The sequence below is a fragment of the Apodemus sylvaticus genome, chromosome 3 (genome assembly GCF_947179515.1).
Source record: "Apodemus sylvaticus chromosome 3, mApoSyl1.1, whole genome shotgun sequence".
Taxonomy (NCBI): domain Eukaryota; kingdom Metazoa; phylum Chordata; class Mammalia; order Rodentia; family Muridae; genus Apodemus; species Apodemus sylvaticus.
This window is the reverse complement of record NC_067474.1, coordinates 140,165,830-140,237,918: the sequence shown is the minus strand read 5'-3', so window position 1 is coordinate 140,237,918 and position 72,089 is coordinate 140,165,830. Positions and strand designations below refer to the sequence as shown.

The window sequence follows — 72,089 nt, the reverse complement described above, 5'->3', positions numbered from 1 at the left end:
GCAAGATGGATCAGCAGGTGAAGGGGCTTGCTGCAGAGGTCTCGACTACCTCAGAGCCTACGTCAGTTCTCTCCCTAGATCCCACAGTGGAAGGAAAGAAGTGACTCTTCAGAGTTATCCTCTGACTTCCACACGTATATCATATTCAGCACTAGCATACATCAGACACACACACACAAATAAATAAATAAATATTCTACGATTACAAGTACATGAGAAAAATGGAACTTAACACGTTAATGCCATTCTCAAATGTTCTGTTATGATTTGTTCCATGGGAATAAACAAAAACAGATGCTAAAGATTAAGAAAAGCTTGAAGAGATGCCTAACTTCTATTTTTGACTCTTTTGTTTTTGTGGCTACCATGCTGAGAATCAAAGCCAGGCCTCATCTATGCTAAATAAATGCTCTCCCTCCATGATATGTCTCTAGATTTATTTTCTTCTTTTCACGAAAGAGAGCCTATCATGTTTCAGTGTTATTACAATTCTGCAGAATTTATGAACTGATTTAATCTAAAGGCCTAGGCCTGTGACACCTCATTTATGGAGAATCACTGCCACCCAGTGGTAGGTTTCAGTAATGTTATTCTACTTTTTTTTTTTTGAAGTAACCCCCCCAATCTCTCCAACCCTCGCGCGCGTGCGCGAACACACACACACACACACACACACACACACACAAACACACACACACACTTATTTTTTTACTGGTGGAGGGGAGGACATGCCCTGGCCCATGTGGGGGACTGATGACAACCTGTAGGGATCGGTACTCTCCTTCTAGCACGTGGAGTCTGGGACTCGAACCTTCTGAAGCAGGAGTTAAGAGTGACTGTAGACCCCCAGGCATATGTGAGAGCAGCAAGTGCTCTTCGCCTCTACGCCTCTTTTCAGCATCTTTCCAGTTTCCCAACTTATCTGAAGCCACGTGCTACTGCACTGGCTTGGGACGTGCTTGAGTAGGATAGTCGCTGTAAGATCGTTCAAAGAGTTATTCAAACTTGTCTTTGGTAGAGTGGAATATTTATATCACCAAGCATGGAACTTCAGATTTATTTTTCATAATTTAATTTCAAACAGCTTTAAAGCTTTTACGGAATATCCTTCTTTGAGGCCACATCTGGCTTTCTTGCTTAACACAATACCTCCTAATTCTTTAAAAAGAAAGGAAGGAAGGAAGGAAGGAAGGAAGGAAGGAAGGAAGGAAGGAAAGAAGGAAGGAAGGAAGGAAGAAGGAAAGAAAGAAAGAAAAGAAAAGAGAAAAGGTAAAAGAAAGAAAAAAAGAGAGATGGCTCAGTGGTTAAGAGCACTGGCTGTTCTTCCAGAGGTTCTGAGTTCAATTCCCAGCAATCACATGGTGGCTCACAACCATCTGTAATGGGATCCAATGCCCTCTTCTGGTGTGTCTGAAGACAGCAACCATGCACTCATATACCTAAAATAAATAAATCTTAAAAAAAAAAAAAGTCATGCAAGACCTGAAACACAGAGTAGGTGCTTAATTGTTGAATGAGTGAACAAAATATCATACAAAAAGCAAAGAATGACCAGGGCCCTTCTCCCAGGTAAGTCAGCATCCAAACCGGCTATTTTCTGTGCAGAGAGGCTCCTATGCCACAACTTTGTCCAACCTAAAGTACTTATAAAAGAGTCACCTGCTCATTCAATAGCACCTATTTTAAGCCTACGATAGACACGAAGCGTGCGAAGACACCTAAGAATCAGTTTGTTCTCAGAGAGCCTCCCACTGCCAGTTGGAGACAGGAGAGCAAGCGTGTGCAATATGTAAATGTGTGCAAGAAATTGTGGAGAGCTGGAGGGAGAAGCAAGGGTAGCTGGCGACAGACTGTGGCTGGGGCAAGTCAGGGAAATGACTCACTCGCTGAATTTCAAAGATGAATTAGCGCCTCTGGCTGGCACAGAAAATCTTCCATGTATGTGCAGGGGCTTGATAAAGCATGTTGTGTTTGGGGAACTAAAAGTAGGTCACTATGGCTCGAGCACAGGGTGTGGGTGTGGGGTTGGAGGAGGGGGCCAAAATGAAGGCTGCTAGTTATAGGAGGAACAAAATGTCTGGAATGTCCTACTCAGAATTTAAACAGAATAAATGGGGCAGTTGAGGAGTGGGGGTAGAAATGGCTAAGGAAAGTGATATAATCAGATGTATATGACTGAGAAAGATTACTCTAGCAGCATGTGGAAGGTGGATTGAAAGGGGATTAGACTGGAGGCAGAGAGACCAGTTGTCTCTGGGAGATTACGGGAACTTGAACTAGGTCAATGATAGCAACAATGGAGAAGAGATTGGCTGGAAAAAAAGAGGCAGAATTAGTGCTTGTTGGATGGTTAACGTTGAGGGGTGAGAGTCGAGGTAACTCCAGTAACGGACCATGATACTACCCTCAAAACTGAGGATGCATGTCACTAAGTAAAAATCTACTCATGGGGGCTAGAGAGATGTCTCAGCAGTTAATAGCACCGGCTGCTTGTCCAGAGGTCCAGAGTTCCATTCCCAGCAACGGCGTGGTAGCTTACAACCATCCCACCTGTGGTGGATCCAATGCCTTCTTCTGGTATGTCTGAAAACAGCTACAGTGTACTCATATACATAAAATAAATAAATCTTTTTTAAAAATTCGTTCCGGTACAGGCAATAGTGGCACATGCCTTTAATCCCAGCACTTGGAAGCCAGAGGTAGGTGGATCTCTGAGTTTGAGGCCAGCCTGGTCTACAGAGTGAGTTCCAGGACAGCCATGGCCATACAGAGACACCCTGTCTCAAAAAACCAATAAATAAATAAATAAATAAATAAATAAATAAACAAATAAATAAATAGCTCTGGCTGGTAAGATGGCTCAGCGGGTAAGAGCACTGACTGCTCTTTTGAAGGTCCTGAGTTCAAATCCCAGCAACCATATGGTGGCTCACAACCATCCATAATGAGATCTGACACCCTCTTCTGGTGTGTCTAAAGACAGTTACAGTATACTTACATATAATAATAAATAAATCTTTAAAAAAAATTCAACATCACTCAGGAAATCTATGGAAGGGAGGTTGTAGGTCTGAGGCCAGGGGGAGAGGGAGAACAGGGACAGAAGGATAGAGAAAGTAAAGGAGGACTTGAAATGCAGCTTGAGTGCTAGAATGCTTGCAGAGCACACCCAAGGCCACAGCATCGGGATGATGCGCACATCTGTTTTCCTAGCACCAAGGAGAGCCTTAACTCAGCAGCTTTTTGTGTCCTACTCACATTCTTCCATTCACTCAGTACTCCATTTCTTCCCTGGTTCCCTACCCACGAATACATATAACGGAAATTCCTCTGCCTGGATGGATTTAGTTTTCTCTGGTGTTTTTATATCAGTACAAAGATTTGCCGGGTAGTGGTGGCACACGCCTGTAATCCCAGCACTCTGGGAGGCAGAGGCAGGCAGATTTCTGAGTTCGAGGCCAGCCTGGTCACAGAGTGAGTTCTAGGACAGCCAGGGCTATACAGAGAAACCCTGTCCTGGGGCAGGGGGGGGGGGAGATTTATTGAGACATTAGTATCCCTAGCACTTGATCTACCAATAGACATCAGTCTAGGCTTGAGAGAGAGGGCTTAGCAGTCAAGAGCACTCGCTGCTCTTTTTTTTTTTGTTGTTGTTGTTGTTGTTTTTTTTTTTTCGAGACAGGGTTTCTCTGTGCAGCCCTGGCTGTCCTGGAACTCACTCTGTAGACCAGGCTGGCCTCGAACTCAGAAATCTGCCTGCCTCTGCCTCCCAAGTGCTGGGATTAAAGGTATGTGCCACCACTGCCCAGCCAAACTACAGATTTTAAATGTAAATATTTAATGTATGTAGGTCACATATTCTATACATATTCATATATATTATGTATATAATAGCTAATCATTATATGTATACCTTGATCATAAAAGCCTGTGCCAATGTAGGGAGACTTATCTAGGTATATAGGCTTGAGGAAAAGGTGTTTTTTTTTTTCTTTTTTTGGTTTTTCAAGACAGGGTTTCTCTGTGTAGCCCTGGCTGTCCTGGAACTCACTCTGACCAGGCTGGCCTTAAACTCAGAAATCTGTTTGCCTCTGCCTCCCAAGTGCTGGGATTAAAGGTGTGTGCCACTGCCCAGTGAGAAAAATGGTTTTACCACAGAAGGAAGAGGGGGTGCTGGTCCATTTCTACATCCTGTTCAATTTTAGCACCTACTTTATAGGTTGATGAATGCCTGAGCCCTTTCAGATATGTGAGACAGCTAAAGTCTATCTGGAAAGTTACAGCTAGCAAGGGATAGATAGATAGTACTGGACAGACTAAAGCTGTGCCCACCATCAGCCCAAAGGATGGTTTTACTAGAGTGTCAACTAGTAAATCCAGAGATTTTTTCATGGCTGTCATCATGATGCAGACATGGTTGGCATTTGGTGGGGGAGGCCAACTTTGTTAAATGTCAGGGAGAAACATTCAAATAGGCAAAGAGGAAGAGGAGAGGAATAATTTAGGCTGGGAAAGTAGAATGAACAAAGGTGTGGAGGTAGGAAGGACCCAGAGGCATAAGGAACTATTCAAGGAATGACTGTGGGAAGAGTGGGTGAGTATGATGGGGAAGAAGACAGTGAGTGAGACAGAAAGGTTAAATCCAACTCATTAGCACTCTACAGGGCTATTGGAGCCTGAGTGTCTGCTAGAACCAAGTCATCTTCCTTTGCAGATGAGATATGCACCTGAAGTTGTGGATTATGGAGCACTGGATGGCCAAGGCCAAGGTTGGTGCTTTCGGACCATCCAGACTCAGGGAGCCTCCAGATGAATGAACAAAACAAAACAAAACAACGACGACGAGAGAGAGAAAGGAAGAAAGGAAGGAAGAAGGAAAGAAAAAATCAGCTTGTCTGTCTCATCATCACATAACAGAACTCCAATGAAAGTGTTACCATTTCTTTTCTTTTTCTTTTTTTCCACCCTGTTTTCCGAGACAGGGTTTCTTTGTGTAGCCCTGGCTGTCCTGGAACTCACTCTGTAGACCAGGCTGGTCTGTGCACTGTGATCTGAGCACTCAGGAGATGGACACAGGAGAATCTGGAGTTTAAGGTCATGCTCAGCTTCCTATCCGCTTTGAAGCCATCCTAGGCTATGGGAAGCCATCCTAGGCTACGTGAAACGCTGTTCTAAGAAAACAAAAACCAGTGGGACTGACTGGGGATGTAGCTCAGTTGGTAGAGTGGCATACACAAAATACCACGTTCAAAACCTCAGTACAGCTTTAAAAAACAAAAATATGAAAAGGCCTGGTGGGGTGAGCCACTGAGCATGCGTATTAACCGAGGCTCGCCAGTTCCCAACACTGGTGCAATGGAAGAGGAGGGACAGAAGGAAAACCAGCTGGGAGATAGCTTAGGAAAGTGGGCCTGAGGCCAATCTTCAGAACCCATGTGGAAAAAAGGGAGGGGGCAACATGTGTGATTCCAGGACTGCAGGGCTGGGGAGTGGGAGACAGAGACAGGTAAGTCCAGACCAGCAAAAGACTCTTCAAAAGCAAGATGGACGTGTCCTGAGAAGCAACACCAGAGGTTGCTCTCTGGCCTCCATATGCACATGCATGTGCATGTGATTATACAAGGGGGAGCATGCACACACATACACACATACTGTTTTACAACGAAAGTGTTCTCAGTTATTCTTAGCACCAGCTCTGTAAGAAACACTAGGATTGGGTGGCACATTCTGGGGACCCTACTCTGCTCAGTAAAATCTTGCTTGCTTGTCCTTTAGAGAAGGAGGGAAGAAGGGACACACACACACACACACACATGAACATGCGCACACACACGCACACATACACAGAGAGAGAAAGAGACTAAAAGAGAAACTCATATAAATTTGTGACCAAAATCACCCTTACCCAAGCCACAAGCATGCACTCAGTCCAAAGTGCATCCTGATTTGTGAGGAGTTAATATAGTTGTGCATATTGTTCCACATTAAGTCCTATGTGACACACATAGGCGTGTCAGCATGGAGTTGGCTTGAATTGTCTCCTTGGAAAGAAGATGCCTGTATAGTCAGATAGCTGGGAAAGAGCATATGTCCTATGCAAAAATTCTTCTGCTCACTTCCGGCATTTGGGTGGGGGAGAGGAACTCCAGGCATACCAGGATCTCCAAGGGGTTTACAGAGAAGACTATTTCCCCTGAAATTCTGTTCCCAGAGCTGATATATTTGCTAAGTGGCAACCATATGCTGAATAAGGAGGGAAGTGGTGGCTTTGATCATAGGCGCTTATCTCCTTTTCTTCCTAGAGCTTCAAAAAAGCGAGAGCAGGCAAATAACACCGGAATAAATCCATGAGGATGGCGAGTGGGAGAGGAGCATCAGAGGGGCGGTGAGAAGCCGGGCTCAGAAAGCTGTAAGGCAAGCGAGCAGAGATGATGCTGGCGGCAGGCAAGCCTCCCCCTGTCCCAGAACTACAGCTCAGGTCAAATACCAAAACTGAACATTCTTAGCGCAATAAAGCTCTTCTTATGAAAGACCATCAACTGGCAATATATAAAAACGGATAGAAGATTCCCATCAACTCCCCACCCCACCCCACCCCGACCCCCCCACACCCACACGCCTGGCTCCCATTTTGAGATAGTATCTTACCATGAATTACAAGCTGGCCTTGAATTTGCCATCTTCTCTCTCAGCCTTGAAAATGCTGAAAGATCAGGCCTGTGTCTCCAGGCTAGTTTCCAGTCAACTTTTATTTTTTATTTTTAATTATGGATATGCATGTGTCTAGGTGTGTTTGCGCACATGTCTGCAATACCCAAAGAGGCCAGAAGATGGCATCAGATTTCCCCTGGAGTTGAAGTTTCAGGCTTGGCTATGCACAACTGTAATTGCAGCCCTGGGGAGGGAGAGCCGCTTTTGAGGCAGTCCCGGACTCTATTGCACATCGCTGTCTGACATGAAGGAAGAAGGAGGTGGGCTATTTATACACAGACTCCAGAGAGTTTTTTTTTTCTATACACTTTAATCTATCACTTTAATCTATGGTCCTTCAGCTCTAAGGTTGGAACTGTTGGAATGGCTTCTCTTTATCCTTCTGGGAAAGTCCTCAGGCACAGAGAGGCTGATCCCTGGAGCACTGACAGCTCAGAAAAATTGAAATCATTCTTAATACCTCTCCTCTTTTCATATGCCAAATTCAGCTCATCAGCAAATCCCTTCAGCTCTGTTTGCAAAACACAGCCGGGATCATAGCTATTGCCCTTGCTGGGATCATTCTCCCGGGTCATCGTGTGACCCGCTTCTTCAGCTTCCTGGTTTTGCTCCTGCTCACCATATTGGTTTACTAGAGCCGAAACAAGATGGTGCAAGCAGCAGAAGTGTACTACCTCACAGTGCTGGAAGCTAGAGGTCTGAGATCAAGCCAGGCCACGCTCCCTTAGAGAACTGGGGAACCAGCCTCTTGTACGTCTACATAGTTAGTGGGCTCACCTGTGTAGTTTGTTTCCAGCGTTGTCATCGTAGTCTTCTTCTCTTCCTTTTTATTTACATATTTTTTTAAGATTTATTTATTTATTATATGTAAGTACGCTGTAACTGTCTTCAGACACTCCAGAAGAGGGAATCAGATCTTGTTATGGATGGTTGTGAGCCACCATGTGGTTGCTGGGATTTGAACTCAGGACCTTTGGAAGAGCAGTCAGTGCTCTTAACCACTGAGCCATCTCTCCAGCCCCTACTTATTTATTTTGATTTGTTTTGTTTGTTTTGAGACAGGGTCTCACTGTATAGCTCATGCAGCTCTGGCTGTCCCTGAATTCACTATGTAGACCAGGCTATCCTCAAAACTCTCAGATATCTACCTGCCCCTGCATTCTAAATGCCAGGATTAAAAGTGTATGCCACCACACCTGGAAATTTTTCTTCTTTTATAAGGATGTCAGTCATGCTGGATTAGGACTCATCTAATGATGCTGTGTTCTAATTGTTTATCTCTGCAAAAACTATTTCCAGATAAATTTCTATTTAGTGCTTCTAGGGCGTAGGAGGTTAATTTTTTTTTAATAAGGAATACTAGCTAATCCATTGCATTCCTGCCCATTTCCAAAGTCTATTCTTTCTCTCTTTCTTCTTTTCTTTCCTGCCTTTCTTTCCTTCCTTCCCTCCTTCCCTCCCTTCCTTCTTTCTTTCTTTCTTCCTTCCTTCCTTCCTTCCTTCCTTCCTTCCTTCCTTCCTTCCTTCCTTCCTTCCTTCCTTCCTTCCTTTCTTTCTTTCTTTCTTTCTTTCTTTCTTTCTTTCTTTCTTTCTTTCTTTCTTTCTTTCTTTCTTTCTTTCCTGCCTTTCCACATGTATGTTAGCTCCCCTGGAAATCAGAGGGCATCAGATCTTCTGCCTGAAGTTACAAGCAGTTGTGAGTCACCTGATTTGGGTGCTGGGGCCCAAGCCCAGATTTTCTGCAAGAGCAGTTAGCTCTCTTAACTGAAGAGTCATCTCGCCAACCCTTCATACTGTTTTGTTTGTTTGTTTGTTTGTTTTGAGAAAGGTTTCGTGTAGTTCAGTATTTCAACTGACTGTGTACTCAGTGACCTTGAACTTCAGATCTTCCTGCCTCTGCCTCCCAAGTGCTGAGATTGTGGGCATGCACCCCAGCATACCCAGTTCGGGCAGTTCTGGAAGTCAAACCCAGAGCTTTGAGCATGCTAAGCAAACCCTCTACCAGCTGGACACACCCCCAGCCCCTATTTTGATCCTTTCAAGAGCAAGTGGTATTTTGTCTTGTTTTGTTTTGTTTTTCTGTTTAAATAGTCCCAATGAGACAGAGGAAAAATCTAAAGTCCTAGATTGGTCTGCAACCCCCCTATTGTCCGCCTGTCTATCATTTCTTTTCTGACTTTGTCCCTCGCTCTCCTCGCTCAGCCAGGCTCAGTCCACAGCTTTGTTGCTCCTGCAGCCCCGTGGTGATGCTCTCAGAGGAGCGAGTGTGTGCATTCAGAGAGGACGCTCTCAGCTCTGTTCCCTCCTTTTCCGCATCCGTGAGCAGCCAAGATCATATGTTCCATTTTGGAGATTTGAAGATAATCCTCAGGGAACTTAACTAACCCAAGAGAAAGCCCGCAAGTGTAGCTCAGTTGGTAGTGTTCTTGCCTAGCATGCACAGTGCCCAGGTTTGATCTCCAGCATGGAATAAATCAGGTGTGGCAGTGGTATGTCGTTATAATGGACCAGCAGTGTAGAAGCAGAGACAAGAGGGTTAAAAATGTAAGACCATCCTTAGCCACATAGTGAGTTCCAAACCACCCTGTATTACATGAGACCCTGCCTCGAAAATAAAAGCAAATAAAAAATAAATGAATGAAAAAATTTAAAAAACCCACAGGACTTAAGATTTCTTTTTTTACCATGAAAGAGTTCACCAAATGCATGATGACTAAAAAAGAACTCTACGGACAGGTTTATTATTTTGACATTCCAGCATAACCAGATATAAAGAGAAGCTTCTATAAAAAGTTCCAGAGAGAAAAATAGGTCGCATAGAAAGCATCAAGAACCAGAGTGGATTTAGTTTTCTCTGCAGATAACCTAGGCCATAAAGGAACAGTATTCTTAAGAAGACCTATGTTAATCCAGAATTCTATACCCAAATAACTTTTGATCAAGCATGAGAATAAAATAAAAATCCTGGAACAAAGATTCTGAGACATCCTAACTTTAATTACCAGGGCTGGAGGATGAAGAGGAGGGAAGGCGGCAAAGGCTCACAAGCTGGCGTCTGTAAGGTGGAGAACAAACACACATCTTGGGAGAGATGGCTCAGTTAAGAACACTGCTGCTCTTTCTGAGGACCTGGGTTCAATTCCCAGTACCTGCATGATGGCTTACATCCATATATATTTCCTGTCCAGGGGAGCTGATGCCCTCAACTGACCTCTGTAGGCACCAGACAGGTGCATGCGTCAGACATATGTGAGCAAAGCAGGCATGTACATAAAATAAGTAAATCTTGAAAAATATTAAAGATTTCATATTCTTGAATGTGTGTCAAAATCTGAACTGAAATCCCACATTGATCTCCTTGGTACATCACACCCAGGTCACAACTCAACCAATCCAGAAACAACAGTTGCTTCTGGTGAACTGCACTCCTGTCCCATGCTGTCCCCTGCTTAGTGTGACCTCACCTCTCTAATACAACAATGTAGAAGCTATATAGAGTTTATGTTTTCTTGCCATAGATTTTCGTTCTTTTAAAAATGCTTTTAGTTTTGACCTAGCAGATGTACTTTGGACTGTTCAACTGGCCCTGATGCTGGCACCTGTGGGCTGGCTTCCCAAGGACTGGTCCTCCTGTCAAACATCAGCAATAGCAAACAAAACAAAAACCCAAGCCCTCTAATTCTGGAGTCCTGTAGTCTCAAGAGCTTTGTCTTAATTTCTAAACAAGACCCCACTCATCGTGTACCTGCCTGAGGGTACCACAGTGCTCATGTGGAAGCCAAAGGACAACGTGAAGAAGTCCATTCACTTCTGTTGAGTGCATTTTGGGGGTCAAACTCCAGTTGCAAGGCTTGGCAGCAAGCCCCTTTAACCTCTGAGTCACCTTGCCAGCCCAAGGAGTAAAAGACGTAGTGACAGAAAAGATAGTCTTCTGAGACAGGTGTTACGAAAGAAAAAAAAAAATCATTTCTCTGATATGTTTGATGAATGGAAAAAAGGTATTATAAAGAGTTAACTAAATGATAATGAAAATGGCTAATTTTTCTGTTAAATGGAATTTTACCTCAATATATTTCCAATAGCTGGAGTCAGGGTCAGGAGTTTCCTGGTTCTTGGTCTCTTATTTGAGGAGCTGAAATAAACTCACATAAATTTGCAATGCTCAGAAGGAAACATTATTTAAAGTAAGGTATCTGGGCTTGGTGGCATGTGACTTTAATCCTGTCACTTGAGAGTCAATGGCAGGCAGATCTCTGTGAGAGACCAGCTATGTGATGACATCCTGTCTCAGAGAGAGAGAGAGAGAGAGAGAGAGAGAGAGAGAGAACAGAAAAGATCAGAATCAGAATATGCTTCAAGGGAGCAATGGGTCACACGAGTAAAGATTCAAAGCCCTGATTCGGGGCTTCCTTTTATAGGACGTAAGAGCTTAAGAGAAGGAGGAAGTTGGTTACTAAGGAGCATGGTGAGTAGTTCTCTGTTTTGGTTAATAGATTCGGTTATATAATCATTTTCTGCTGCACCTGTCCCCTCCCACAATGCATTTTATTTTAATCGTATGCATGCTTAGCTATGTATAGGCGTAAAGTGCTAAATAGGGGATTCTCCCTAAAAGTTTACTTGAGGTCAAACTCAGCTCAGGCTGGGCTAACTTTTCCCTTTTTCCTACTGGATGTAGTCACCATAGGCTACACAGTAAGCATGATGGTTTCTATCTGCTTGGTCCTGGGGGTGGCACTATTAGGAGGTGTAGCCTTGTTGGAATAGGTGTGTCACTGTGGATGTGGGCTTTAATACCCTCGTCCTAGCTGCCTGGAAGTCAGTCTTCTGCTAGCTGCCTTCGGAAGAAGATGTAGAACTCTCAGCTCTCCTGCATCATGCCTGCCTGCACACTGCCATGCTCCTGCCTTGATGATAATGGGCTTACAGGACCTGTAAGCCAACCCTAGTTAAATGTTGTCCTTTATAGGAGTTGTCTTGGGCCAGGCGGTGGTGGCACATGCCTGTAATCCCAGCACTCTGGGAGGCAGAGGCAGGCGGATTTCTGAGTTTGAGGCCAGCCTGGTCTACAGAGTGAGTTCCAGGACAGCCAGGGCTATACAGAGAAACCCTGCCTCAAAAAAACAAAACAAAACAAAACAAAAAAAGAGTTGTCTTGGTCATGGTGTCTGTTCACAGCAGTAAAAACTCTTAACTAAGACAGTGAGTTTGAAGCCAGTTCAGGCTACATAAGACCTTGTCTTAAAAAAAAGAAAAGAAGGAGTCAGAGACAGCTCCATCAGGAAAGTATGAAGCACAAGGACACAGGTCTAATAGCGTCTGCAGAAAAAATTGCATGGTAGCACATACTTGTAATTCCAGTCCTGGGAAGGCACCAAGAGCCAATCAGTCCATGGGGTTTGCCAACCAGCCTAGCTTACTTGGCAAATTCTAAACCAGCAAAAGACCCTCTTGAAATACTGGTGAATGGCATCAGAGGAATGACACCTGAAGTTATTTTCTGACTTCACTCTCTCACACACACACACACACACACACACACACACACACACATATCAACCCGTACATGTATGCACACATAGGCACACATGGACACACAAACCATAAGAGAAAAAGAAATAAAAGAACTAGCACCTTTATAAATTGCCAGTGGCCACCAAGTAACACTGTCAACAAATTTAACATAGAATGATCATATAAGCAATTTCACTGCTAGCTATACATCCAAAAAGAACTGAACATTTATGATCACACACACACACACACACACACACAAACTTGTGCATGAATGTTCACCACTGTATTATAGCCAGTGGGTAAATAAAATGTGGTAGTATAAGCTAGCAAGATTGGTCGGTGGTTTAAGCTACCTTCCAGCAGAGTTGGTCATCTGAGTTGGATCCGGATCCCTGGAACCTATCTGGTTCCAGTTCCCTGTCCTTTGATCTGCTTATGCGTGCTGTAGCATATGTGCACACACAACTCACCCCAATTAAAGAATGTTTATCTCCAGCCCCTTCTTTTTTTTTTTTAAAGACAAGGGTTTTTTTTTTTTTTTTTTTTTTTTTTTGCTTTTGTTTGTTTGTTTGTTTGTAGGAGACAGGGTTTCTCTGTGTAGCCCTGGCTGTCCTGGAACTCACTCTGCAGACCAGGCTGGCCTCAAACTCAGAAATCCACCTGCCTCTGCCTCCCAAGTGCTGGGATTAAAGGCATGAGCCACCACTGCCCAGCCTTTAAGACAAGGTCTTATGTAGCCTGAACTGACTTCAAACTCACTGTCTTAGTTAGAGTGTTACTGCTGTGAACAGAAAACTTCTGTTTTATTTGTGTGTCTGTGCCTGTGCCTGTGCCTGTGCCTATGTCTGCCTGTGCCACATGCATGTGGGCATCCACAGGGGACCAGAGAGGATGCTGGATTCCTTGGAGCTGGAGTTATAGGCAATTGTGAACCAGCCCACATGGATGCTGGGAACTGAAGTCTGGCCCTCTGGAAGAGCAGCAAGTACTCTTAATTGTTGAACCGTCTCTGCAGCTGCTGTAATAAAGTTTTAAATGTGGTATACCCATATCCATAGCTAAAAAAAAACTGAAGTATTGATACTTGTTACTGCATAGATAAGCTTTAAAAATATGCTGAGTGGAAGAAATCAGATATAAAAGGCCACATATTCTTTGATTTCACTTATATGAAATCTACAGAATATGAAAACCCGTGGAGACAGAAGGTAGTGTCATGGTTTCCAGGGTTGTGTGGAGGAGTGTACAGTGAGAACCCGTGAAGCTTCCTTTTGGGGTGATGAAAACACCCTGGAATTCTACAGTAGAGATGATTATGTCTCATGAGTATACAAAAAGCCTTTGAATTGTAACTTTCAAGATGGTAAGTTTTAGCCAGGGATGGTCACGCATGCCTTTAATCCCAGAGGCAGAGGCACATCTCTCTGAGATCCAGCCCAGCCTGGGCTATATAGTGACTTCCAGGATAGTCAGAGCCACATAGTAAGACTCTGTCTCAAGACAGAAACAAACAAGCAAGCAACAAAAGGAAGGTAAATTTTACAGCAGAAGAATTTTATCTCGGGGGCGGAGAGATAGCTAAAGCTTGCATCGAACCTAATGGTTTGAGTTGGATCTCTGAAAGGCGCAGAATGAAAGGGTGGCACCCGAGTCCCCAAGGTCTGACCTCCATGCTTGAGCACCGCACACGTGTACTCACATAAACACATACACACATTCATAAATAAACAAATGCAGATGTTAAAAGAAATTATCTCTAACTTAAGACTTGGGGAAAGAGCAAAGCTGCTGTGGATTGGGAGTGTGTGGTCCAGCGCCCCATCCAGAGCTGCTGTCACGTTCAGAGCTTGTCCCACTTTGATTTCCTGTTGCTGTGATAAAAATTGTGCCAAGAACACCTTGGTGGGGTTATTAGGCTCACACATCCTGACCGCAGTTGGTCACTGGGGAAGTTGGGCAGGAGTTCAAGCAGGAACAGACAGAAGCAGGCACCAGGAAGGAAAGCTGCCTACTGGCTTGGACTCTGCCTGTCTCCTTGGGCTGCTGAATACAGCCCAGGACTGTCGGCAGCACTGCCCACTTTGGCTAGGCCCTTCCACATCAATCATTAATCAACAACATGTCCTACCGACACTCCCACAGGCCGTTCTGATAGAGGCATTTTCTCAATTGAGGTTCCCTCTTCCCAGATGACTATGCATCCAATTGACAGAACTAATCAGCACAACGCGGGTGAGTACCTGCTCCCGTCAGTTGGAATGGATCCACTTTAATGTCTACTTAAGTTGTCTGTTTGAAAGCTGGACATGATGGTACGTGTCTGTAATTCTAGCACCCTGGAAGCAGAGGATAGTGCAGCCCAGGCAATAGAGAGAGGCTGGGGTCTCAAAATAAAATAAAATAAAATAAAATAAAATAAAATAAAATAAAATAAAATAAAATAAATTGTTAGAATTGAGAGGTTCCCCAGCTAAAAGATCAGACTACCTACTACCGTTGTTCAACTGCAAAGAAATCCTTTCTCAACGTGGAAGCAATGGGCTCTCAGAAGAGCCATAGGAAGGTAGAGTACGGCCAATCAGAAGCACAGACAAGTGTCACCAAGTAGACTGGTGGCTGGAGACTTGAGCTCAGCCTCCCTTGGTGAGGAGCCCTTGGCTTAGCCTGCCTCAGGAATAGCACTGACAGGTTCAGGTAGTTGGGTTTTACTCGTCAACCATAACTGGGTAACTGGACGTGTAAGCCCTGGTGAGGAGCCCTTGGCTTAGCCTGCATGTCGGTGCGCTCAGCGCTCTCCTGCAGATGAGTGCGTCAAGCACCTCCCTGAGTGACTCAGGCACAGAACGTGTAAACACGTTTAGTCCCTGAGGGCTTTGTTCTCCACACTTGCACTGAGCTGAGGTCTGGAGCTCACTGTCTCTCAAGGGACCAACCCAGCAGGGCAACAGAGAGATACAGTTGGGAAACGGGGAGGGGCAAGCAGAACAAGCAGCGAGGGCTCATGCCGGGCACACAAGCGCACACACCGGACACAGAGGGAGCAGCCTCCCTCTTGAGATAACCTTTGAGCAGGCGAGGCTACATGCCCAAGGTACTTAGAGTTAGTAAGTTATAGAATGGGAACTGAAGCTCAGACCCATCTGATTTAAAAGAAAAAAAAAATCTGCACCCAAAGAAGCTGGCACTTTACCCAGAGAGTCTGTCTCATCAAGGCTCTGACTCCAACCCCATACCGTTTCTAGCTTCCAGCACGTTCCAGTGACACGTTGTCTCACTGGCTAATTTCCTAGGCTCTGTCCCCAGCGGCATTTGATCCTGGGTACATTGTTAGGAAACAGAGACACATATCTGAATAAAAGCCTAAGAAAGGCCTGCCCTCAAGAGTTTATAGAGCAGTGGGGAGCCAGGCTCGGACTGATATATAAACAAGGAGATGAGGTAATAAGGAGATGAGGCGATTGTATCATTACAGTGGTGGCCGCCAAGGGACAAGAGGATTTAATAGGAAAAAATAATAATTCAAGTATTGATAATAGAGGCAAATTCTCTACCCTTTTCCCTCCTGGAAGTGTGTGAGGTATAGTGGGGTTAGCAGCCACTGGTAGAGGGCTCTGAAGGGGAAGTGGTATTGAGGCATGGCTTCTTAGCCACTGCAGGAAGCAGAGAGGCAGGGTTTCCTGAACTGAGACCCAGGGGCAATTTATTAACTACGGAACTTCAGTAGGAAGGGTTACTAGGAAGGGGGTCAAGGGTGCTTCAGAGGGGGTGAGCTTGAGAATGGAATGGAGATAACCACTCAGGTTGGGATATTTGAGGGGTCCTTGCTGGAACCGTTCATTTCATGCTCCAGACTCTACGTTAATGCTAACACTATTTATTATTATGTAGAAAACAAGCTATAGTCAAGGTGCCTAAAGAAGAATAAGAGGAAATTTTGTTAGGAATTAAGACTGAGAGAGTCTGCCTCAAACCAGGCCATTTCAGCCACCGGCATTGCTTAATTAGTTTTGTTCTGAGACAGGGTCTCACGAAGCTCATGAAGCCTTTAATTCACTACGTAGGTGAGGATGACTTTGAACTTCTAATCCTCCTGTCTCTACTTCCTAAGTGCTAGGATTTCAGGAATAGGCCACCATGTCAAGTTTTATTGAACCCAGGGCTTCCTGTACATGAGACAAGGCCTCTACTAACTAAGATAAATCCCCAGCTCCACTGGCATTGCTTAAATTGTATAAGGAAATGCTGTGGAGAAGGAAGGTTGGCTACCAGGTTTAAAATCTTGAGCTCTGGTTTTTATTTATTTTTTTTGTTTGTTTTGTTTTGGTTTGGTTTTTGGTTTTTTCAAGGCAGAGTTTCTCTGTGTAGCCCTGGCTGTTCTGGAACACACTTTGTAGGCCAGGCTGGCCTCGAACTCAGAAATCCACCTGCCTCTGCCTCCCAAGTGCTGGGATTAAAGGTGTATACCACCACTGCCTGGTAAGCTCTGGTTTTTAAATGGTTGAGAGATGACTCAACCATTAAGAGTGTGTGCTCCTCTTGCAGGAGACCAAGGTGCAAGTCCCAGCACCTCTATTCAGCAGTTCATAAGCACCTTAACTCTAGCCCAGAGGACCAGGGGCGCTCTTCTGGCCTCCATGTGTACTAACTACAGTCACACACACAAACCTACACTCAACCCATACAAATCCCCATAGTTAAAAAAAAAAAAAAAAAACTTTTAAAATAACAACAAAACGTGAGCGTCTTGCTGGTCGTGGTGATGCATGTCTGTAACTTGGCCTTTGAGAACCGGAGGCAGAAGAATCAGGAATTGGAAGTCATCCTTAGTCACACAGCAAGTTCTAGACCAGCCCGGGACACATGAGACCTGATCTCAAAACAATGATAACAAAATTCAAACCAGAAAAACACCTTCAGCTTCTAGATGGTGGTTTTTCTTTTCCTTTTAGTTGCACACCAGTTCTTCTTATCTTTCTTTCTTTGTGTGTGTATGTGTATGTATGTGTGTGTACGTATGTATGTGTGTATATGTGCTGTGTGTGTTTGTATATATGTATGTGTATGTGGTATGTGTAGTTTTTTGTTGTTGTTGTTTAGGAAAACGTCTTTCACGGTACAGCGAGCTTCAGTGATCTGCCTGTCTTTGCCTCCTGGGATTACAAGTGTGGGCCATCATGCCTACTACAGTTGCTTCTTTAAACTTTGACGAACTTGGGTCCTCATGCTCTATCTCCCCAGCCTACCCTCAGTTTTGAGCATTTTCTGCCCCTCCCCCACTAGCCGCTGTTACTTAAGTTAATATCTGATTTGCTTTTTGTTTGTTTGATTTTGGGAGAAAGTCTCTCTCTCTCTCTCTCTCTCTCTCTCTCTCTCTCTCTCTCTCTGTGTGTGTGTGTGTGTGTGTGTGTGTGCCCCCTGGCTATCCTAGAAGTCACTATGTAAATCAGATTGGCTCTGAAACTGCCTCTGCCTCCCTAGTGCTAAGATTAATGGCTCCAGCAGGCTGGAGTGTTTGAAAACACGGATTGCTTTAAACTCTTTGGTAGCAAAGGCTGGTCTCGAACTCTCCAACTTCCTACCTCCTTCTCCCAAGTGCTCCACTACCCAGGGTTTGGTTTTGTTTCTTAAAATATTTTAAAGGGTTTATTTATTTATTTGTTTATTTATTTATTTGACAGTATTCAGGACACTCATGTGGAGGTCAGAAAACAACTTTCAGGAATCAGTTATTGCTTTCCGTCATTTCTGCCTTGGGGATGGAACTCAGGTTGTCAATGTATGAAGTACCTTTCCCACTGAGTCACTTCCTTATAAGAAAAAGAAGTTGGAGGCTGTAGAGATGGCTTAGTGGTTAAGGGCACTTGTTACTCTTGCACAGGACTCAAGATTGATTCCCAGCCCCTACACAGCTTACACTATCCGTAAACCCTATTCTAGGGGATTCCATTTGGTCTTCTGGCCTCCGGGGACACCAGACACAAACACATACATGCAGGCAAAAAACACTCATATATTAATTATTTAAAAAAGCAAAAAGGAGCAGTTTGGATAGAAGATAGCAATTGAAGACCACGTGATAACACAGGAAGACAGACATCTACAACCGAAGGAGAAAAATCTCAGCCCACCCCCACCCCAATTTGCCTTCAGTGTGCACAACTGAGAGAAAATGCACTTCTGTTGTACCGACTGTGTAGTCGGTAGTACCCAACGGCGGCCCTAGCAAACTAGAACGAGGGTGACAACATTTTAACCAGTAGACCACCGCTGCCCCATTTAGTTGACTAGACAGCCTATGGTCGTGTCTTAACTGGAAGTCCTGACTGGAAACTTTAAGGATACTGGACTCACTGGGATACGTGCTGCTTTGGTGACTAGTCTTGGGACCCAAAACAGAACCTGCTTTCCCCTGCACGGGGAAAGAAGGTGACTGGATGTGTGGTGTTGGGGAGAGGAATGAATAAAGGACTGGCTGTGCCTGAGGTGTCCTGGGGTGAGAGAGAAAAGGCCATCTGAGGTGGGGGAAGGCGGGATAGGCTCCTGAGGTCAGTCTCAGGACGAAGTGGAGGGCTGCTGCCTGTGGGTCATCAAAGACGGGATGGTGACCTAGAGGAAGGTTGCCGGAGGAGGATCGGCGGAGCGGCAGGCGGAGCGGCGGGCGGGCGGGCGCGCGCCTGACGCGTCCTCTGGGCTCGCTCCCCAGGGCGCGCGCCCGTCCCTGCCGCACCCCGCCCCCTGCCTCGGACCGGCCAGCTGGACCCGGCGCGTGCGAGGCCGCGCACGCCCCCTTCGCCAGCCGGGACCCGGACCGCACGCGCCTGGCGCCCCCTCCCCGCCCGGCGGGCACGCGCCGCCTCCCGCTCCCTCTCCAGCTGGCGGCGGCCGCGGCGGCCGGGATTGTTTTTGTTGTCGCCGAAGCCGGAAGAGCCTTGAGAGAGCCGGGTCCCTGTCCCCGGACCCGGCACCGCCGCCGCCGCCCCCTGCCCAGTGCCCGCATCTTCGCGGCGCCGCTTCAGCGCCAATATTCCGGAGAGCAAGCGTTACGTGGCGGCGGCGGGGCCCGGAGCGGGAGGCGCGGGGGACCGGGGCGAGGCAGCCCCCGCCGCCGCCATGGAGGCGCTGGGACCCGGTGAGGAGCGCGCTCGGGCCAGGGTCGGACCCGGGGCTCGGGAGGGCGGACGGACCGGCGGAAGGGACTGGCGCTGCCCCGCCGCGGCTCGCGCCGATCCGGCTGCCGGCTGCGAGGCCCCGGGAAGGAAGGGGCCCCCCAGGCCCTCGTTCCTCGGGGGTCGGGGACCACGCCCCAGATGAAGACTCTGGGTCTGTTCGGGACCTGTCACGAGGAGGTCTAAGGGAGGGAGGCTCAAGAGGTGACCCGAGTCCTCCGGGGTAGGGCAGACCTGTCCGGACCTTAGATCTCTGTCCACGGTCGCTGCTAGGCTAGCTGGGATCTCAAACGGGACCGTGTGTCTAGTCCACGCGGAGGCCTGGCCCTAACCTGGAAGGCCTTCCACCTTCTGTCAAAGGTTTTTTTGGTGTGGGGCAGAATCCCTGTTTTCTTTTGCACTGGCATCTGGTTCCTCAGATGAGGAAGAGAGACCCACTCACCCCCATCCCTGAAAGCCAAAGGGGGGACTGTCCGTTCTTTTTTCAAAGCCCTAAAGTTTGGTATCTGTCAGTTTGTCAGTCCCAGAGTGCTGTGGAATGACAAGTCAATGACAAGTCAATACTCTCCAGCACGGGCATCAATGTCCTGCGTTCCCTTTTAATTGGGTTATCAGTGCCGGTGAAGATCAAACGGAAGAAGTGTTTTTGAAACTCTCATGAATGTTCTTCTTTGGAGCCTTGTGCTCCTTCTTCAAGCCCCACAACAGGTTGCTAAGTAGGGCAAGGTTTAGGAGCAGTGATGGAATTAGTTTTCATATTCACACCTTGTCTATGTAGTAGACTTAGTTGTATTTTTTTTAATTCCTAGAAAATTAGGTTTGTTGTTTGCATTTAGAAACTTTGCAGGTTTGTTAACTTGCAACATATTTACATAACTGGATGATTAAATCCTATCCTTATTTGCTGCTTAAAGATTTTTTTAAAAGCCTGCATAATCAAATTTCATAGACCTTTAAAAAACAAAGTTAGAGGGTAGAGGCAGGAAGATCCAGAGTTCAAGGCCAGTCTCAGTTACAGAGTGAGTTTGAGGTTGGCCTGGGCTACTTGAGACCCTTATTATAAACAAACAGGTTTAAGCCTGCTGTAGTGGTGCATACTTATAATGTCAGCATTTGGAAGGAAGAGCAAGAGTTTGAAGGTAGCTTGTGCTACATAGACTCTGTCCAAAAGAAAAAAAATACACATTGGTTTGTAACATATTATGTTGTTATTTCAGATACGTCCTATAGATAAAGGGATGCTTATGGCTTTAGGACTATGCCAAATTTCTATTCAAAACTAATATAGTAATTTCATACTTGTATTACCCCCAATCCCTACCACCACTTCCCCACAACTTACTTACGTTGAACTTCAGTTTCCTCTTCTCTAAAACAAGGCTAATGTGCTCTAAGACTGACAATGTGAGAATGAAAGCTGGCATTTGTGAGAAGACCTGTCAAGCCTAGTACAGATGTTCAACAGATGTTTCTTTTCTTCCTCCCATTAGTAACTTAAAATTGAAACAACTGTTGCAGTTAGTAGCTGATATGGAAAAAGATTTCGTAACTATGTGTACAGCCGAGTTTCATGAAAAGAATCAATATGGTGATGTAAGGAGCTGCCCAGGAAACCAGTTGCCCACTCTCTTTGGTTTGGTTTTATTTTTTGCAGTTTTGAGGACTTGGAAGTTTACTTAGAAATGCTGTATTTGTAGAAAATACATTCATTCATCCTAGTTAAAAGGCATCAATGGTTAAACCAAAATTTTACATAGATCTTCTTTGTTGAGTAATATTTTCCTGTGTGCCCTATAGCAGCCTCTGGTTTTGGTATCCAGCTACCCTAGAAACCCAGTTAATAACAAGTAGTAACAGTTGCTTGTTGAACATTGAATGGGAACAAGGGGAGCCCCTGGGTTTGGTGGGATGTTGCTTCTAGACTGTTTTAGAACTTAAGAAGCACTTTTCCTTCCACTAGAGAATGCCTAGCTCTAATGTGTTGGGCCCTCTGCACTTCAGCAATCCCTGGGAGGCCTCTTAATCCTGCTCACTCCTGTCATGACCCAGGTTCATCTTCTCCCAGTAACTTAAAATTAGATGACCTTCATCATTCATTTTGGTTATAGTGAGTATAACCTTAATTTTGGCATGCTTTTATGTAGTTGTTGGCTTGCTTATTTATGTTTGTTTTTTCAGTGCTTGGGATGGAGCCCAGGGCCCCACAAATAATAGGCAAATGTCCTACCACTGAGCGGCAGTCCTCCAGCCCTTCATAGTACTTTATAACTTGTGAAATACTTTTATGTGGACTGGAGAAATGACTCAGTGGTTAAGAGTACTGGCTGTTCTTCCAGAGAACCTGGGTTGGATTCCCAGCACCCACATAGTGCCTCACAACTGCCTGTAACTCCAGTCCCAGGGGATCCAACACCCTTTTCTGGCCTCTGTGGGCACTGCATGTATGTGGTACATGGACATACATGCAAGAAAAATACGCACCCACATAAAAATAAGTATTTTTTTAGAAAATAGTTTAATAATTATGAGCTCATTTGAGCTGTACTAGGTGGCTTATAACTTAATCTCAGCACTTGGAAGGCTGAAGCTGAGGGATTACTGTGAGTCCAAAGCCTGGGTCACTGAGTAAGAACCTATCAAAACAAACAGCAACAATAAACTTCACTGTCCAACCATTTAACAAACCATTTAGCCAAGCAAGCCAGCAAAGCCTATTAACCCATTTGATCCTTTGGAAAGCAGACAAAGCAGATGTCTATTTTCATTTTACAGATGAAAAACTGAGATTCAAAGGGTATAAATGACTTCATCAAGACTCATAACTCTGTGGAAAAATGAGGACCAAAGTGTGGGGCATCTTATTTTTGCTCCAACACCTTTATCCAAGTCTGATCTCATTCATTCTGAGTGTAAACATCTTGTTTTCAGAAAATGTAATTTCTTTGACTGTCCAAAGTCCTATGGATGCCCCAATATAAAACTCGAATATCTGTGAGCATTATACAGATCTCTGGCCTTTGTGTGGGTGTCGTTGTAATAGCTCACACTAATTGAATGAATAACTCTTACAAAGCACTGTTAAGCCTTTTGTAGGCATCATCTCCTGGTTTCATCACTATAGAAGAGGAAGCTGAGTTGTAGGGAAGCTAATAGCCTGATGCTAAACAGTTAGGAAATGCTAATACCAGAATCAAACTCGAATCCAGATGATTGCTTCCTGAGGCTTAGTCCGCTCTGATTGTTTTATTAAGTAGATAATTTGCCTAACTGGAAGAAATTGGCTTTTGGAGTGAAAATTTTAGAACACCTGACTTTTCTTGTGTCAAGAAAACGACACAAAACATTTCACTCTACATTTTTAAAAAAGATTTACTTATTTATTATTTAATTTATATGAGTATACTGTCCCTGTCTTCAGACACACCATAAGAGGGCATTGGATCCCATTACAGATGGTTGTGAGCCACCATGTGGTTGCTAGGAATTAAACTCAGGACCTCTGGAAAAGTAGTCAGTGCTCTTAACTGCTGAACTATCTCTCCAGCCCGCCCCCTGCCCCACCCCCCCACCCCCCACCATGGTGCTAAGGATCAGCCTAGGGTCTGTCTCATCTTGTATCTATAGGGGCATCCTTTACCAATGAACTATACTCCCAACCTTATATTTAACTGCTTTTATTTCAATCCCTTTGCTTTAGAGAAGTATAGATAATCAAAGACCTGTGAAATCTGGGGAAGAAATGGGAGGCCTTAGTCTAGCAACTGTTATAAATGAGTTTCCTAGGGAATTCCTTTGATCCAAGTTTCTGCTTCCAAATTTCTCTTTTAAAGCTGGATTCTTTGTAATTCTGTGTTCTAAAGGTTGGTTACATGTATTTTGTGCAAGGCTGATTTATCTGTATGGTTTAATCGAGTTGATTATCACACTCACTGTGCATCACAGTGATGCTTTTCATATGCTATGTGCTTTTGCTTTGTTGAAGAATAATTGTCACATTTTGCATGTTAGGGTTGAGGTTTCTGATTTGTTTCTACCTAGCACTTGGCACTAAGGTTGTTCTTCTACATGTATGGAATTCGTACAGCTTTCTGGGTGATGGATTAGGTATTGTGGGAACCAGAATTGAAATTCTGGTTCTTCTAAGAATTTGTAAGTATAGTACAGAAGACAGTATAATTTAACAACTTAATCCTTTTAAAAATTATGGGTTTGTGTGTGTGTGTGTGAGTGTGTGAGTGTGAGTATGTATGTGTGTGTGAGTGTGTGTGTGTGTGTGTGATCAGTTCACTGCTTTCACTATGTGGACACAGGGCTCAGACTCAAGTTTGGCAGCAAAGTACCTTTACCTTCTGAGCCATCTTGTTGTTCTACAAGTGATTTCTTACACTTGAACTAAGGCCTACCCTACACACAAGGTCTTGTATATACAGGGTCTTGTGCAATTTTCTTGTCTTAGAAAATTGCATCTGAACTATATTCTGCAGTTTTGACTTTAGGATGAAATGAACAATAAGTTGAATACATAAAGAGATTTTTGATACTTTAACTATTGGTATATGGTGATTTGTCAATACAAATTCCATTAAGATATTTGCTGTAGTGTCCTTAAGTAATATTGGACCAGAGCAGATAACTATTTCAAAGCTTTCCCTTTTTAGTGGCTTCTTTTCATTCTCAGTCAGTAAAATGTCACTTTAGTAAGAGAACTTGTAACTTTCCATTGTAACCACAACCTGCTTTGCTCAGTGCCTATTCATAATAGAGAAGATGCTTATTTTTTAGGCCAGTGTCCACTTGATATTCTCATTAAATGGAGATTGGTTAGATGAGTACCTGCAAGATGTGTCTACAAAATCCTTACCCAAAGAAGGTTAATAGAGGTTCAGTTTTGAGAGGGAGAGTAGGTCAGCAGGAAGAAAGGGAAAGAGGCAAGGGAAAGGAGAGAAAGCAGTGGTGAAATGAGTCTAGTAAACGATGAGTTATTTTGATTATTCATTGCATAACATTTCTCTTATTTATTTATTTATTTATTTATTTATTTATTGTTTTGCATTTTTTCGAGACAGGGTTTCTCTGTGTAGCCCTGGCTATCCTGGAACTCACTCTGTAAACCAGGCTGGCCTCAAACTCAGAAATCTACCTGCCTCTGCCTCCCAAGTGCTGGGATTAAAGGCCACCACCGCCCGGATTATTTCTCTTTTTAGACATGATACAGTGTTTTGTGAGCCTTTGAAGATGGCTTAGTGGGCAGTGCAAGTATAAGCACCTGATTTGGATTTCCAGCACCTATGTAAAAAGCACACAGCAGAAGTTGAAGGGCCAGTGCTTAATCAGGCAAAACTCGGGAGCTCTGGTTGGCTGTCCAGTCCAGCTCAATCAGTGAGCTTTAGGTTCAGTGGGAGAGCTTGTCTCAGAAAGTAAGGTGGAGGGAGCTTAAGAGATGGCTCCGTGGTTATGAGTACTTGTTGCTTTCATAGACGACTCAGGCTTGGTTTCTAGTACCCACATGGTGGTTCACTCCAGTTCCAGCGGATCTGATGCCCTTTCCTGATGTTCACAGCACCAGGCAGGCATGCGGTACACATATATACCTGCAGGCAAAACACTCATACACACAAAAAGTAAAATAAACAAATCTAAAAAAAGTGAGGAGGAGATTGATAGATTGAGAGAATACCTGATATTGTCCTCTGGCCTTCACAAATGCATACATGGGCATATAACATAACATACATGCATATACACACATGTACATGTACACACACTATATAACACATATGTAATATATATTAGGAAAAGAGAGACTATGCATATGCATATGAAGATATGATATCTTCAATATATGAAAGTCTTTTCTTTTTGAGATAGGGTCTCCTATGTAGCATAGGCTGGCCTCCAATTTCAACCTTCCTGCCTCTTCCTCCTGAGTACTGGGGTTACAAGCACATAACCTTGTGAGTCATAATTGGAAGGCCTCTCATCCTGGGCACTGGTCTTTTGAACTGGATGAGTCCTGCTCATAGATGTTAGGAGCATTCCCAATTCTGACAGATTACAATGTGTCTCTAGATATTTGCCTAATTCAGGTCAAGAACCACTGACTTAAACTACTGACTTTGAAGGCCTGGGCTTTGATATAAAGTACACAATGTAGATTAGGTACATAACAAATGAGTCAGTATTGTTGGTTTGTTTGTTCTGTTTTTGCTTTTTGAGACAAAGTTTCTCCATGTGGCCCTGGCTTTCTTGGACTCACTCTGTAGACCAGGCTGACCTCAGGCTTACAGATAGTAAGATTGCGGAGATTAAAGGCTTGCTTGCACCACCATTGCCCATCTGTGAATCAGGTTCTAGTTTTTTTGTTTGTTCATTTATTTGCTTGTTTGCTTATTTTTTGTTTTTAAATCCTTTTAAAACATTTTGAGTTATTTATTTATTATTTTATATGCATTGGTGTTTTGTTTGCATGTATGTGTGAGGGTGTCAGATGCCCTGGAACTGGAGTTACAGATAGTTGCGAGCTGCCTGGTAGGTGTTGGGAAATGAACCCAGGTCTTCTGGAAGAGCAGCCAGTGCTCTAAACCACTGAGCCATCTTGTTTTTGTCTTTAATTTTTTATTTTGGGAGGCCACTCTTGAGCCCAGGCATGGCTCACTTTGTAGCTCATGCTAGCCTTGAATTTATGGCAATCCTCCTGCCTCTTAGATGTTGGAATTACAGGTGTGTGCCTCCCACCTGGCTAGGCTGTCACAGTTCTAATAATAGCAGATTACAGATTAGAATGTATATTATGGTTGGTATTGTTTCAGTTTGATATAAAAAAGTGAACTGATTGATACAGCTGCTGTTTAATCTCCTGATGTTTGTGCAGAATGTAATAATGCAAATCTATTTGTGGGGCAATAATGATCCTTTTCCAACTACAAGGGCTCTTGATGGCCCCTCAAGTTTAAAGATTGTTATTTTTTTTTATTTATTTTATGTGGTGGTAGTGATTGAACCTGAGCTTTGTACAAAACAACCAAATACTCATCACTAAGTTACATCTCATCATCACTAAGTTACATCTCATCTCACTAAGTTTCATCTCATCATCACTAAGTTACATCTCATCACCACTAAGTTACATCTCATTACCACTAAGTTTCATCTCATCATCACTAAGTTTCATCTCATCATCACTAAGTTACATCTCATTACCACTAAGTTACATCTCTAGCTTTTCATTTGCTTCTTTGTTTTGTTTAAGCCCGGGACTAGATAAGTGCTCAACCATTGAGCTACATAATGATTTTCACTATTTTTATTTTTGTTTTATTTAGTTAGTCTTTGAGACAGAGTCTCACTTTGTAGCTCTGGCTGGTCTGCTTCTGCCTTCTAGGTGCCAGAATTAAAGAAATGCATCATCTCACCTGGCTCATGGTGAGATGATGCATTTCTTTAATTTTTTATTATAGTTATTTTTAAAATTTTATTAATTGTATTTTATCTGTATGAGTGTCTTGCCTTCATGTATGTCTGTGTATCCTGTGCATGCCTGGTGCCCACCCACAGAAGCCAGAAGAGGGCATCAGATCACCTTGCATCAGAGTTACAGATAGTTGTGAGCTGTAATGTGAGTTCTGGGAATCAAATCTGAGTCCTTTAGAAAAGCAGACAGTGTTCTTAAGGGCTAAGCTATCTCTCCGAACCCCTTTATTTTAATGCATTCAGTGTGTGTGTGTGTGTGTGTAGCCTGGATATCAAAATAAGGTTGTCAAACTTGTCAGGAAAGTCTTTATTTACTTAGCCATTTTACCAGCAGCCCCTATTGCTATTCTTTAAGACAGGGATATGTTTTGAGCTCTTATTTTTCTTCCCTTAGCATCCCAGGTGTGTACCTCTATGTTACTATACTTGACTACATGTTATTTTTAAATGTATATGATTTTATAAACTTGTGTATGAGATAAATTCATCATACTCTGTCTAACTTTGATGCTCCTTATATTGAAAATAATAGCAACATTGCTAACTACCTAGAAATCTAGATAAGATTAGTATATTCAACATCTCAATTAAAAAAAAATATGGGGCTGGAGAGATGGCTTAGTGGTTAGGAGCACTGACTGATTGTTCTTCCATAGGACAGGAATTCAATTCCCAGCACCCACATGGCAACTCACAACTGTCTGTATCTCCAGTTCTAGGATATCTGATACCCTTACATGCAGTCAAAACACCAATATGCATAAAAAAATTTTAAAAGTCATATTTTTTTAAAAAAATGTATGTGTGAGTGTTTTACCTGCAGGTTTGTATCCATGTCTGCCTGGTGCCTATGAAGGTAGGAAGAGAGGCATTGGATCCCCTAGAACTGGAGTTATAAACTTGTAAGCTGTCATATAGATGCTGGGAAGAATACCTGAGTCCTCTGGAAAAGCAACCAGTGAGCCCTCTCACCAGCCTCAGAGATCCAAGATTTTTTTTTTTTTTATATATCCGAACATGTTCAATGATAAATAAGATCTCAATAATTTTAACTGTCATTATTTTCCTTATTACCAAATAGCACAACGTATATCTTCAATCTCTTTAGGACCGCCAGCCAGCCTCTTCCAGCCACCTCGGCGTCCTGGCCTTGGAACTGTGGGGAAACCAATTCGACTGTTAGCCAATCATTTTCAGGTTCAGATCCCTAAAATAGATGTGTATCACTATGATGTGGATATTAAACCGGAAAAACGGCCTCGTAGAGTTAACAGGTAAGAATCAGGAAGAGCAGACTTTTAAGTACACACAGTTCAGGCAGTTTTATTATGTATGATACTGTCTTCTGAAGTTTCTCAGCAGATAGGCATTGTTAATCCTAGCAGCAAGTGTAGGATGTGATTCTCTTTGGTCCAGCAGCTCTGCTGGATATAGCATTAAACTATCAATAAATACATACTTTTTCATTAAGTGACCATGTCATTAGTCATCATCAATCAAAGGTACCAGAAATTTATGACAGTAAGTGAAGATTTTCCAGCTTTAGCCTTCTGAATGAGGACATGTATTTTAAATATTTATTTGTGTGTGTGTGTGTGTGTGTGTGTGTGTCTGTCCCCGCCCCTGGAGACCAGAAAAGGTTGTCAGATTCCCTTGGAGCTGGAGTTACAGGCAGTTGTGAACTGCCCAACTCTGTACTGGGAACCAGATCTTAACTACTCTTCACTGCTAAGTTACCTCTTCAGCCCCAGGATATGCTAGACATGCTAAGGTCATGGTGTCTATTAGATTACAGAATGTGTAAAATTTGATGTAGGGAAGCTATGTACTGAAAATAGGCATTTGAGAGTCATGAGTATATTGTTGGTAAAGATCCATGTAGGAAGTGAACATGGTTACAGAAAATAAGACTCCAAACAGCCCTGAGGACTGGGGTTGTGGGTGTAGGCCTCCATTCCTGGCTCAGTACAACCTGGGTTGAGCATTTGCAGCATAGCAGGTGTTGATCTGCACCAGAGATTTCTTGCCTTTCCACTGACATTACAACCTTTTAGTAAAAGAAGGCTGAGGCACAGCATGGCGTGTGTGCAAGCCAGGCTTTTTAGAAAACATGGAGTGTTCCTTTGGCCACATGTGAATGAATACCTGGGAGAGATGAAATTGTAGGCATCTGGGGAATGGCTGCTGTTCAAAACAGAACCCCTACAGGTGCTACCATCCATGCAAGTCGGAAAAGTTTCCACTGTTACCCAGCATGCTCTTGGCATTGCTGTAAGCAGAGAAGTGAAGGGCAAGAATCTTGCCAAGAAGATGGGCATACTGAGCACATTACGATCTCTGAAGAGATGAGCTAGCGTCTGAAAACCCTGAAAGAATATGATTAGAAAAAGAAGGAGAGAAAGCACTTGTGTTCGGCTGACAGGCCAGCACCACACAGAGGTGCACAGGGGTGAGCTGCCGGAGCCTGTCCTGGAGAATTCCTAACGAAACAGGTGCAGAGGCATAGGGAAACGACCTTCTAGGCCTGGGGGAGGGGCGATGTTTGTGGCTTTGAGAAGTTCAGATGGTTAAAACTTGATAAATCAACAAATAAAACATATAGTGAAAAATAAAGCAGGGATGGGGGCCAGAATTATAGCTCAGTACTAGAATGCCTGTCACTGTTCACAAAGCCCTGGATTTAATCTCCATAAACCAGGCGTCATCTCCACACTATGAGGTCAGCCTTGGCTGCATGAGACCCTGTCTCAAAAAAAAAAAAAAAAAAAAAAAAAAAAAGGAAAGAATGCATTGTTCTTAAGTTAGCTTTTTTTTTAAAAGTGAGACTATTACACTACATACACTACATTTCTCTGTCTACCATTCTTTCTCATGATTCGTTAATAAGTGTGACTTTCTTACTGATTTCACTTGTAATTTTGATGCCTGTGATATGAGTTAGGATATAGTTCACAAACATGGAGCTTAGTAAGGTTGGTAAGGTAGGGGCTAGAGAGAGTCAAGAATGCTTTTTACATTTGGAGAAGACTGGAGCTTGGTTCCTAGGACCCACATTGGGTATCTTACAGCCCCAGGGGATCCAGTACCCTCTTCTGGCCTCCTTAGAGTACACACACACACACACACACACACACACACACACACACACAGCACCCAAGTGTTCACTGACTTTAAGACTGATAGCATTGTGGTCTCATATCCTCCTGTGTCTTTTGTTATGTATTCTGGTTTCCAGGCCATTGCATTCACTTTAGGAGATGCACAGAGTAAACACTGTGTGCAAGACAAAAGCAGAGCCAGGCGTGACTAATGGAGATTTCTGTCTAACAGAAACTAGATCAGTAATGTCTTTTGGAGTGAGACTATTTAATAGCATTGTTTATACTACCTAAGAACTTTTTGGAATAAAACCAGGCAGTATGCAGAATAGTAAATCATTAGCATTAGAAAACTGACCTACTCATTGGAATACCATGCGTCTTGGATATATTGATTTACAAGTTTCTGAGTTTTATTTTTTCTAAGACCTTCTAAGATTTTTTTTTGAAAAATTATTTATTTACTTAATGTACACTGTTTTATCTTCAGACACACCAGAAGAGGGCATCAGATCCCATCACAGATGGTTTTGAGCCACCATGTGGGTGCTGGGATTTGAACTCAGGACCTCTGGAAGAGCAGTCAGTGCTTTTAACCATGGAGCCATCTCTCCAGCCCCAAGGCCAATGTTCTTGATAAGGATTCTGATTTTATAAGAATCATTTAGTGATAAACATTCACACAAAGCTTAGATGCCTTAAATGTGTGTGTGTGTATGTGTGTGTGTGTGTATGTGTGTGTGTACATGAGTACACATGTGCTGTGGCATATGTGTGTAGGTCAGAGAACGACTGGAGAGAATTGGTTTTCTTCTTCTACCTGAGAGTTCTGGGGTTTGCTTTGTCTGCTGAGCCATCTCATTGGCTTTTTTTTGAGACTGGGACTCATGTAGTCCAAGCTTGTCTCAAGCTCAGTATTTAGTTAGCCAAGGGTGATTTTGCACCCCTGATCTTCCTGCGTCCACCATCCCAGTGCTGGGTTACAGGTGTGTTCTATGTGCTCGTTTGTACCCATTTGTTGTTACCTTCCTTAAGTTATTTTTTTTTTTTTCATTACTTGAGTCATCTTTGTGACTTTGGCTTTTTTCTAGTGGCACCACACAGAGTTTAGATGAAAGTGTGGCTCCACTATCTGTTGATCATTCCTCAAAGCTAACTGTCACTGTCTCCATTACCCTCAAGGGAGGTAGTAGACACTATGGTGCGGCACTTCAAGATGCAGATATTTGGAGATCGGCAGCCTGGCTATGACGGCAAACGGAACATGTACACAGCACGTCCGCTACCAATTGGCCGCGATAGGGTAAGCGCCAGCAGCCGGGGCTCCAGGTTACTCAGCAGCGACTGCAGGCAGCAGAGGCTTTCCTTCTGGGTCACCCTTCAGTCCCTTTAGCCATTTGGCTACTTACTGCGGGGTGATGTCACATGCCACTGTGCCCGTGAGTTGGGTGAGTTGGTTCTCTCTGTCCCCAAGCTTGTTCACAGCATTTCTGGAGCGTTTGGCAAGCTCCCTCCTCTTCCCGCTGCTCTTCCTCTTCTCGCCTGCCCCCCCTCCCATGGGGCCTTGCTCAGGGCTACACACATGGTGGGTGAGAGCCCAACCCTTGAGACACTCACGGCCTCCTTCACTTCAGTTGTTGGAACTGTGGTGATAGGGTGGTTACACTTTCCACAGTCACTGTGTCCTCACTGGTAATCACAGATGCAAGGAGCGCTGGACTTATATTGATTCCTTTATCTTTGCCTGTATTCCACATTTTTCACATTCACAGTAAACTGAACATAGTACTGCCTAAATGTATCAACAGGGTTTTCATAGCTTCACTTATGAAAACAATACCACAGCACACTCTTTAACGTTTATTTTAATAGTAAAAAAAGTGCTGCAGGGCAGTGGTGACGAGGCCAGCCTGGTCTACAGAGTGAGTTCTAGGACAGCCAGGGCTATACAGAGAAACCCTGTGTCAAAACTGTCTCAAGCCCCCAAACCCCCTTCCCAAAGTGCCAAGCATGGTGGTACACATCTTTAATACCAGCATTTATGAGACAGAGGCAGGTGTATCTCTGTGAGTTCTAAGCCAGTGTGCTCTACCTAGGAAATTCCAGACCAGCCAGGGTTACATAGTGAGACTCTGAGTCAAACAAACAAACAAACAAACAAACAAAAACCAAAAAAACCAAAACACCCAAAGAGTAAAAAATTATTCTGAAAAATTATAATCTTGCCTTTAATCCCAATACTTGGGAGGCAGAGGCAGGCGGATTTCTGAGTTTGAGGCCAGCCTGGTCTACAGAGTGAGTTCCAGGACAGCCAGGGCTACACAGAGAAATCCTGTCTTGGAAAAAAAATAAAAAATAAAAAACCTAACAACAACAACAACAAAGCTGGGCGGTGGTGGCGCAAGCCTGTAATCCCTCCAGCACTCTGGGAGGCAGAGGCAGGTGGATTTCTGAGTTCGAGGCCAGCCTGGTGAGTGAGTTCCAGGACAGCCAGGGCTATACAGAGAAACCCTGTCTCAAAAAAACCAAATCCAAAAAACCAAAAAAAAAATTTATAATCTTTTAATATTTATGCAAATGACCATGTGTGAGTACACATACATCATACATATGGTCCCCACGGAGGTCAGAAGAGGGCATCAAATTTTCTGGGGCTGGAGTTACAGGGTATTATAAGCCAGTAATAGCCGGGCGGTGGTGGCGCACGCCTGTAATCCCAGCACTTGGGAGGCAGAGGCAGGCGGATTTCTGAGTTCGAGGCCAGCCTGGTCTACAAAGTGAGTTCCAGGACAGCCAGGACTACACAGAGAAACCCTGTCTTGAAAAAACGAAAAAAAAAAATCTTGGTTATAAGCCAGTAATATTTTAAAATTAGGGATGCTGAAGTGGCTGGGTGGGTGTAGTGTAAGCCAAGCCAGAAAATCTGGATCCAGTCCCTAGGCACCTACATGGTGGGAGGATTCCACAGGTTGTCCTCTGACGTCCACACATGTGCAGTATCACACACTCACCTGCAAACATGTACATGTAGACACGTTGTCTTAGTTAGGGTTTTGCTGCTGTGAACAGACACTGTGACCAAGGCAACTCTTAGAAGGACAGCATTTAATTGGGGCTGGCTTACAGGTTCAGAGGTTCAGTCCATTATCATCAAGGCAGGAGCATGGCAGCATCCAGACTGGCATGGTGCAGGAGGAGCTAAGAGTTCTACATCTTCATCTGATGGCTGCTAGCAGAACACTGGCTTCCAGGCAGCTAGGATGAGGGCCTTAATGCCACACCCACAGTGACACACCTACTCCAACAATGCCATACCTCTTAATAGTGCCATTCCCTGGGCAGAGCATATACAAACCATAACACACATAAAGGAATGAATAAATAAACAGATGTAATAAACATTTCAAGAGGGTACTGAAGAGATGGCTCAGCAGGTAAGAGCGCTTGCTGCTGTTTCCAAGGACTGAGGTTGGTTCCCAGGACTCATCAGGCAGCACAGCTGCCTGTAACTTCAGCTCCAGGAAGTCCATCTCTCTCTCCTAGCTTCCATGGGAACCTGCACTCATACACAAAATTAGATAAGGTAGAAAATATTCTAAAAATTGGCTTTTTAAAGTAGTTGTAAATTTAAAAAGGTAGTGTTGGAGAGCTGGCTCAGTGGTTGAGAACCATTGTTCTTGCAGAGGACTCAGATCCAATCCTAAGCACCCATGTGGTGGCTCATAGCCATCTGTAACTCCAGATCCAGGTGATCCAACACCCTCTTTCTACTTCCTAGGATACCAGGCATGCACATGGACATGTAAATATACACAGATGAAACACCTACAACTTGAAAACTTGAAAAGATAACTCACTGGTATAATACTTGCCGAGTATCCACAGGGCTCTGAATTTAATTCTTAGAACCACAAAAAAAAATTTTTTTTATTGATTTTAAATTTATAGGGTGGGAGAGATGGCTCAGTGGTTAAGAGCACTGACTGCTCTTCCAGAGGTCCTGAGTTAAATTCCCAGCAACCACATGGTGGCTCACAATCATCTGTAATAGGATCTGATGCCCTCTTCTGGGGTGTCTAAAGAGAGATAGAGTGTACTCATGTACATAAAATAAACAAATAAATCTTTAAAATTATAAGTAGCATGTGAATATATGTTCCTTTAAAACTTATTAGGCAATTCACAAAAACTGTGGCTTTTTGACTTTCCTACATGTAAATTCCATTCTCCTTGTTAAAGGGGCATCCCACATTAGTTCATTACTTGTTATTAGATATTTTATGTGTTATCTTTTTACATGTATGTTTATTTAAGTGATTATCTTTTTGCATATCATTCTGTGATTTTTTTCATTAAACAGTGTATCTAGGTGTTTTCATTTATATACAATTAGATACCCCTTACTGTATTTTCTTTTTCTTTTTTTTAGAAGATGAACTTGAGGGCATTTATTCAACAGAAATGTATTTGTTAAAATAACGTTTAAAAACAAATGTAGTTCAATGTCTGTGCCTAAATAGTTATGATAGATTCATCCTGTGGAACTTTAAGACAAACGGGACAAGCCCACACATATTGGCAAGGAAGATGTCAAGATGTAAAGGTTAAAACCAATCATGAAGCTGGTGCTCCCTTCAGCTCTGTTTACACCTCTCTTCTAGCCACAAATACTATCTTTTACTTATTTGAAGAATTAGAAAGCTAATAAAAAAATAAATGTATACATCCAACTAATCGATTTCATAATGTTGCACTTTATAACAAAAAACAGAATACTGTTGCTGGCGGCCGTGTTGATGTCTGTGTTTCTTGCTGACACCATGGGTCATGTTTGGTCCATGTTCCTGCAGCACTCAGGGGTCATGTTGGTGTCAGTGGCCCATGTTACCACCAAAAGCCATGCAGATGTTCGTGGCCAGTGCTGCAACCTGAAGCCATGCTGATGTCCCTGGGTCAGGCTAATGCTGGGGACCATAGTGCTTGCTGTCCCTGGCCCATGTTGACTTGGAGGTCATGTTGCCCTTTGCCTGTGCTATGAAAGAGGGCTATGACAGTTTCTGATGCCCATGTTGTGGCAGAGGGCCATGTCGATGTCTGTGGTCTGTGTGACTACAGGAGGACCAGGCTGAGGTCGGTGGCACGTGCTGACACTGGAGATCATGTAAATGCCCACGGCCCATGCCTTACTGTATTTTCTAATCCAAGACAGATTTTTTTTTGAAATATGTCTCAGTTTGGCCTTGAATTCATGGTCTTCCTGCATCAACCTCCTGTTTGCTGGGATTATAGACACAGACAGCCAGTCTGTTGTTGGGTTTTTGTTGTTGTTGTTGTTTTTAATTTATCTTGGTATGAAGATTTTCTTTTGATATCACAACTATTTTTTAAAGAATTATTTATTTATTTTATGTATGTTAATACACTATCTTCAGACACACCAGAAGAGGGCATTGGATCCCATTACAGATGGTTGTGAGCCACATTGTGGTTACTAAGAATTGAACTTAGGACCTCTAGAAGAACAGTCAGTGCTCTTAACCACTGAGCCATCTCTCCAGACCCAGCCACTCATTTTTAAGAGCATTCACATTATTAGGTACTTGTAACCACCGTCTACTGGAGAATTTTTCTGTTATCTTAAACAGAGATTCTCTACCCACTCAGTGGCAGTCCCCATGCCTCCCTGCCGCCTGCTCTGGCACCCACCATTCTACCTTCTGTTTCTACGAATCTGTCCATTCTGAGGGTCTTGTCTAAGTAGAGTCATCAATATTTGTCTTTCCATGTCAGGTTTATTTCACTTAGCACAATGGTTATAAAGTTCCTCTGAAATGTAGTGTCTTCCTTATTTATTTATTTTAAAATTTTTATTTATTTACCTTTGCATATGTATGTGTGTATATATGAAGGTGTCATACCTGCCATGGTGTGCATATGAAGTTAGAGGACAACTTGTGGGAGTTTGTTCTCTCCCACGTTGCGGTGCCCAGGATCAAGCTCAGGTCATTAGACTTGGTGGTTATAGCATTTACCTACTATTCCATACCACTGGCCCCTTATTTTTAATTATCATATAATATTTTCTATTAAATTATTTCTTTACTTATGGAAAATTGCATTTCCAATGGTCTGCATTTATAAAAAGTGTTAAGATAAATGTCTATCATGTATTTGCCATACGGAATATTCTTGGGGTCTTTCCTATAACCATTACAAACCCATTTTTACCCATGTATTTTTCCCTAGGTTGATATGGAGGTGACCCTCCCCGGTGAGGGTAAAGACCAAACTTTCAAAGTGTCTGTGCAATGGGTGTCAGTTGTAAGCCTTCAGCTGCTTTTAGAAGCTTTAGCAGGACACCTGAATGAAGTCCCAGATGACTCAGTACAGGCACTTGACGTGATTACGAGGCATCTCCCCTCTATGAGGTCAGTACCTTACTTTGGATACCTTACCACAAATGTCAGCCTTTTTGACAAACTGTTCTTAGCCATGCAAAGGTTCCAATGTAAATCCCCATTCAAACTTGATTTCAGTTCACAAACTGACTCCAAAATGTTTTGCATGAAGTATTCAAGCAATACTTTGTCTCTTCAGGTACACTCCGGTAGGCCGGTCTTTTTTCTCGCCTCCTGAAGGTTATTACCACCCTCTGGGAGGGGGCAGGGAAGTCTGGTTCGGCTTCCATCAGTCTGTGAGACCCGCCATGTGGAACATGATGCTCAACATTGACGGTGGGTTGGAACGCCATCTGCTAACTTGGTTTTCATTTGTTTAGTTTGGGCCCTTCACTCTGCCTTGATGCTTAAGTGTCCTTTCTCTGTTTGTTAGTATCTGCAACTGCTTTCTACCGGGCTCAACCTATCATTGAGTTCATGTGTGAGGTGTTAGACATTCAGAACATCAATGAACAAACGAAACCTCTAACAGACTCCCAGCGTGTCAAGTTTACCAAAGAAATTAGGGGTAGGTATCCATGCTAAGGTCATCATGGCCCAAGTCTAACACAGACCTGGGTTTCCTTCCTAGCTTAGATAGTCCTAGCAGTGGGACTTTGGATAAGTTCTTTAGCTGTGTTGGCCATAGAGTCAGTGTACACTTAGACCTGAAAAAACACACCAGAACATATTGATACACGAACTTATTGAATGAACTAATAATAATGTCAGTTATGTAGCCAGGCATGGATTGCATGCCTGGAATCTCAGCAATCAGGAGACTGTGGCCAGAAGATTGCAATATTGAGGTTAATCTGTGCTATGTAGAGAGACTGTGTCTCAAAAAAAAATTTTTTTTTTTTGGTCAAACATCTTAGATCATCTGGGACCTAATTTATCTTACTTAGCTGGGATTTTTATGATGAAATTGTTGCCATATTCTTGTAACTCTTATTCTTGATTAAGTTTTTTACTTTTTGTGTATGTGGAGAAATCTCTATTTTTTAAAAAAACATTCATTTATCTATTTATTTTATGTATATGAAATAAATGACTATACTATAGCTGTACTGATGGCTGTGAGCCATTATGTGGTTGCTGGGAATTTGAATTCAGGACTTGCTCTAGTTGACCCTGTTCACTCCAGCCTAAAGATTTATTTATTATATCTAAGTACAATGTAGCTGTCTTCAGACACACCAGAAGAGGGCATCAGATCTCTTTACGAATGGATAGAGCCACTGTGTGGTTGCTGGGATTTGAACTCAGGACCTTCGGAAGAGCAGTCAATACTCTTAACCTCTGAGCCATCTCTCCAGCCCTGAAGAAATCTCTATTATCTGCATGAGAATTCTTTCCAGAGTAATGCACTCATTGACTTTTTTTTTTTTAAACAGAGTCTAACTTCATACCTCTGGCTATTGTAGAATTCTCTTTATAGACCAGGCTGGCTTCTAACTTACAAAGATCCACTTTCCTCTGCCTCCTGAGTGCTGGGATTAAAGATGTGTCCCACTATGCCCTGCCACGCCTTGACTTTTTAAAGACAACATTTGAATCTAGTTTTATAATTATGACTTTAATTAAAATTGGTATTTTAGGTTCTCTCTCTCTCTCTCTCTCTTAACTCTTCAGGTCTTAAGGTTGAGGTAACTCACTGTGGACAGATGAAACGAAAATATAGAGTTTGTAATGTGACAAGACGACCAGCCAGTCATCAAACGTATGTGGATCACATGTAAAATATTATGGGAGCCATATATGACAGTTGAGTCCTATAATCTCTTACATGAAACTAAGGCTAGAGGATTGCTGTGAGTTTGAGTCCAACCTGAGTTATCCCAAGAGACCCTGTCTTAAAAAATGAAAAACCACAAAACGAAAGAAAAAGACAATGAAAGGAAACCGAAATTAACAGTAAAATTTGCTATCAATTTGATAACAGAGGAAGCTATTGAACATCGTTGGAGAAAATGGTACACAGTAGTGTGGTTTTCAGGGTCACAGGAATCTTCACTTAGCATCAAAGCTTTAGAAGATGCTTTAGGGGTTTGTGATTCAGTTTACCTTTTGAACCAAGTATACTATACATAGGTCAACTTCTATTTAAGAATGTAACCATCAGGGCCTGGAGAGATGACCAGTCCATACAGCACCTACTCTATAGCATGAGCACCTGAGTTTGGATCCCCATTGCCCACATGGAAGCTAGGCCTGCTGGGGAGCATCTGTTATCCCAGCGCTGGCAGGGCAGAAATGGGAAGATCCCTGAGCTTGCTGGGCAGTCAGCCCAGTCACTGGGTGCTCTTTAGCTTCAGCGAGAGCCTCTGCCTCGAAAAGTAAGTTGCAGACTGATAGAGGATGTTGCATGTTGACCTCTGGCCTCCATATGCAACACACATGCACACACAAAAATGCACACATATGGTACATACATGTACATACAGACACAACTAAGACTTTTAAAAAGGAATACAGTAACTGTAATCAATTACTATAGTGTTATAATTCTCAGTACAGGATGACTCTCCTAGGGTCTAGTCATCATACAGGCCGCCATGGGAAGACAGATACTGCTTTGCCTGTTTGTGTAGTTGTCTCTCCGTTCCTGTATAGCTCAGTGTTACTCTCAGCTATTAGTGTCTGTCTCCAGTAGCGTGTTCTTTTCCTCTTACTCAATCTTGCTTTTCTAATCAGTTGTGTTCAAGTACTGTGCTTAAGTGAGAATATGTATGGAAGTGCCTGTGCACTTTCTGCTGTAGTAGATTCATTCTTGTCATCAGGGTCACTAACCTTTTGCCTGACTCAAAAGATTGGCTCTTGGCTCTCTGAAATAAATAAATCTTGCATGATTTGGGTTATTCAGGAATTCTTTTCTTGTTATAACTTTGTGTCCATGTCTCTCTCTCTCCCTCTCCTTCTCCCTCTCCCCCCCCCCCCACTGTGTGTATTAGTATGCCATAGCATATATGTGGAAGTCAGAGGACAACTTTTGGGAGTTGGTGTTCTCTTTCTATTGTATGATTCAGGATTGAACTCAGATATCGGGCTTGTATAGTGAGGGATTTTATTTTATTTTATACCTCCTAATCTATCTCCCTAACCTGTGTATTTAGTCTTGTTGCCTCCAAACTACATAATTTGCCTTGGCTAGGAATCTCAAATCTTGGAGATCTAAAAATGTGGCCTCAATAACTATAGTCATTCATTTAGAAAAAGTTTATCTTGAGCAAATAAAATTATGTTTTGACTCCAAGTGTACATCTCGGTAGCCAGCAAGATAGGTTATAGAGAGGGCCCAGTGGTTAGAAGAACTTGTTATTCTTGTGGAAAATCAGGGTACAATTACTAGCACCCACAGGGCAGCTCACAGCTGTCCATAACTCAAGTCCCAAGGGATCAGTGGGCCTCTCCTGAACTCTGAGGCCACCAGCGATGCACATGGTGGATGTAAACACATCCGGTCTGGCCTCAAACATGAAGTGGTTCCCTTGCCTCATTTTCTTGAGGACTAGAGGTTTTATTTTTTTGTTTTTTGTTTTTGTTGTTGTTGTTGTTGTTGTTGTTTGTTTTCTGAGACAGGGTTTCTCTGTGTAGCCCCAGCTGTCCCAGAACTCACTCTGTAGACCAGGCTGGCCTGGAACTCAGAAATTCACCTGCCTCTGCCCAGCTGAGTACTAGGGCTTCAGGGGTGAGCCACCAGACCTAGATCTTTTGTAGAAAAAAATAAATTTTGAATTAAAAGGTTTTTTTCTCAGTTTCAACAAAAATTGGAATTTCATTGGAATTTTTCTGGTATAATACTAAAATAACATCACTGAAACTACTCAGGCTCTTTTTAAGTGGTGGTTCTGGGACTGAGCAAAAGGCTTATGTATTCTGTATACACCCTGCTACTGTGCTCTACCCCAGCCCTCACACTTGTCCATTTTTTTCACTATTTGTTTGCTTGCATTCTCTTTCTCTCTCTCTCCCCTCTCTTCCCCTCCCCATCTCTCTCTCTCTCTCTCTCTCTCTCTCTCTCTCTCTCTCTCTCTTTCTCTCTCTCACACACACACACACACACACACACAAACACGTTAGTCTTGATAGCAAGCACCTTCACCCAATGAGCTATCTTGCTGCCTCTCCCAACCCCTTTTTGAGAGTCTTATGTAGTCTAGGCTGGCCTAAAACTTACTGTGTGAGGATGACACTGAACTCCTGATTCTTCTGCCTACATATCCCAAGGTCTGGAACTACAGGCATGCAGTACTATGTTTAAGTAAGTGGCTTATGGAGTTCTGGGGATCAAACCCACGGCTCTGTGTATGTTCCACAAGCTTCCTACCCACTGAGCCACATCCTCAGCCCTTGGCCTTCGATTCTTAAGTGACTAACCAACATGAAAAATGTTAGGTTTTGTTTACATGTTAAAGAGGTAAATGTCTTAAATAGACGTTCTTTCTTCTAGCTTCCCTTTGCAGCTAGAAAATGGTCAAGCTATGGAATGTACAGTAGCTCAGTATTTTAAGCAGAAGTATAGTCTGCAGCTGAAATACCCCCATCTTCCCTGCCTTCAAGTGGGACAAGAGCAAAAGCATACCTACCTGCCGCTTGAGGTAAGCCAAGTGACATTTCTTTTGCTAACCTCTTGAATTATTTTTTCCTCTTAAAAAAAGAAGCATTCAAACTGGGTGGATCTGGTTGCATGCTTTTTGTTTTGTTTTGTTTTGTTTTGTTTGTTTTTCTTTGGTTTGTTTTTTTGTTTTTTTTGTTTTGTTTTGGTTTGGTTTTTTTTTTTTTTTTTTGGCTTTTCAAGACAAGGTTTCTCTGTATAGCCCTGGCTGACCTGAAACTCACTCTGTAGACCAGGTTAGCCTCAAATTCGGTTGCATGCTTTTAATTAATCCCAGCACTCAGGAGGCAGAAGCAGCCAGATCAGATAAACAAGGTGTTATAAAACTGTGGCAGAGTTTAGTCTTTTTGAAGTATCTTGTGCATATATAACTATTCGTTCCTGGAAATAGACAAAGACTTAATGTATAGAAGCCCATTTCTATGAAACCCAGCTTCTCTTTGTCTCTTTGCAGGTCTGTAATATAGTGGCAGGACAGAGATGCATAAAGAAGCTCACAGACAATCAGACATCCACCATGATCAAAGCCACAGCAAGATCTGCTCCTGACAGACAGGAGGAAATCAGTAGACTGGTCAGTAAGGCGTGTCTTCAAGATTAGCCAGCTGTGAGCTGGAAAAAAAAACAAACCCAAAAAACAAAAACCAAGAAAGAATAAACAGTTCCTGAGGGGACATAGTTCCTGTTTGCTCTTATATATACAGGCTTTCCCGTTCCTTAGGTGAAGAGCAACTGCGTGGTGGGTGGACCTGACCCATACCTGAAGGAATTTGGGATTGTTGTGCACAGTGAAATGACGGAGCTCACAGGCAGGGTGCTTCCAGCTCCAATGCTGCAGTATGGAGGCCGGGTAAGCTGCTCCACACCCGTCAAAAAAAGACGCACCTTTGAATTCACCTGCAGCTGTGCTCAGTGTTTGAATTCACCTGCAGCTGTGCTCAGTGTTTGAATTCACCTGCAGCTGTGCTCAGTGTTTGAATTCACCTGCAGCTGTGCTCAGTGTTTGAATTCACCTGCAGCTGTGCTCAGTGTTTGAATTCACCTGCAGCTGTGCTCACTGTTTGAATTCACCTGCAGCTGTGCTCACTGTTTGAATTCACCTGCAGCTGTGCTCAGTGTTTGAATTCACCTGCAGCTGTGCTCACTGTTTGAATTCACCTGCAGCTGTGCTCAGTGTTTGAATTCACCTGCAGCTGTGCTCAGTGTTTGAATTCACCTGCTGCTGTGCTCACTGTTTGAATTCACCTGCAGCTGTGCTCAGTGTTTGAATTCACCTGCTGCTGTGCTCACTGTTTGAATTCACCTGCATCTGTGCTCACTGTTGCTTCTGACTTCTGACTGTACCAAGTAAAGTTTTGTTTGTTCCCCCTTCAACATAAAAATGGTCTTAGATTGTAATATCTTTTCTCTTTTCTTTTGTTTCTTTTTTGTTTTCTGTTTTTAAAGAATAAAACAGTAGCCACACCCAGCCAGGGTGTCTGGGACATGCGAGGAAAGCAGTTTTATGCTGGCATTGAAATTAAAGTATGGGCAGTGGCTTGTTTTGCGCCTCAGAAACAATGTAGGGAAGATTTGCTAAAGTGAGTATCCCATTTTCAGCTCAGTAATACCCCTTCTAGATACAAAATATCATCTTTCTGTGTCTGTGCTGGGTACACTGGCACTGAACCCCTGATGCCCACAGTGATGCCTTCTGGCTTTACAGGAAAGACCCTGCACTGTATTGTAAACTGAGAATTCTTTGAGAGTCTGACTCAGCTTCTGCATATTTCAAGTAGGAACTTGTGAAGACATTCACCAGAAGCTGTGAAGTAGACAGAGTAGGAGCAATGCTATTTGGAAAACTCTCCAATTCTTAGGAGAGCCTTCCTATGGGCATTGCACCTTTTCCAGTAAAAATGAAAACTAGCATATTTTTGGCAACTATAACTCACTAGGTGAGCTTGTTTTGCTGAAGGAAAACTGCCTCAGAGTTTTGTCACCTCTTACAGATACACCCTCTGTGTAAGGAAGTCTATGAGAATGGTAACCAAGAAACAGAACTGGGGTGAAATAAAGGAACCCTACAAGACATTGGCAAATATACAAAATCAGTTACTTTGATACTCTGGTGGGTCACACCTTTAGTCCCAGCACTAGGGAGGCAGAGGCAGGTGGGACTCTGCAAGTTTAAGGCAGCCTGGTCTACATAGCAAAGTTCAGGCCAGCTAAGGCTAAGTAGTGAGAACCTGACCTATGCATAGATTTTAGTAATTTCTTAAATCCAAAATTTAAACTTCAAAATGAAAAAAAAGATAATGTTGGTTTCTTAAACCAAATCTGTTACAAGTTTGTTTCTAATTCTAAACTTCCAGACTTGAATATGAAATCATGTTTACATGTTCTGGGTTGAACACAAGCTCACCTACTCTGCCTTTATCAGCCTTATCAAAATATGTCTTGCTGGGCGGTGGTGGAGCACGCCTGTAATCCTAGCACTCTGGGAGGCAGAGGCAGGTGGATTTCTGAGTTCGAGGACATCCTGGTCTACAGAGTGAGTTCCAGAACAGTCAGGGCTATACAGAGAAACCCTGTCTCGAAAAAAACAAATCCAAAAAACAAACAAACAAACAAACAAAAAACCCAAAAAATAGTCTTACCTGAAACTAGGACCCTTTTTTTTTTTTAGCTCTGAATTACTGATTTTATTATTTTAAAAAAATTTTTAAAATATAAATGCTATTCTAGTCCCTAAAGCTCAGCTGAACTATAATTTTTTAGAAATTAAAAATAGGGTTTGAAGGTATAGCTCAGTGGTAGAATGCTTGCTTAGCATACTTAAGGCTCTGGGTTTAACTTCCAGTACCACAAAAAATAGTAATAAAAATTCAGACTGATTTTCTGTTAGCTTACTAATACCAATTGTTCTGTTTTAACTGCAGAGGTACAACTAGCTGCCAGTCTATTTTTGGCAGCTGTGTAGACTTGTGTTTGTTTACATGTAAAAATGAAAGCGCAGTGTACCACTGGTTTTATCTTAACAGGAGTTTCACTGACCAACTTCGTAAAATCTCCAAGGATGCAGGGATGCCCATCCAGGGTCAGCCATGTTTCTGCAAGTATGCTCAAGGTGCAGACAGCGTGGAGCCCATGTTTAAACATCTGAAAATGACATATGTGGGCCTGCAGCTAATAGTGGTGATTTTGCCTGGGAAGACACCAGTATATGGTATGAACACTTGCGGTTTTTTTTGAGACAGTGTTTCTCTGTGTAGCCCTGGCTGTCCTGAAATTCACTTCATAGACCAGGCTGGCCTCGAATTCACAGAGGTCCATATGCCTTTGTGCTAGGATTAAAAGCATGTGTCTTTAGTATAAGAATATAAACACTTAATGTTGAATGAGAGATGATTTCAAGTCCTAGCTAGATTTGACAGAATAAGCTGGGTGACTGCACAGTCCCAGCTGCACATTGTTAGTGGTCTAAGCCACAGTGACTCAGGTGTGCGTATAGGTGTATAGTTCAGTGGCAGAATACTTTGCTTAGCAAGCTCCCTGCAACATTGGAAAATGGTGGGGTTGGGGCACGACGATACTCTTCTTCTTTTCCTTCCCCTCTTCTCCCCCGACCCCTTGCCCTTTCCTTGTTGAGACAAGATCTTATGTAGGCTGACCTTGAACTCTTTCTGTGATAGAGAATAGCCTTGAACAGTGAATCCTCCTGTTTCAAGTGAGCCACATCCAGGCCAAAATTTGTTTCTTATTTTCTGTCTATTCTCAATGGACAGTGAGTGGCCTCTGTTCCATGTAACCACACCCTTCTCACTCTAAGACCCAACTTAGTAGAGCAGACATTGTTTAGAAGGTTGCTGGCCACCATGTTTTTCTCTCCACATCTGGATATAACCAGCCTTACCCAACCTGATGGGAACTACTGTGTAGGCCATCCATAGTCCAGGGAGCTGGAAGGCACAGATTATTCCAGTGAAAAGCACTTAGTATCAGAATGGGGCAGTAGACTGGAGTTGGGGGTGAGGGGGCTGCTGCCTCTAGAAGATGGTATGCTAAGTTTGTATCTGCTGCGAGATGAGTGACACAGTCTCTTCTCTTGGTGACCGTCTGTGTCACCAAGCCCTTAAGTGTCATCGCACAACTCCAGTCCTCTCTGTCTGCTTCTTCTGTTACTTTCTCTTTATCTCTAATGTAGGGGAACAAAGTAAAACTGAGAGGTGTGTATAAACAAAGTAAAACTGAGGGCGGTGTGTGCCCTGAGGAGGGCAGAGCTAGCAGACTAATCCCTTCACCAGACCAGTTCTGAGGGATAAGGAGCGTTAAGGGACCTAGCAAGTGGTGGCAGGCAGCTCCAGAAGGATAAAGGACTTGGGCTGGCTTTCAGAGCTGCAGCCCAGGAGAAGGGAGAGGCTGCTCTGAGGGTTTAGCAGAAAAAGTGCTGGCACCTGGTGCTCCATGTAGCCCTGTGCGCAGGCCATAAATGTGAAATGTCCAGGACTTTCCCCTTTACTCATAGTAATCAGGTGACTAGGCATTTTAAAGGGAGCTAATTTATTGGCTTATTTTTTATAGCGGAGGTGAAACGTGTTGGAGATACCCTTCTAGGTATGGCCACACAGTGTGTCCAGGTCAAAAATGTTGTGAAGACCTCGCCCCAAACCCTTTCCAACCTTTGCCTGAAGATCAACGCAAAGCTCGGAGGGATTAACAATGTTCTTGTGCCTCACCAAAGGTGAGAGCATGACTTCCTTTTCCTACTATTGTTTAAAATCTAAATTATGTGATTTGTGATAAAGAACACACTACACTCGCCAGCCAGATATGATGGTACACACCACCTTCCTTGGAGAAAATAAGGCAGGAGGATCATAGGATCATGAGTTTCATACCAGGCTACATGTCAAGGCCTTCTCTCAAAAAACAAAATGAAAGGAAATTAAAATAGAAACAAACAAAACCCCCGAGGGTTTCTTAGCCAGGTGTGATAGCACTTATTTTAATCCAGGAGTCCAAGGCAGGTGGAAGTTTCAGTTCTAGGCCAGCCTTGTCTACATAGTGAGCTCCAGGCTAGCCAAAGCTACACAGTGAGACCCTGTGTCTCAAAAAGGAAACAAAACAAAATAAAAACCAAGGTTTGAGATGTAGCTCAGTGGTAGAATACTTGCCTAGTGTGTGTAAAGCCCTGGGTTCTATTCCCACCAGTACAAAACAAATAAACAAAGCTGGGCGGTGGTGGCGCATGCCTGTAATTCCAGCACTCTGGGAGGCAGAGGCAGGTGGATCTCTGAGTTCGAGGCCAGCCTGGTCTACAGAGTGAGTTCCAGGACAGCCAGGGCTACACAGAGAAACCCTGTCTCAGAAAAACCAAATCCAAAAAACCAAAAAACCAAACAAAACAAAAAAACAAATAGACAAAACATCTCAAACATGCATCTCAGTGGCTATTTCTTATGTAATGTATGTAAACACATGTACCCACTGCCAGTAAGATTTAGAATATTTCCAGACTCTACCAAGTTCTCTCTTGTCACTCACTCCAAAGCTCACTCCCAGGGCCAGGGCTGTAGCTTACTGGTCTAGTGCTTACTTATGTGAAACCTTGAGTTACCTACCCAAACAGGTAACCCCAAAAGGAACTGTCCCTCTGACCTGTCTGTCGTATAGATTTGTTCACCAGTTGCCTTCTTGTAAGTGGAGTCACTGGGGCAATATGCTCTCTTTGTCTTCTTTTTCCTTTTCCTTTTCTTCTCTTTTTTTCCTTTTTTTCAAAACAGGGTGTCACAGTGTAGCTTTAGCTGTCCTGGAACTCACTATGTAGACCAGGCTGGCCTCAAACTCACAGAGATCTGACTGCCTCTGCCTTCAGAGTGCTGGGACTAAAGGAGCATAGCATTCTGTCCAGCTTATCTTACTTTTCTTAACATTATATGTGTGTAGTTCACTTAACATTGTTGCATTTAAATAATTTTCATTGTTATGAATTATTTTATTATGTAGATAAAAATCACATAATTTTGTCTGTTCTTTGATCAATATAATATATTCATTGTACAGTTCTACAGTATTGATAGATGTAAGCATTGTTTCTCTGGTGTGGGACTCCAGGTGTGGTATTGTTGAATTACAGAGAATAGAGTTACAGAGAATACAAAGATTTAGCCTTAACAGATGCAGTCAGGCATTTTCCAACCTGTCTATCCCAATTTATACTTCCACTGGGAGTTCTAGTCCTTCTATACCATTATCAATACTTGGTAGTATCAGTGCTTTAGATTTTAGCCATTTTTATTAAAAGAAATCATATCTTATTATTTTAATTTGCTTTACCCTGATAGATGATGATAAGCATGTTTAAGGTTAATTTTGGCCATCTTTTGTCAGGAACCAGTTCAGTTCTTTTGTCTGGCTGGCTGGCTATTTTTTTGTGTGTTTTAGGATAGGATATCAGAGTTTCAAGTAGCCTAAAATGGTCTAGAGATAATTAACTGAAGATGATCTTGAACACCTGCCTTCTGATTTAATACTAGTTTGTTTATATATTTATTTGAGACAGAATCTGTACTGTCCAGGTTCGTCTTAAAGTGGAAGGCTTGGTTGGAGAGATGGCTCAACAGTTAAGATCTCTTACTGTTCTTGCAAAGATCCAAGCTCAGTTCCAGGCACCCACATCAGGTAGCTCACAACTATCTGTAACTCTAGTTCCAGGGAATCTGAAACCTCCGAGGACATCTATACATGTAGTGTACATAAACTTACATGGGCACATACATGCAATTAAAAGATGAATCTTTCCAGGCTTGGTAGTGCACACTTGTATTTATTTATTTAAAGATTTATTTAAAGATTTATTTATTATATATAAGCACACTGTAGCTGTCTTCAGACACACCAGAAGAAGGCATCAGATCCCATTACAGATGCTCGTGAGCCACCATGCAGTTTCTGGGAATTGAACTCAGGACCTCTGGAAGAACAGTCAGTGCTCTTAGCCACTGAGCCATCTCTCTAACCCACTGCATACTTTTGTTGTGAGTTGGGCTAGAGTCAGGCGAATTTGGAGTTGGGAGGCAGCCTGGTCTACATAGTGAGTTCCAGGATAGCCAGGATTACATAATAGACCCTGCTTAAGTGATTCTGTTTCACAAATAGCTGAGATTACAGGCTTGTGCTGCTACATCTACATCTGAATGGGGTTGGGGATAAAGACACAGATTTTGTAGGGCTGAGACTGTAGCTTGGTGACAAGCACTTGCCTAGCATTGCACAAGCACATACTCCACACCGCCACCAGGAAAAGAAAGATAAGGGAAGGGAGGGAAGAGAGGGAAGGAGGGCCTGGAAGGAGGAATTTCTGTCCATTGCCTAGGCTGATCCTGAACTTCTGGCTAAAGCAGTTTTAACCTCCTGAGCAGCTGGAACTACAGATGCCACTCCACATGGCTTCTTTGCCTGATTTTATATTGAGTTATGAGATAATTTTATTGATTTGAAGTCACAGTTTTATGTAGTTCTGGTTGTAAGTCTTTGATAACATATAGGTTTTGCAGCTATGTTATGTGTGCTGTGTTTTGTATCATATGCTGATAAACAAATTTATTTTTGTTATTTAATTTGTTATTGTTGTTATTTAATTTTGAGGGAGTTTTAAAGACAGGGTCTCATATAAAGCCCCTGCTGGTCTGAAATTCGCTACATTGACTTCAGGCTAGCCTCAAACTTATAGTAATCCCCCTGCCTCTGCTTCTGGAGTGCTTATCACCATGTCCAGCTCTAAATAGTGACTTTAAAGGAACACTTTGTTGTGCTGCTGTTGGATGTCAGACTGCATCAGCCCTCCACACTGAGCCAATCCCCGGCCTCAGAGATTCCTAGTGAGATCGAGTTCTCTCCACTCCAAGTGATAGGCTTTTGTTTAAGTTTCAACTTGTCAGATTCGTTATGGGGTAACCAAACACCAAGGCAAGATGGTGTTGGGGTCAAGAGAGCACTGGCATGGATTAAGAGATTTGGGGATTGCTGTCTATATGAATTTTTAAGATATCTGGTCCTCAGTTCCTTGTCTATGAAGATAATAACATCCGCCTTTCTACTCCAAAAGACCATTTTTATATGAGCTCTTAGATGTGAGAAGTTTCACTAAGAGCTGTCGTCTGTAGTCTTGGCCATTGCTATATTGGCAGAAGGTGAAGCTGATCTTTGTCCTTAGATAAAAGAACTGGGACACTGAATGAATTTGTATTTTCAACAAATATTTATCAAATGCCAAGTATGAGCTAATCAATGTTCTAGGTACTACTAATGACCAAGACGTAACAAAATTCCTACTCTTTTTTTTTTCTTTTTTAAGATTTTTTTTTACTTATTTTATGTATGAGTGCTCTATCTGCATGTGTACCTGCAGGCCAGAAGAGGGCATCAGATCCCATTATAGATGGTTGTGAGTCACCATGTAGTTGTTGGGAATTGAACTCAGGACCTCTGGAAGAACAGCCATCTCTCCAGCCCCAAAATTCTTGTAGAGATTATATTTGTGTAGGTGTGTATGCAAATAAAATTTAATAAAATATATGGTTTTAAGCCGGGTGGTGGTGGCGCACGCCTGTAATTCCTGCACTCTGGGAGGCAGAGGCAGGCAGATTTCTGAGTTGGAGGCCAGCCTGATCTACAGAGTGAGTTCCAGGACAGCCAGGACTACACAGAGAAACCCTGCCTCAAAAAACCAATATATATATAAATATATATAATGTATAAAATTTAAGAATATATAATATATTATAAATTAATATAGCATAAGTCTGTATGAAACAGATAAGAATGGATTTGATTCCCTTCTCTAAATTCCACAACTTAAAGAGAATTGGTTTTTGGAAGGTTAGTGTTCTTTTTTTTTTGTTTTTGTTTTTATTTAGTTTTTTCCAGACAGGGTTTCTCTGTATAGCCCTGGCTATCCTGGAACTCACTCTGTAGACCATGCTGGCCTCGAACTCAGAATTCCGTCTACCTCTGCCTCCTAGAGTGCTGGAATTATAGGCGTGTGCCACCACCGCCTACCTGACTTGGAAGGTTAGTGTTCTAATGGGCAGAGAGTCCTTGTTTCTAAGATTATACCTGCAGTTATTTCTGCTGATACATTTTTATAGATTCATTGAGTGCCACTGTCTTCTTAAATTCGGACAGGCCCTCAGTGTTCCAGCAGCCTGTCATCTTCCTGGGAGCAGATGTCACTCATCCACCTGCTGGGGATGGGAAGAAGCCTTCTATTGCAGCCGTGGTGGGCAGCATGGATGGCCATCCCAGCCGGTACTGTGCCACTGTCCGGGTACAGACGTCTCGACAGGAGATTGCCCAGGAGCTGCTCTATAGTCAGGAGGTGGTGCAGGACCTGACAAGCATGGCTCGGGAGCTGCTGATCCAGTTCTATAAGTCCACTCGCTTCAAGCCCACGCGCATCATCTACTACCGCGGAGGGGTATCCGAGGGACAGATGAAGCAGGTGCTCCCATCAGCCCAGTGCCATCCTACCAGCACTGGCAGAGCGCCCTCCTTCCTGCCACTAGAGACCTGAGACCCGAGGGATCCTAGGCAAGTTCTCCATGAAACAAAATTCCCCTTCTGTCTCCTAGGTAGCTTGGCCGGAGCTAATAGCAATTCGAAAGGCATGTATAAGCTTGGAGGAAGACTATCGGCCGGGAATAACCTACATTGTGGTACAAAAGAGGCATCACACACGACTCTTCTGTGCAGATAAAATGGAAAGGGTAAGGAGATGTGCTGTAAGTTTCCTCATCTGACTGTGGGGCAAGTAAATGTGGTTTTGAGTAGATGTTTACAGTATCCTCTAAAATGCCTGTGTCTAATAATAATTTAATAAATATATTAACTGCAGTTGAATTTAGATGAATTTAGATGGCTTCTAGAGTTTTGGAGAGGGCATTGGAGAATTGTAGATTAGTTACTTTTGTTATCACTGTAACAAAACACCTGACAAAACCTTTACTTTGGTTCATAGTTTGGAGGTATAGTCTGTCATGACTAGGAAGTCATGATGTCAGGAGCTCCAGGCGGCTGGTTATATCACGTCACAGTCAACAGTCAATACATGTTCAACTCACTTTGTTTTAGTCTGTCTGGGACCACATGACTGGTGTTACAGTTAGAGTGGATCTTCCCACACCAGTTAATCTAGAAGTTGAGTATGGTGGTGCATGCCTTTAATCAGTCTTGGGAGGTAGAAGCAGGTGGTTCTCTATGAGTTCAGGCATATTCTGATCTATGTAGGGAGTTCCAGGGCAGCCAAGACTATAGAAAAAGACCCTGTCTCAAAAAAACAAAACCAAAAGTTAACCTAATCTAGAAACTCCCCATGTTCATGTCGAGAGATTTGTCTCTTAGACAAATGATTCTGGATCCTGTCAGGTCGGCAGTCAGTAGTAACCATCACAAGTTGGTTTGTATCGTTTTGATGGGTGCTGGTTAGAAATGTGTCAGGTACATTATAGTCTAACAGGCAACTTCAAAGTGAGGTGATGATGATGATGATGGTGTATGTGTGTGTGTGCATGCATGTGTGTGTTTTGATGGAGATCAAACCCAGAGTTTCACATGTGGTTTTTGTTGCTTTTTACTGCTGATGCATAAGTGATAGTTTTAGGGTATAAAGCAGAGTCACCTCAGTGATTTTATATCAGTTTAGGGAATTATTGGGGTATCTACTTGGAAGAATTATGATGTCATACTTATTTGATCAAAGGCTTTACTTCTCTAAGCCACAATGAAAATTTATGATAATTTGATTTAAGATTTTTCATTTATGCATGTGTATGTGTGTATGTATGTATGTACATGTGTGTATGTATGCGTGCATATGTGTGTATGTATATATGCATGTATTTACTTACCTATTTGTGTGTGTGTGTGTGTACACATGTGAATGTGTATAGGTGCATGAATCTGTACATGCATACAGAGGTCAATAGGGGGCACTACGTGTCCCCGTCTGCTGTTCTCTGCTTATTCACTTGAGTCAGGCTCTTCCCTGATCCTGGGGCTTGCATTTTCTTGGCTAGGATGGAAGCCAGTTTTTCTTGTCTTGGTCCCACTTCAGACCTAGTGTTACAGGCATTTACTGGACACCAGCCCTCAGGATTATGAAGCCTGTACTACTGAACCATCTCTCCAGCTCCAGATTTTGGAATTGTCAGTTTTATGTTACTGTGAAAGCAATCTGCATTCTGTAGTAACTGTGCTTTAAGGATGCTCTCTTATAGTGTAGCCACTGTTACATGAGTAAACAGTAGGTAGTCTACAGTGTGCTCTACTGCTAAGCTGTGATACTTAGAAGGTTAGATAGAGCCAGGAGGTGGTGGCACACACCTGTAATCCCAGCACTTGGGAGGCAGAGGCAGGCGGATTTCTTAGTTCGAGGCCAGCCTGGTGAACAGAGTGAGTTTCAGGACAGCCAGGACTACATAGAGAAACCCTGTCTCAAAACAAAAACAAACAAACAAAAAAGCTTAGATAATTTAGGTGAAATCTTCATTTATAATGAGCTTATTGGATATAATCCCTTCATAAACCGAACAACATTTGTATTCTTACCTGTGAAATGTGATAGTGGATGAACACCATCTAAGCATGGTAGTTCCAGCAGTTGGGAGGGTAAAGCAAGATCATGAGTTTCAGGCTAGCCTGAGTTATCCTGTCTCCAAAGAAAGAGCAAGTGAAGGAGATGCAGCCAGCATACACAAAAGCCCTGCCTTCAGTGCCTTAGTACATCTCTTCAGTGACACAGCATATCCAAGGCTTGCTTAGGCCGCGTGAGGCCCTGTCGAAAAAACAAAACTCAACAGAAATGGAATAGAATCTATTTCAAGAGGTATGGCAAAGATTAAAATAATAAATGAGTGTTAATTTGGGATATAATTACCAGCCCTTGATAAAAATATTTCTATTTATTTTATTTATGATTTACTATTCATGTTTAAAGCGGGTAAGTTCCACGTGTACAGTACTGGCTGGTTGCTTTCTGGATACTTTTTTTATGATACTATTTTATCTGTGCAGTCCTGCTCTCCTTCAGGCCTAGGAAGGACCACATCTGTTCTGCTGCTGGATCAGCAAGCTTGCTGGCTTCTCCCATTGTTTTCCAGGACAAAAGTTGTTTCTCTTCCAGGAACAAGATGTTTGGTTTTGGTTTCTGAGTTGCAGGAGACTGGAGTTCTTTTCCCCCTCATTCCCAGGTCTGTGAGACAGTTTACATTACATCTGTGTCCTCCAACTGCTCTAGCTCTGACTCAGTGAATTCTTAGACTTTGCTAATGTAGATCATCTGAATGCTTGCTTGAAATTGAAGCAGAAAATACCCTGCCACCCATCCTGTATTGCCATGGTTTCCTCTGTCCAGTGTAAACTTGCTGTCTATGCGCTTACTGTGGAGTAGAGAGGAAATCCAGAACCTGGATTATTTTACCCCTACACTCAGTGCTGGGAATAGAACACAGGGCTTCAAAAAGAGTAGGAAGCAGTTTACCACTGAGCTGTTGCCAGACCCTGACAACAGCTTTCTATCCTACAACTCTGTTCTTTACCATCATTCAGGATCAGTGTTCCAGTTCTTCAATTTGCTTTATACCCTGACCAATATCTCCAGTTTTCTTGCTTGCCCCAAACTCCAAAATACACCTACTTGCTCATTTGCTTTGCTTTGACTCTCTGGCTGATGGGAGTTGCTGGCTGAACAAATAATTTATTCAGCCACAAACCATGTTATAAACACATGAGAGCAAATCTTAGACCTTAAATGTTGCAATTTTTTTCCATTGTTCTATTTCCCATTAAGTGATTGTCTCATTTTTTAAAAGTCCTATCCATGATTTCTTTTTTTCCCCCCCAAGACAGGGGTTCTCTGTTATAGCCCTGGCTGTCCTGGAACTCACTCTGTAGACCAGGCTGGCCTTGAACTCAGAAATCCACCTGCCTCTGCCTCCTAGAGTGCTGGGATTACAGGTGTGTGCCACCACCGCCAGGCCTATCCATGATTTCTTAATGATAACGAAGACCTACCTTCTGCAGTGTAGTGGTGGGCATAGCTGCCTTCCAAATCCTACCTCTACTGTCCGAGATGTTGGGACCTGGAAGGCATGGGTTGTGTTAGTTGCCTACCTACCCTCTACTTTCAACTGAGATCTTGTGCTTCCTTATCTCCTCCCTCACATCTCAGGCTCCTCTCCCCATCTGTGCCTTTGACTCAGCTCTTTCTGCCTCACTAGTTAATTGATTTCCTGTGTACATATGTGTGTGAGTAGGTCAAAGGACAACTTATATCTAGATTCCAGAGACGGAACGCAGGTCCTCAGCCGCTGAGCCAGCTCACAGGCCTTCTTCCTTATTCCATGGCCTTTTCTTCTTGTGTTCCAGAAGTTGTTCAGTTCTTCCTCAATTCTTCCAATCAACATTTGGTAACTGCTCTCCCTCTCACTGGCTACCTGTTCCTTTTTTCCTTTTATAAATTCCCTTTTAGAAAAACAATCACTTGACATGCTGTCTGTTCCCTCACATCAGACTTCATACTGGGATTTTCAGGAAGTAGGAAGTTGAAGAGAGCTAAAATCATGCCTCCGTGCCTTGTTCCTCTCCGACCAGGTCAGATTCCCACAATGATCTCTTAGCCACACCTCAGACAGCACAGCCTTCTCTGGCTTTAGCAATATGAATTACCAGGCTTCCCACCTGCATCTGCAGTCAGATTCCCTTTACTTAAAAAAATTAGACTTGTTTATCTTATTGTGTGTGTATGAGTGTTTTGCTTCATGTATGTATCTGCAGCACATCCGTGCCTGATACCTGCAGGGGTCAGAGGAGCTTGGGAGCCAGATCCATGGGGCCAGGGGTTACAGATGTTTGTGAAGAGTGTGAATTCTAGGAATCCAGCCATCCCTCTAGCCCCTCCCTGACTCCTTCCTGTTCTCAGCTTGAATTCATCCACTTTTCTAGGTTCTCTTGCTTATCAACACCAAATCCACATTCCTACCTTATACTGCTCTGTCTGACTCCCGATTTGTACTTTGAATTATCTACCAGATATTTTCCCTTAGGTGCTCTGTGAGCATTATATCAGTCTCCACAGACCCTGCTGTGTAGTAGTGATAACAACAACCCATCTTTGTGGCTTACAGCTATTCATTTCTTGCTCATATTGCACATTCACCATGGCTGTGCTGCAGCGGTGACCCTGTTGTCCTCCTTTTGGGACCTAGGCTGACAGAGCCTATCTGGGGCCTTGCCAGTCAGTGTAGCAGAAGGGAAAAAAGAAGAGACAAGCCGAGTGCTGACTCTTAAGGCTTCTGCCCAGAAGTCACACATTTTGGGCCACGTTTTGTTCTCAAAGCAATTGACACGGCCACTCCTGTGGTAGCTTGGTGGAACTTTATAATCTTCCCCAGGGAGGGGCACAGAAATATTTGGCAGCAGTGGTACAGTCTACTATAGGCATGTCAAGTAAAATACGTCTAAACCTCCCACTTACTGCTTAATCCCCATCCAAAACCTCTCCTACTTCTCCTTAGATTCAGTTGCTTGGCATCACTGTGTTTTATGTTAGCCAAACTAGAGAGTCATTTTAAATTCTTCTCCTGCCTTATTGTCCCTGCCGTGTCCAGTTTGCCGAATAGTCTCCTGTGTCCTGACCCCAAATCTCTCTCTCCTCAAGTGTTTTCACCACTTCCCTAGGCGGAGACTTGTGGCAGTCTGTCGCCTTTCCTTTCCGCCTCCATCCTGCTCTGGGGTTGGGCTCTAAAGCCCACCCGCTGCGCTGCTCTGAGTGTTCTCCACTGATGAAGACACCTTCCTTTGCTCCTTCATGTTTTCCCTGGGGAGCCAAAACACACACTCATTTCTTCTTCTGCTGTGTCCTCATTGTGTCTCCCATTTCCACTGCATTCCTTTTTCTGGAATGAGCACATCCATCCCAGTCCTTTTTGTTGTTAATGTTAAGTTATACTGTAAGTGCCTGTTTTAGATTATAGTTGGACTTTATGATTCAGACTAATCAATGTAGTTCTGTTTACACCGAATCTTTTTTTTTTTTAATGGTGTTGGACATTGAATCTATCCCCAGGCCCCTTTTGCCTTTTATTTTGAAACAGGGTCTCACTAATTTACCTAGGTTGATCTTGAAGTCACTCTGTAGCTTGAGCAATCCTTAACTTTGAGAGCCTCCTGCTTCCATTTCCTGAGTGGCCAGGCTCACAGGTTGGTGTCACCAGAAAAGTCTTCTGTTCTCAACCTTTTTCTGACCTTAACTTTTGGTTAAGCAACAATGACAGGAATTTCTTGCTTATAATTTTGCCTCTTCCAGGGTACCATAGAAATATGAGTAGAAATGTGTAGCTTTTGAGTTTGGCTTTTCTTATTTAGTATAGTATATTGAAGTGTTACCCTTTGCTGTGTTCAGACATGACAATTGGGCGAGCTACAGTTTATCCATGTGTCCCTGGGTTCAGGGTGCATCTAGCATTTTCAGACTTTATCCCATTTTATTTATTCTTTTATTAAGAGACAGTGTCTTAGGGTTTTACTACTGTGAAAAGACACCATGACCAATGCAAGTTTTATAAAAGACAACATTTAATTGGGGCTGGCTTACAGGCTCAGAGGTTCAGTCCATTGTCATCAAGGCAGAAACATGGCAGCATTCAGGCAGATATGGTACAGGAGGAGCTGAGTGTTCTACATCTTCATCTGAAGGCTGCTAGTGGAAGACTGACTTCCAGGCAACTAGGGTGAGGGTCTTAAGCCCACACCCACAGTGACACACCTACTCCAACAAGGCCACACCTCCTAATAGGGCCAATCATATACAAACCATCACAGGCAGTGTCTTGCTGTGTACCCAAGATGGCCTCCAACTTGCAACCTTCATGCCTTAGCCTCCTGAGTGCTGAGAGTTCTGGTGTGTGCTACCATACCAGGCTCCCCTCCCTTTTCAACTCCTCCTTAAACTATAAGATGTAGTGTGACTGCACCCTCCCTACCAGCAATTCTAGTACCTTTACCTGTATCACTTTATACCAAAGTGCTGTGTCGTGGAAGTCCATTCTTTCATCCATCCTGCCTTTGCCTCTTGGACTCAACATTTGCAAAGCCTAGCTTGGGTGCTCAAGCGATAATTGTTGAGTGCAGTGTGCCTGGTTTCCATTCCTATATCAGACAGATAGAGCTTTAGGTTTTCATCTGTAGAACCCCAGAGTTTATTTTTGTTGTTTTGTTTTTGGATTTTTTGTTTTATTTTGTTTTTTCAAGATAGGGTTTCACTGTGTATCCCTTGCTAGCCTGCAACTCACTCTGAAGACCAAGCTAGCCTCAAAATCAAAGATCTCTCTGCCCCTGCCTCCTGAGTGCTGGCATTGAAGCCATGTGTCACTACCACTCGACATCCCTAGAGATTTTTTAAAAAGAGGTTCTGTGGTTAAATACGTTTGGAAACACCATCTATTCTCTTGTCTTCTTAAATATCATACCCAATTAAACAGTGGTTTTGGGAAATTACACATTAAAAAAGCCTGTGTGTGTGTGTGTGTGTGTGTGTGTGTGTGTGATTAGACTCTGAAGCCACAGCCTCACATGTTGCAGGCATGTGCTATCCTCTGAACTATATTTCTCTCTCTAAAAAAGCCTTATAAACTGTTCCTTAATGAAAAAAATCCTCAAATTTGACAAAAAACAACTTAAGCACACTGTAAAAACTAATATTCCTACAGAACACACTTTCAGGGAAGAGGCTAGACCCAGTATGTACTTGTTTCTCTTATTCACAGGGGATATAAGACTCCATAGTGGATGCCTGAAACACACATACACCACAAACACACATATACACATATACACTGTACACAACACATATTCACACACAACATATATACACATACCCCACATGCATAAACATACAACACATACACATCACATACATACATGCAACATATATGTATATGTATATACAACATATATATACAACAAACACACACCACACACAACATACACATATACAATATACACACACATACACTTTTTTCTAAACATTCATACCTGTTGTAGCATTGAAATTATAAATTAGGCATAGTAAAGATCAATAATAATAAAAGAAAGCTATAAACTGTAATAAAGTTATGTGAATCAAACATGGTGTCTCAAACCTGTAATCTTAGCACTCAGGAGACTGAGATAAAAGACTGTGAGTTTAAGACCATCCATACTACTAAATGGCAGGCCATCCTAAGGATACCACAAATATTGTCTCAAAAAACAAATGCAGAGGTAACAAAAGCAACATGTGTCATTGTCTCTCTCAAAACATCTCCATTTCCCATTGCACTGTGCTAATATTTTGAGCATTGGCTGACCACAAGTAGCTGAAGCCATAACTTGAAATAAGCAGGAATTACTGTAACTCAGGTTTACTTTCTCTGGTTCAGCTAGATGCCCAAGTTTGATATGAATTTGAAGGAAGCCTGCTCTGTATTCCAAGTTCTTATACGCATTGTTGTGTGATTCACAGCTGAAGGAAGGAGGAGTAGTTGGAAAGAAATCAAATGAGCCCTGTGGAAACACATGCCTCTGTACTATTAAACTTTCTCATAGTAAAGCAGACAGAAACAAAATTTGATTCGTTCCTGTTCAGTGCATTTCTGGAGTGTCCCACTCCCCTTTCTAGAACCATGGGGTTTTAGAAATGTGAGAGGTCATGTCCTGATTTTTTATAGATGATTAGATTGAGGCACAAAGATGTTCTGTTTTGTTCAAGGCTCTGAGTACTGGCCTGGCTCTGAACATCTTCTCAATCTCCATGTCAACAGAGGCTTCTGACAATCATGTGCTAGAACTTCTCTCTCTCTCTCTCTCTCTCTCTCTCTCTATATATATATATATATATATATATATATATATATATATATATATATACACACACACACACACACACACACATATATATATATACATATACATATACACATACACATGCACATGCATGTACACAGGACTGAGCCTATAAACATTAGTTTTGTTGAACCTGGTGAACCAGTTTGAAGACTTTCATCTTATCTTTTACTGAAGGCTGTGTGTGTGTGTCAGGGGTCCTTTTCTCTCAGGTGAGCAATGGAGATAATTTTTTTCTGGGAACGTTTGTCTTTTTTCTTTGTTGCAGTGCTGCAGATTGAACCAGGGTCTTCCTCACGCTCATGCTAAGCAAGCACTCTATATGAGCTACATTTCTACTCCTTAAAGCTGTTTCCCCCTTCTCTGCATACAGAGGGTCATCTATAAACATGTGGCAATATTAATGCACACAACTATAGATAAAGCTATTATTTGGATTCCCCAAAAAGGCTCTGGAGACTTGTTTGAGATATGCTTTTAGGATAAAAGGCTGGGCTAAGGAAAAGTTACAAAGAGACCCAACTTTTTTTTTTTTTATTTTAGTTAGAGACAGGCTCTCACACTGTAGTCCAAGCTGACCTTGCTGACCTTGAACTCAGAACAATCCTCCTGCCTCTGCTTTCCAAATGCTGAGGTTATAGGTATGAATCACCACGTCTGGCTTAACATTTTGAATTAATCTAGTTTTGAGACTTCACATAACAGCAATCTACTAACTTATTACCAACTAATGTGTTAAAGGAAAGAAGTGGTCTTAAACCAGCTTGCTACTCAGATGGTTAATTCTATTTTTAAAAATTGTGTTTTTTTTTTTAACAGGTAGGGAAAAGTGGCAATGTCCCAGCAGGCACTACGGTGGATAGCACCATCACACATCCATCTGAGTTTGACTTTTACCTCTGTAGTCACGCAGGAATTCAGGTAATTTGGAAGCTAGTCCAGATCTTTGACCTGATAAGAAAGTATCTGCCAGCTCAGCAGCTAGCCTGAGTAGACTTGTCGTTAAATGCTGTGCCCTGCTTTGTTAACTGCCTTGTTTCAGGACTGCTATGCAGGGATTTACGTGTCAGTGTAGGGTGAGGCGGAAACACTGTCGAGCTTCATAACTGGATTTCAGCTCCTCTTGTCTCTTAGGAAGCCCAGTCCTGCTAGAAAGGTATTCATCCTAACCCTCTCCCCCCAGGGGACCAGCCGTCCTTCCCATTACCAGGTCTTGTGGGATGACAACTGCTTCACTGCAGATGAACTACAGCTCCTGACTTACCAGCTCTGTCACACCTACGTGAGGTGCACACGCTCAGTCTCCATTCCTGCCCCTGCATATTATGCCCGGCTTGTAGCATTCCGGGCAAGGTATCATTTGGTGGATAAAGATCATGACAGGCAAGTTCCTCAATAAAAATCTCTTCCTGTTGTAGAAGCATGTTTTTAAGATTTAAACGTCCTTTTAAGGTTTAGCCTTCAAGGAACAATTAAAACTGCACGAGGCTTTGAGAACTTTTAAAGTGACTTTTGGTCCAAGAAGTACTCAAGCTTGTTTAAACTTGTGTCTCTAACGGAGTCTCATTTGGAGCTGCCTGTGTTTTTCACATAGAACTAACTGCATTTCAGTTCTGCTGAGGTCCCAGGCAGCCTCAAAACGTGGTGGGCAGAGCACCCTGGCTCTAGTCAGAGTAGTCACAGACTATGCATTCTTCTTCCTGCATGAAGCAGTCCTACCTAGCTCATTTTGCTTCCAGTACAATTCAGAGTTGATCAGAGTAAGTCAGGACTTATTGGGAAACAGAAGAGGTGATTATGTTCATTCCCAGATAGGCATCTCAAGAGACTCAGACATTTTTTTTTTTGACTCAGACATTTTGACTTGTTACTGAGGTACTAATAAATGGCTAAACAAGCTCTTTGCATTAACTTTCTTTCCCAAATGGCCGTTTGTGAAGTGTAGCAGTTTCTGGGCTCTTCCCCAAGTCTCAATTCAGTTGCTAAATAGTAGACATTCCACTGCAAGTCTATTTCTGTAAGAGAGTAAAAAATACACTATTACAGAAAGCACCCAGCTGTGGCTTCACACTTTGCATTCTTTAATATATGTGCAGTCATGCAATACATTTATTCCATACTATATGCCTAGTACTGTGCTAGATACTAGAAAATGATGAGATTAGTAAGCCATGTTTCTTGCCTGTGGGGATTTTGTTTCAGTATGGAGGTAATAAAGGTGAATATAAAACTGACAAGTGGTCTAACTCATTGTAGATAGCCATGCAGTGGGAAATCAGAAGAAAGGTTACTAGAGACTTTATAGCTGGGTGGACAGGGCTTAGCTTTACAAAGGAAAAAGCATTTTCCAGGCTGGGGGAATAGTAGAAATAAAGGAGAGAGAGAGCAAGTGACATTTTTGGATAGTCATTAGTTTTCTTTGGCTGGAGCATGTTAAAAGGGAATAGCAGGGCTTGGAGTGGAAAACTGTGTTGGAGCAAGATTGTGTTTGCTAAATGCAAAAGCTGTCCCTGGGCTGGAGCGCTGTGAGTACAGGAGCAGAGGGTGGGGTCAGAGATGGCTGGGCTAACCTCAGCATTCAAAGAGAAAGGTTGGGGGCCACGGGGGTGGCTCTATGGTGAGCACAGCGCTCAGCGCACGTGAAGCCCCAGATCGAATCCTCAACACCCAAAAGGGCATGGTTTGTTAGACCCCAGGGTCCAGGGTACCCCACGATGAATGCATAGAACCTGTGATCACTCTGCTAGGCCCAAAGGCTCATTAATGTAGGGAACAGTGTTAGAAAGTGGGAACAAGGAGGTCCTCACCTCAAAGGCCAGGGATCTCGGTGAGCGTGAGGCCAGCGAAGTTACATAGTGAGATCCTGTCTCAAAAGAGGAGGGGAGGGGAGAGAAGAATACTTTTTCTTGAAGACTTCATCCCAGTAAAGAATACCTGGGAATATCTAGAAATTTCCCAACTAACAATTCCATTTCCATTGTGTCTAATACTGTAAAAGAAAAGCACAGTATTCTGTGAAAACATATTCTAGGTGACCCTGGCCTGGAGTTTGACATTAGAGAAGTTTCTAAGAGAGGCATGACTTGTAATTGAAGCTTGAAGAACGAGTAGAGACCAAACAGACAGAGGGCAGTGAAGTCCTTACGTACATGCTATCGAACACTTGGTTTTCGAACACTTGGTTTTCATGAACATTAGTTAATTATTGCAGCCATCCATTAAATAAGTTGTACTGTATTTTTCAGTTGAACGAAAGTGTCTAAGGAAACATAGATTGTTTGAGTAGCTCAGGTTTGAGCCAAGATGTTCTTGAATACGAGACTGTTTGTGCTTTTGAAACATGGAGGTTTCAAGTAGTCTTCTGCTAATGCCTGGTTTCTTATTTTGTTCTCATTATAGTGCGGAAGGCAGTCACGTGTCAGGACAGAGCAATGGCCGGGATCCTCAAGCCTTGGCGAAGGCTGTGCAGATCCACCACGATACCCAGCACACTATGTATTTTGCCTGAGAGTCTTGGAAAAGAACTCAACCAATTTGGCATCCCACACATCCTCAAGATGTTTCAGATGCCTACTGCCTCTCTTAGTGCCACAGTGATTTCAGGTGGTCCCTGCCAGCAGCTCAGAATAGTTGCACTGAATCTGTACTCTGCAGCCCTGTCTGATGCATCAACAAAATTGAGCCATTTTTTTTAAATGAAATAGATACTCATAGATTATGTTTTCTGATGCACTGGGCAGAATTTTTACCTCAACATGAGAAGGCTGATCAGCCTTGACTTTCTAAAGGACTTTCCAATAAGGGTTTCTATGGGATACTTTGCTAGCTGTGGTATTCACCGCATCTAGTCTTCTAAGAGGAGTGTTTGCTTTTCTCTGTGTTTATTGTGCTTATGTCGGAGAGGGAAACCAAATGGCCTGTGTTATTTTCATGTAGCCGTTTAACTGGGCGGGTCCCTAGGCTCCCTGTTAGAGACTTCCGACTGACACTGTAAATGCCTCTAAGGAGCATTAGTTTTTGAAAGTTTTACAGAACTCTGTTACCTTCACTGCTTTATCTTACTGATCTCTTCGGGCCTGAGCTGTGGAATACAGGCTGCCCGGCAATTGCACTATATTTGGCTGCAGATTCGAACAAGCAGTTCCCTTACTTGGCTGACTTTTGTGAATCTGTGACAGAAGCAGATGTGATGCGTGTCACGGGGACAGATAACACTGCCATGGTAAAAAGTACCCATGTTCTCCATATTTGGAAAAAGAAAATTAGCTTTTAGTATTTTTCCACGTCTTCAAAAGTGCCCGTTTTTATGCTGCTGTGTGGTGTGCTAGATCTAAACGATCTTTAAACTTCTCTCATAGAAAGTTAACGTTGGCAATAAGCATTTTTAAAGTCCCTGTCCTTTCTCTTCCTAATGTAGTTTTCTAGATGAAATTTCAGTATGATTTTATCAACTATTTCTTATATATCATAACTTGGATATTCTGAAACCAGTTTATAAAGACACAGATTTCAATATCACTTTAAATAATTGTTTTTTAAAACAACAACAACAAAAAAACAATAAACAAAACCTATTTTATAGTCAGTGTCCTGTCACTTTAAAAAAAAAAAAGCTGGAGCCAGGATGCGTTTTGATTGGTCAGGCTTTGCTGTGTATAAGGCGCATTGAGCAGTACTGCTCTTGAAAAGAACATACCATCCAGTAAAAAACTAGTTTCCCTTGGAATCAAGGCTGCACACACAGCTGCTTACAGGACAGCCCGAAATGTGCTTGGTGGCTTTGCCTTTCTCTTTTTCAAATGAAACTCTGTAGAAGAAGTTGATTGTTTTTTCTTTTTCTGTAATCGATTCTAGATTCCCTCACAGGAAGACAAGATTCCTTTTCTTGTCCAAACAAAGGGAATTGATGTAAAGCAAGTATCAGTTAGAACATAGGGAAAATATATTCTGTATTTAGTGTAGATAATACTTTGTAAAGGACAAGCGTTACATAGTTAAGGTAGTTCCACCCATGGTTTCCAGTCCACATTTTACTCTAACCTGGAAGGGCAAGGAGTGAAAGGTAAGAGGCTCTATGTAGAGCCACACTCCTCATCGCTGAGGAGGGTGCTGGGGAAGAGATGGACACAATATGCTAAAGTCAATTTTGCAATCTCTATGTAGAAACCATTGGTGGGAAACACTGGATCAGATGTAAAGGGTGTTTGCTTGAAGTCAGTGGTTGATCCAAGGTTCAAATCTGTTAAATGAGCCCTCTCATAATCCAAGCAATATAAAGCACTGTTTCCCTTCAGTTGTTTCAACAAGGGTGAAATACATTAATGTTTACATTTCTGTGTGCTGTCGCTCAGCAGTGCCACCAGTGTTTGCTGAGACTGGTCTCTGAGAGAGTTTATAATGTCCATCTAATCTTAGAGGACACAAGGATGGGTACAGATATCTTAATCTCTGCAGACAGTGGGGAAAAGCAAGTCCTGTGGCTGAAGTACAACATAGGAGTGAAGAGACAGCAGATGTCCGTTCCCTAAGATTTTCCTTTTTTGCAAATACCTCACTTGGACAATACAAATCAGGACATGTTGATGAATGGCTGACTGCCGCTTTCATTCACACCTGTTCAGGGAAAGCACAGAAAATATTCTGCAGCACAGCCACTCTGGATCCAAGAGGAAGGGGGGGAAAGGAAGCATTTTTAGGAAAAGGAAAACTTGCCTGGAGTCTGTGATGTGAAGAACTCTTGGTGGCTGGCAGCTCAACAGAAACACCATACCTGCCCTGGCGTGCCTAGGGCTCGCTTGTTGACAATGCACAGAAGAAACTCTTGCCATCTTCCCACATGATGGAGCAGTGAGCAAGCTGTGTGCCCTGAAGCTCCATCCACACTGCTGCAACTGGGTTCTAAGTTTGCCCAGGAACAATATTCCTGAAACATCACTGTCAGTCCTAGTATGCTGGGGTGAATCAGTGTGGAGCTGGAGGAAAAGCCAGGAGACCAGCATTTGCAGGAAAACAGTGCCAATAAGCATATGATGCTGTTGTTCTGGGCAAGTGGAAAGAAATATGGAAGAGTTAGGATCACTGGGGGAAAACTTGCTAAGGGTTGAACAGTCAGGAGGTGATCACTGTAGAATCGAAACTGCAGTAATACCATCACAAGCAAATCTGAATGCATAGTTTTAATTTAACTAGGGTTGGCAATTCAAATAAGTACCCTCCCGCCCTTCTCCCAAAAACCGACTGAATTGTTATGCATGTGTCAATCAATGGGAGGTGTGCATTATCTAGGAGTAGTGTTAGGCTGTTTGGTTCTTTTACACACAGCCTATTTAGGTACTGTCATGTAGTGTGGAAGATTTTGGTGTAGTGACTCTAAAGAATGACAGTTTGGGGCTAGGGAGCATGGGACGTTAAGAATGGGCAAGACCCAAATGCTGAACCAATTATGTTTTGTTGTTGTCAGTGGTTGAATCCTGAGCTGATGAGCCAGCGTTCTGGGCAGGCGAACCACATTTGCTCTTACTGTAAGTTCTATATGCCGCTCTACTATAAGTTCTATATGTACGCATCAAAGATGATGACGTACAAGCAGGCATGTTCTAAATGGTCTGTACCTTAGGATCTGGGGTCCAGTCCACATCCTAGATCAAAGCCTACCCACCTGGCTCAGCTACCTTTTCCTTCCCATGGAAAAAGGCAATGCACTGTTATAACCAGGCTTGCCCTCGCTACGCCATCGTGGTTACCCTCCACGGATATGCTCTAACAGTCTCTTGCTCCGTAGCAAGGTGGCTGCTCTGCTTTCATTTTAAGAACGCGGAGGTTAAGGGCATCATACTAAGACTGCTTCAACTCCAAGAATTAAAGGAAAGATCTTTATTGCTCAACCATTTTCTTATTCCTTCCTACTGACATATTGATATTCTTTCTGTGTCTACTGGCTGAAAATGTTTTGTGTTTGTTCATCTGACTAATGGTATGTTTTTTGTATGGTTAGACTTGTAATGTTTTAAAATGTATTTTATTACGTTGGACTGGATGTTTGTCTCCAGCAATATGGGGTACTTCTAAGCTATTAAGGAAGGGTTTGTAACCCTACGTGAGATAAGATAACAGTTGTTTAAATTTTGCAAAGGTTTTGTTATTGTTACTGGTTTTGGTTTGGTTTTTTTTTTTTTTTTTTTTTTTTTTTTTGGCCTGCAGGGATATTTTGTGTTCATGTGTCCAAAAAGCGGGGAGGGGAATAAATTGGCATTCTTGTGCTAAAAGTTGTTTTTTTTTTTTATCAGTTGTATAGTAAATATGGAACACACTGTAATGGCATCATACATAGCTACTTTAAACAGTATCATCTATTTGAGAAATTGGACAAAAAAAGTAAGTGTGCTTAATTTCTGGGTCCCCCTATATTTAGTAATTGCATTTGGGAATTTTTGAAGGATTCCAAGAACACATACAGAAACTTTGACAATATTCATCAAGGTTCTAGGTACTGCTCTTAATGGTTAGCTCTGGTTAATATCTTAAAGAAACATTGAGGTAATCCCAGAATTTAGGAGACCAAAGCAGGAAGATTATTTTGATTCTGAGTCTAGCCTGGGCCTTCAAGTGGGATCCTATGTATTAGCTACTCTTCTCTTTGATAGGACAAACCAAAACAGGACCAGCAATGGCCTATGGGAGAATTGTTTTGTTTTTTTCTTTGCACATGGTTCTCAAAGGAGAGTCCACAGTGGTCTGCATGGCAGCAGGCAGCTTCAGTTGGAAGCTGAGAAACCACATCTTTTTAAAGATTTATTTATTTATTTTATGTCTATGAGTACACCATTGCTTTCTTGAGAAACACCAGAAAGGGCATCAGATCCCATTACTGATGGTTGTGAGCCACCATGTGGTTGCTGGGAATTGAACTCAGGATCTTTGGAAGAGCAGCCAGTGCTCTTAATCACTGAGCCATCTCTGCAGCCCGAGAAACCACATCTTTAACCACAAGCATGAAGCAGAAAGTGATCTGGAAATGAGGCAAGGCTGTAAACTCTTAAGGCCTGCTTCCAGTGATGAATTTCCTCCAACAAGGCTGCACCTTTCCAAAGCCTCCCTAAACATTGCCACCATCTTGGAGCCAATCATCCAGATGCCTGAACCTGTAGGGGACATGTCTCAGTCAAAAAACTAGTCTCAAAGACAAGCAAGCAAAAACAAAAGTCTCAAGAAGACACTGTGGCCAGATGCTTCAATTTATGACTAAATCTCTAGAGAATGTCCTAAATTCACCCAAAACAGAGAGTCTCCAGTCTCTTGACTTCTTGGCTTTGGGGGCAAGGTCGCCCTGTGTAGGTCAGGCTGATCGTGAACTCATACTTCTTCAGTCACCAGAACACCAAGATTACTAACATGAACCACCATGCCCTCCAAACTCATGATTTCCAATGGTCTTCACAATCAAGAATTATAACAATAATGCAAAGATTTGCCCAATCTGAACTTTATTCTCAGGGAATTCACTTTATCAGGAGAGAAAGCCCTGCATGCAACCTACTCCTGAGAAGGAAGGTTTTGGTTTTGGTTTTCCATCAACACAATTTCTCTTCCTTATATGTCAGGTATCAAACATACATCACAAATGAGTACAGTCTCCACCTAAATATGACACAGAGAGTTAGAATTTCCTCAAACAGTTTATTCTAGGATCTGTAAAGTATGCTCAGGGCATAAAATGTCTACCATACAAGCATGAGGACCAGAGTTCAGATCCTCAGAACCCACGTGAAGGCCAAATGGGAATGGAAACTGGTTCACTGGGTGAGTCACACTGAGACCCTGCCTCAGTGAATAATGTGGAGAGTAACTCCCAATGTTAGCCTCAGGCCTCCACATGCACATACAAGTGCACATATCTGCACATATGTGCACCTATACATATGTGAACTGCATAGACACATCACAGACAAATGCATAATTGATTGATTAAAAGAGTTCATCCTAACAAGACATAGGATAGAGGAAGAGGCAGCACAGCTAACATGAGTGCCTGATTGTTAGATACTTAGCAGGAACATCTTTAATCTTAGCAACAACTCTTTGAGGTTGATAGTGGAATCATCATTTTCAAGAAAAAAAACTACTGGATTGGGGACAGAGTTAATTTGTGTAGTATGTGTATATGACCATGTGTCCAGTCTCTAGCACGGCGAAAATAAAGCCAGACAGTCAGCTTCCAAGAGGTTAATATGCAATCACTGAGTGGCAAAGCTATAATTTGAAGACATGCTTGCTTAACTGCATTGCACCTACTGTTGAACATAAGATGACAGAGTGATGAACAGATGAACAGAAGGAAGCTTTGCTATGGGGGTCAAGAAAGGCTTTACAGTGTTAGCAACTGTGGGATAGGTCATGGCTCTAGGCACAGTACTTCCTCATAGCAGATCAGAGTAGCTACAATTGTCTGGAATGTTTGTTTGGTTTGGTTTTTTTAAGACAGGGTTTCTCTTTGTAGCCCTTGCTTTCCTAGAAGTCCCTCAGTAGACCAGGCTTGACTAGAATTCAGAGATCTGCCAGCCTCTGCTTCCCAAGTACTGGGATTAAAGCCTAGCTAGGTGTGTGTGTGTGTGTGTGTGTGTGTGTGTGTGTGTGTGTGTGTATTCACTCCTCTTTTGGAAGACAGAATCTTTTGTTTATATGGAAATCTCGTTATTTTGTGTGATTCAGAAGAGTGGCTTCCCTTCCATACCATCTGTATATCATGCTAACATCCTCCTCTGATTTACAAGGGTTGGAGGGAGCAGGCCTTACCACTGCCAGCAATGACTCCAGTCCTTTCTGTGTGGCCAGCAAACAGGGGAGAGACAGATCGAGCAGCACCACTGTAGGGCACGAGCCTCTGCTGTCTTTTCCTCTTTTGTTGGCTCTGATTTCCCCTGTGCTGATGTTCTCCATAAACCAATGGCAAGTTCTTAGAGAGAAGAGGGAATCAAATTAGAGGTATTTTTACAAAGAAAAAAAAGAGTTTTACCAAAAAGTAAATTTACCAAGCAAAAGAAGAAATGATTAGAATTGTTTCAGAAACATTTCCAGAAGAGTTGGGCATGGTGGCATAGGACTTTAGTTCCAGCACTTAGTAAGCAGAGGCAGTCAGTAGTAAGATCTCTGTGAATCTGAGGACAACTTACAGATGTTGGTTCTCTCCTTCGATCAATATGATTTCTGGGAGTTGGCCTCAAGTCATCAGCCTTGGCAGCAAACACTGTCACTCACTGTGTCATCTCACTGGCCTGACGAATGCATCTTAGAAGAACTGATGAGTTTGTGAGGCAGAGGGATTGCTATGAGTTTTAAGCCTTACCTGGTCTACATAACAAGTCCAGCCTAAGCTGTCACATGAGAACCTTTATAAAAATACAGTGATGTTAAACTGTTCAGCCATGGAAAGAATGGCTGAAGGCTGGAGAGATGGCTCAGTGATTAAGAGCACCGACTGTCCAGAAAAATCCAGCTTCAATCCCCAGCAACCACAAAGTGGATCACAGTCACCTGTAACTCTCGTTCCAGGGGATCCTTTGCTCCTCTCTGGCTAGTATGGGCACCAGACCTACGTGCAGAGATACACATATACTCAGTACACAGACATACACATAGACATACACATTTTTTTAAATGGGTGAAATCCTGTCTTGTTGACAATGTGGATGGGAACAGCTGTCGATACGTTAAACAAGCTGGACATAGAAAGCAAGCACTGCATAGCTTCACCTGTGTGCAGAATGTAAAATAGCTGGTCGTAGCGTTTCATGGGGGCTACTAGAAGCAGGTTAGGGGCTATCACCAGGTACAGAGTTTCAGGTGCCTGGAGTTAGCACAGGAACTCTATTGCACAGCATGGTGGGTATTGGCTTATTTCTCCTCGAAAGTCAAACTTTAGGCTGGGCAGTGGTGGCGCACGCCTTTAATCCCAGCACTTAGGAGGCAGAGGCAGGCAGATTTCTGAGTTTGAGGCCAGCCTGGTCTACAGAATGAGTTCCAGGACAGCCAGGGCTATGCAGAGAAACCCCGTTTTGAAAAAAAAAAAAAAAAGCCAACCTTTAAGCATTCTTACCACAAAGATGTTGAAAGCCAAAAGAGGACTCCAAAATCCCTTGGAGCTGCAGTTACAGGAGGGTTGGTTCTAAGATGCCTAAGGTGGGTGCTTGGGAATGGAACTCAGATTCTCGGTAAGAGCTTAACGGCTGAACCGTCTCTCCACCCGTACTTCCCCACCATTATATTTTTTAAAACTATAGAGCAAGTGATTGAACACATGACCTCCTCACACTCTCCAAGCACTGCACCACCTAGCTATGACCTCAGCCCAGTATTCTTACATCTTTTTTTTAAAAAATTTGAAAGTGCCATCTTTTATTTATCCTAATTGAATTTTAAATGTCCTTTTGACACAAAAAGATATATACACGACACAGCTACACAATCCTTTTTTAACTGGACAACAAGTGTCAAAACCCTGTGAATGTATATGGTGGAACAAGATTGGTCAGGAGAAGAGAATTGTTCCTATAACTGCAATCCGACATTGCCTGTGTGTGGTGACATCAAAGCAGAGTTCTTCCACAAACAGAACAAGATGCTCAAACAGGACAAACTGTTTCACTTTTGGGTAAATATGTTCTTCATACCAGGAAGAATGAGGAAACTTCAGAAAAAGTGGGAAATGGAAGTCTTTGTGATCAGGAAATTGATAGCATTCGCAGTATAATGAGAAGGAGTATCTTGTACTCACCCTACCAAAAAATGATCTTGACAAAGCAAACAAAGACGAGGCCAACCGATACTTCTCTCCATATTTTAAGGTGAAATTATACTTTACAAAAACAGTAGAGGAACCATCAAATCAAGAGGCTAGCGGTTCAACTTCTGTGACTCCAGATGTTAGTGACAACGAACCTGATCATTACAGATATTCTGACACCACGGACTCTGATCCAGAGAATGAATCTTTTGACGAAGATCAGCATTCACAAATTACAAAAGTCTGATATTTTTTTCCGTATTCTTAGATCTTAAGGGCTGGAGGTGATAAGATTGGACAAGGGTCAGGTATCAGTTCTTTTCAGGACATGACTTGAATGGTATTTCAAGGAGTTTAGAAATGGCCTTACACGCACACATTCTGCTCTCTGTGCTAGTTTTGCTGGCAAGAATATTGTGTCATCTGGAAGCTGAAATTCTGCTAAGAGAAGTTCAAGGTTTTTTTGTAATTTTTGCAAGCAAAATCGGACTTGAGCAGTGTGCGATGCAGTTAGAAGGAATAGAGATGAGAGAGAAAACAGAAACGACCTTGGTAGCAGAGCAGATGTAAGAAGGGAAGGGAGGTGGGTAGGCTCATTAGGAGGATCCCAGCCTCTGCTCTGGGTAGGTGGGTATACAATGGTGCCACTAAGAGGAAGGTCAGAGGGAAACAGAGGAGTTATGGGAAGGAAGAGGAGGATTAGTTTAGTTGAACTTGAGGGCCAGTCATTTGAACAGGAAAAAGTGACTGGACACCTCAGCGTGTCAGTGCTGATTGAAACCATTCAAAGTCCATGCAGGTGAGGCGAAACGCTCGGAATCCTGGGGAACACGGATGTTTAAAGCAGACAAAGGAAGAGTAAGGGAGAGACAGAGATAGAACCGGTTGCCCTAAAAAACGAGAGAAAAAAGGATTTCTTGCTAGGTATGATGCACACTCAAAGTCCAAGCACTCAGGAAGCAGCAGCAGAAAGCTCACCACAAGTTTAAGGCCAGCCTGGTCTATGTTCCAGCCCAGGAACCTGAATAGTGGAAGGAAACGACCAGTCAGTTCCTGTAACTTGTAAATTGTCTTCTAACTTCTGCCTACACACACACACACACACACACACACACACACACACACGTAGACAGATGTAAAAAGGAATTAAGTTAGAGCTATAAGCGTATCTTGTTTCTCAGCTGTTTTGCTTACATGCGGGGTCTTTCCCTCCACTTCCTTTACTGTCTCCCTCTATCACATACTTCATTTCTGGGCAGTATTTCCCACTGTTCCTTCTCTCTACTCTGCTTCTCCAGTGCACACAGGTGCTCAGACCTCTCCCACTCTGCAGACAAGAACCACTTTCCACTTCATCCGAATCAGGTTCCA

General features: G+C 42.8%; 1 protein-coding gene and 1 pseudogene across 2 annotated transcripts; both read left to right on the top strand.

The window, feature by feature from the left end:
* Positions 1-18,954: 18,954 nt before the first annotated feature.
* LOC127681284 (protein argonaute-4) lies at positions 18,955-66,116 on the top strand. 2 transcript variants are annotated; one of them, XM_052177372.1, is made up of 18 exons: positions 18,955-19,357; positions 27,973-28,138; positions 31,145-31,265; positions 36,209-36,390; positions 36,560-36,696; positions 36,794-36,928; positions 38,035-38,122; positions 40,853-41,000; positions 41,472-41,591; positions 41,739-41,867; positions 42,464-42,597; positions 44,041-44,225; positions 45,581-45,740; positions 50,186-50,501; positions 50,632-50,766; positions 59,759-59,860; positions 60,123-60,322; positions 62,339-62,531. In XM_052177372.1, exons 1-18 carry the CDS (start codon positions 19,339-19,341, stop codon positions 62,445-62,447), a joined length of 2,586 nt encoding a protein of 861 aa, XP_052033332.1. In that variant the 5' UTR covers positions 18,955-19,338; the 3' UTR covers positions 62,448-62,531. The 2 variants fall into 2 exon arrangements, with proteins under 2 accessions (XP_052033332.1, XP_052033333.1); XM_052177373.1 differs by lacking the exon at positions 60,123-60,322 and having other exon boundaries at positions 62,339-66,116.
* Positions 66,117-70,445: 4,329 nt separating this feature from the next.
* On the top strand, positions 70,446-70,965 carry LOC127680370 (phosphatidylinositol 3,4,5-trisphosphate 3-phosphatase and dual-specificity protein phosphatase PTEN-like; annotated as a pseudogene).
* The last annotated feature ends 1,124 nt before the right edge of the window (positions 70,966-72,089 follow it).

Excerpts from the sequence above, each read along its gene's own strand:
- LOC127681284 (XM_052177372.1), top strand. Across the intron at positions 36,697-36,793 it reads CATGATGCTCAACATTGACG|TATCTGCAACTGCTTTCTAC; the intron begins GTGGGTTGGAAC and ends TCTGTTTGTTAG. Across the intron at positions 38,123-40,852 it reads CGACCAGCCAGTCATCAAAC|CTTCCCTTTGCAGCTAGAAA; the intron begins GTATGTGGATCA and ends TCTTTCTTCTAG.